This window comes from Leopardus geoffroyi, chromosome A3 (assembly GCF_018350155.1).
Source record: "Leopardus geoffroyi isolate Oge1 chromosome A3, O.geoffroyi_Oge1_pat1.0, whole genome shotgun sequence".
Lineage (NCBI taxonomy): Eukaryota > Metazoa > Chordata > Mammalia > Carnivora > Felidae > Leopardus > Leopardus geoffroyi.
In genome coordinates, this window is record NC_059336.1 from 66,796,308 (window position 1) to 66,868,156 (window position 71,849).

Genomic DNA, 71,849 nt, shown 5'->3' on the forward strand with positions numbered 1-71,849 from the left:
GCAGGAGTGGGCGGAGCCTTGGAGAGAATCTGACCCAATCCCCTTACTCCACACTTGCGGCCTGGGACTAGTGGAGGCGACTTGACTCAGGAACAGATGTCAGAGTTACTGGAAAACTTCCCTCCCCTGCTCTGCCCAAAGGCAATGCAGGAAAAGGATTTAGCATTTAAGTCTCTGGCTTTGCCCTTTACTAGCGCTGAGCCTCAGTTCCTTCATCTATAAAATGGAATAAGAGTTCCTTTTCCATAGGTTGTAGCAATTAAACAAAATATGACATGGAAAAGTAGGTAACACAGGTACCTAACACATGGCCAGTGCTCCAAAAAATCAGTTACCTCTAAATAGCAATCTGCCTGAGGGCAGGAACTGTATCTGAATCACAGCTTGCCAGGGTGCTCTGGCACATTCAATTGTTAGTATAATACTTGTTGAATGGCTGGAATCCCTCCATTCATGCTTCACCTCTTCTGTTAAGCCTAGCCTGGTTTTAGGCCTCTCTCAAATATTTCTAAAACCAGTAGCACCCTATTTCTTTCCCCCCTCTTCCAGAAAGGCCTGGGGACAACATGAAGGCCTGGGTACCTAGGGAGAAAAACTGGCTGCTTTCATAACGAAAACAAATTCATGGTGTTACCAGTCCCTCCCTGGCTGCTTGCACCTTCATTTTGGACCTTCTTGCTCCCCGATACTAGAGCAGCAGGCTTTGGCCCACTGTGGACTATATGAGGGATGTTAAAGATAACATCAGACTGCCAGGATCTTGGAGGTGCTGAGTTGCCCTTAGGGGTGGAGTGATGTATTCTGGTTAGAATTAGGGAATGAATAATTTAAAGGAGTGGTTAGAATCAGGGCATTAAGATTAGAGTTTGGAGTTAGGATTCAGTAATTAGTTACCATTAAATTTCTGAGTGAGACCTGGGGAGTTGTTAGTGGCCAGATATAATGGGGGCCACCACTTTGATCTGAAATTTAAAATGTCCTGTTCCAGAGACCTGCCTCCTTCATTGTGGAGAGCCAGAGATTCCTATCCTCTGATTGTCTCCTCTGTAGCCCTGGGTGTACCTATAGATGGAGCGTGTTAAGCATCTACACATACCAGGTGTAAAGTGTAGCATATAGGGTCCCAAAGATGTCTAGGTCAAAGCCCCCTACAATAAAGCTGAGGAGACCAGATGTGAACGACCTGCTGTAGGCTCAGCCCTGCTGTAGCTCAGTGACTTTGGGAAAACCTTAACTTTCCTAGCCTCAGCTTTTTCATCTGGCAAATGGACCTAACCTCAGAGGGCTCTTTGGAAAACCTTGAATGATCACAGAAGGAAAGAACTTGGAAATGAACATGGTCTGGTAGAGTAAGCTGTTCCAAAGTGAACTATAAGGCAAAGTCTGGGCACCTTACCTTCAGGAAGGGTTGACGGTCTTCCTCCCCTCCGTGAAAATCTAGGATTTCCCAAAACCATTTCCATTGGGGATTTATGCTTCTGAACAGGAACTGACAAAGAAGCAACTCACACCAAATGCTCCTTACCACACACACACACAGAGCCAACCCTTATGGGGTTGCAGTATGACCAATCCTATGAGTCACCTGGATAAAGTAAGGACTCAACAAATATTTATCAAATGAATGAATGAATGAATGAATGAGGGAATGGATGAGTGAGTGACTCCATAAATGGGCAGACACTCCCTTAGAGAATGAGACTGCTTCCTAATCCAGGATGCTGAATGCTACCAAAGAAAGTCATTTGGGACTTTCCTAGTGAGTGCTCCATTTCCGAGCCACACCCTCTACTTTTCCTCAAGCCCCATTTTGTCTTCTTTTATCCCCAACGTCATCATGGAGGACTGTGCTCTAGACTCCTTTGGGAGCATATATGCTAGACTCTATACCAGGTATGTAGTAGATGCCCAATAAATGTGTGATAAACTGAAGGAGGAGCTACAAAGATAAATAAGACTTGGACCCTGACTTTCAAATGTTTACAGTGCAGTGGGAGAGAAAACATAGGTAGGTAAGCATACATGATAAAGCATCATAGGTAACTGGTACCAATCAAGTGCCAGGGAGTGTATGCTATAGGAGGTCAGAGCTGAGAAAACCTACTCTGGAGTGAAAAAGTCAGGGAATGCTTCCTGAAGAAAAGGAATGGAATCTGAAGCTGGACCTTGAAGGAAGAGAAGGATTTGGAGGCAAGGGAGCAGGTGTTGCTGATAGGGGGAAAAGGAGGTGGGGGCTCCACCAGAGGAAGGCCAATTCAAGTTATATTCAGATTTGTGTAGATTTAGTGTAGCTGAAGAGCAGGTTCAAGCAGAAGAGTGTGCCACGTATGTACGTAGGTTGGGGCAAGACTGTACAGAGATCTGAAAGCTAGGGTAAGGGATTGGGATCAGACAGCTAGGGAAAGCTTTTGAGCAGTGGCAGGAAGCAAAAGGAAAGCTGGAAAATGGGAAGATGGTGGTGGCGAGAGACAGGCAAGGACAAAGGTGAGTGTGGCAACCTCTGCTAGGAGGTATTGTGCCAGCATGGGGCTGGCCAGAGCCAGGTCTCAGACCACTTCCCATTTCTTTCATTCCATTCCATGCATTCATTCAGCCAATCAATATCGATGTCCCCTGTCACCTGCCAGGCCCTGCAGGAGCGAACATTGCAGATGCCTTCCTTCCTTTCCCGGGGTCCTGCGCTCTAGGCCCTCACGCAAGAGCCAGGGGGCCAAGGGCCAGTGCCTAAGGTGAAATAGCTCTGACCTCTCACCTGCAGCTTCTTTCTACAAAACCTCTCACGGTCCGGGTCCCAAGCCCGAGTTCTCCAGACCACGCCCCTCCCCGACCACCGCCCTCCCCCACCGGCTACACCTGGAAAGGAAGGAACTGCGGGAGGAGAGGGATGGCCTGTGGAGGGTGTGGCGCGTCCGGGACTGCCTGTAGACCAGGGACTAGGTTGACCGGAAAATGGGCTGCGGCCGGATAAGGGGGCAGATGATAGCTGCGGGGTGGCCTGGGAAGGTGCTTCCTGACGGTGCCCACACTCGCTCGGAGGCTGAGCCAGCGATTCGGCGGTGGGGCGCGGAGGCGGCCGGGTGGGAGGAGGGTGCTCCAGGGCCGGGGAGCCTGGGCTCCGGGCAGACGGAGCAGTTCCTCTGCGCCCTCTGCCGTACGCCGACCTCCACTGCTCTGGGCGCCGCGATTCCGCCCGGAGGCGGGCACGCCCTTGAACCCTGCTGCCAGTTTGGGCCTCTCTCTACCCGTCCCGAGTGTCGGCGTTCCTCTCTGGGAGAAGGGAGGTGGGAATAAATGCTTTTTGTGTGTGTGTGTGTGTGATAAGAATAGAGGCGCTACCGGAAATCCCTTCGCGAGCGCCTTCCCTGATGCCTGAAATTCCACCATTAGAGACAGAGCATGGAGGGGTAGAGGGGGCACCTCTTCAACCTTCATTGGATATTTTAGCAGTGAGGATATTTCACATGTGCCTGGGAAGGGGCCTGGAGGGAGTAGGTGGTCAAAGTCTCATTCCTTCTCTCAGACAAGCTTTTATTAGAGCTCCTTTGCCACGGCCTCCTGAAGGTGATTGGGAGCCAACAGTCATACTGCAGGCGTGCTGGAGTTGTGAAAGGCTAGTTTCTCTAGCCATGCTTTGCCTTTTATTAATTCCTGAATTGGGCCTTCCTCCTCCAAGTCACAAAGTCAGCCGTGACTTGTTGGGTGAGCCTTACAGGCAAGATTAGTATCTCTCAGTTTAGCAGGCCAGGGTCTCTGCTTATTTCTCATGAGTTTTGCCTGGTTTCTCCAAATTCATTCAGTACCCAGGCACGGAAAAATCCTCATCAATGGGGACACTTGTCTAGGGAAGAAGGAGGAGGAGAACATAGATTAAAGGGAGCAGATGCTCAGACTTACTGTCCAATCAAGGACAAGCCCACATTGTCCTCCAAGGACACTCTTGCATCTAGTCCCACATTATCAGTCACCTTCTTGAGCACCCACCCTGAACAGTCTGTACTTCAGAGAGTAGCCAAAAGGTCATGTAAAGTCATGAAAGCTCTAAAATATAAGTTCATCTCTCCTCTCCTCAAAGAAGACTTGAGTAGATTTAGTGTAGCTGGAGAGCAGATTGAAGCAGACGAGTGTGCCATGTATGTATGTACATTGGGACAGGACTGCAATGGCTCCCCATGTCTCCTGGAGTAAAAGCTGAAGTTTCTACATTGGCCTGAAGGCTCTAAGTTCTGGCCCCCTACTTCTTCTTTCTTGGAGCCTCTGTCTTACAGCTTTTCCCATCACTCACTACTCTGGCATCCTCTGGCCCTTGCTGCTGTCCTTGAACACACAAACATGCTCCCATCTGAGGACTTTTGCACTTGCTGTTCCCTCTGTCTGGGATTCTATTTCCCAGATACCAACATGACTCATTCCCTCACTTCCTTCAGGTGTCTATTTAAATGCGACCTTTTCAAGAGGGCCTTTCTCTGACCACCCTGGCTAAAATAACACCCTCCATCATTGTCTGTGCCCTTAGCCCCCTTGATTTTCTTCTAGCACTTATTGCTACTTGACATTTATTTGTTTATTTGTATGTTGTCTGCCTCCTGAGCAAGAATGTAAGCTCCATGAGAACAGAGAACTTTATCAGTTTTGTTCACCATCCAGCACCTAGAAAACAGCCTGGCACGTAATCAGTCCTCAATAAATTTGTGAAATGACTGAATGAATGTGCTGGCCTGGTACTGAGCCAAGTACCAGGGCAGCCCATGAATAAGCCTGGGTTCTTGCCCTTGAAGAACAGACTGGCAGACAGGCAAATAATTACAAACCAGAGTGATGAGTGCTGCATCTAAGTACAGATGTATATAAAGTACACATGAAGACTCAAGGGAAGAAATAATTCACTCTGCCTGGAAAGAGGAGGAAAGCATGAGTATGACATCACCAGGCAAAGGAGAAAGGGAAAAGGCATTCCAGGCAGAGAGAACAACAAGAGCAAAGATACAGAGGCATGAAAATATTTGACTTGTTCAGAGAGTGGCAAGGAGACTGGCCTGGCTGGCATGCAGGATGTGTGGTAGGTGTGGCAGGACATAAGTTTGGAAAGATAGATGAAGGACATATTATGAAGGGGCTTTTCAGAATGATGACAATTGACTCTCCACATTTCTGATCCATGCCAGGCCAGTGGAGGCATTTCAGGGCAAAGAGCCTGCATCTAACCCCAGACAAAGCACAGTGGAAGCAGCTATGGCCTGCTGCCTGGGGAAGGCCTAGAACTGTGTGGTCTCGGTGGGCCAGGCAAGGGTCTGAGCACCCATGGGAGCGACCTGGTGGCTCTGTTTGCCCTCCTGTTGCTGATCTAAGCAGGACTCTCAACAAGGACCCTGGCCAGCTCCACGAGACCTGAGAGTGTCCTGGACCACATTCTCCACATTCTGATCACCAAGAGTCCAAGTTTCAAAATGTCCTTATTTTGCGATCTGACTCAAAAGGGTAGGGAGTGGAAAAATTATAGATGGCAGCCACCAAGGGACCTTGGCTTAATATAACTGGTGACCTGGGAAACAACAGGCAGAAAATAATTTCCCTCTCGGACTGAGAGACTGAGAAGGCCTCTCACAGCTGACTCAAAATAAAGGCTTTTCCTTCCAGAAGACAGAGAGCATTTGTGTGTTTGCAGGATAAGAAGATTCTTTTCTTTTGCTTCTTCCTTGGTTACGTCACTCTTCCCTCCCCTCCTTCTCCTGCCTAGCTCTGCCCTTGATCCTGTTCCTCTTGGCTTATCCTTTCTTTCCTTTTTCTCTTTTCCCACTCCTCCTTCCACCCTGCCCACTTCCTTGCCCTCCTTTTTTTTCCTTTCCTCTCTCTATTCTTTCAGCTCAAGCACAAAGCGGGTATTTGAAACTGTTAAAGGATAATTTTTTTTTAGTTTAGTTATTTTTGAGAGAGACAGAGACAATGTGAGTGGGAGAGGGGCAGAGAGAAAGGGAGAGTGAGAATCCCAAGCAGGCTCCACACGTCAGCACAGAGCCTGATGCAACTCAAACTCACGCAATAGTGAGATCATGACCTGAGCCGAAAGCAAGGGTTGGACGCTTAACCTGCTGAGCCACCCAGGTGCCCCAAGGATCATTTTTTTTTCAAATGTTTATTTTTGAGAGAGAATGTGCCAGCAGGGGAGGGGCAAAGAGAGAGGGACAGAGGATCCAAAGCAGAGTCAGATCCAAAGCTCTGTGCTGACAGCAGAGAGCCCCATGCAGGGCTTGAACCCACAAACTGTGAGATCATGACCTGAGCTGAAGTCAGACACTCAACCAACGAAGCCACCCAGGTGCCCCAAGGATAATTTCTTAAAAGGTAAAATCATGACTCTTATGCAAATGTAAAATGAACACACATCTTCAACTTCATTTAACTCATTAGTTAATGAGGGAAACAGTAAGATGTTATAGCCAGCTCATGGGAGAATCCAAAATGTAGATACATATATAGCCATCAGGGATGCAGGAGGGGATTTGCTGAGAGGTGCAGAACTGGCGTCTTCCTTTGCATCCCTGGAACAGGAATCCGTGTCTCAGCATCAGCCATGCCTAAGTTAACTTCTATTGCTACAGAGATGCAATGTCATCACCAATAAAAGGCACAGATCCCTGTAGAATCAGCTAACTTGGGTAGGGTCCTATAGTCCAGGAAACAGTCTAGATGATGCCTGGCATTCTGTTGAAAGAATGCCAGCGATCTTTGCCCATTTCAAAGTCTTTCACAGTTTTTCTTGATAAGACCTTGGAAGAGTAAAGGAAAGAAAGGTGGGAGCCGGGTAATTTTTACAAGTCTCCAAACATTTAAAAATGGAAACTGATTCTGTTTAAAAATGGAAGCTGATTCTGGCCCAGAGGCTCAGTCCAAGGGCAGAAAGGGGAGAAAAAGATTCGTTGTCTGGCTCTGATCAAAGTAGTGACTGGTGGGGCTTGTCCACATTCCATAAACCCTCATTCTCCTCCTCCTGCCATCATCTTCTGGCTTTGGGGACACAGGGACAGTCAGGGCAAAGTTGGAGAAATCCACCCACATGTGACCAGACCAACGGAGACAGTCCTGTGCCTGAAGGTGACCACAGGCCTCTTTAGAGTCAGTCCTGCTAACCTATCCTTGATATTTGGCTCTTTCGTTATGAAAGAGGACAGCTTTCAAGAGTACCTCATTGGGTTTCCCAGCTCATCTCCCAGGCTCTGTAGCAAGCACTCATTGCCCACGGCTCAGACCCTACACTGACCTGTTGTCCACTCCCAGGCCCCACCCAGGTTCTTCCCAGCTGTCCCAGATTTGGCCTTCTGGGACCTCCAAAGTTACCAGAAAACAATCAGGCACGTTTCCAAGATGTACCTTCTGGCAAGATATGTAAGCTTGTAAGCGTGAAGCAACCTAATTCTCTGGCAACTACTTAGTGCTGGGCCCTGGGTAACCTACGTGCTTGGCAGATGCTGGAGGAGAATTGGGGATGGGGCGAGGGAGAGTAGCATTTACAAAGAAGATGTGATCCCTGCTCTCAGAGAATGTCTAATCTAGCAAGGAAGCCAAATACCCAAGAGGCCCCAGGAGCTGGTAGCAGAGAGTAGTGTGTGAGGAGAGAGGGGTGTTGGGGGCAGGGAACGAGGGTGAAGAACCTCTGATCTCAGAACTAGCTGTAGAGGAGAACAAGGAGATTATTAACCACCAGTGAAGTTCCTACAAAATCCCTTATCCCCTCAAAGGAAAGAACAGCTACTTTACTTACCTACTTGGAGCAGGTGTCCTGAACTTTACCTCCCTATAGAGAGGGTCTCAGGCTGGATCTTAGCCGCCATCCCACAACCCCTTTTTATTCCCACCCCTGCAGAAGGGAGAACTGTTCAGCCCCAAGGTGGAAACCCCAAATGGATAATCAAAGAACTAAAAGGGTTTCTAGGATGCAGAGGTAGGGCAGGTGATGAAGAAACCCATTCCACCAAAGGGCCTTGGGGCAGGACTTAGGAGCAGGTGGGGGAGGACAGGTTTGTTTCTTTTAGCTGTTCCAGTAGTTGCGTGGTTCAGACCAAATAAGTTTTCAGTTCATCTGTCAATAAGGGGTTTGGACTCCCTGATTTATTGATTTACTTAAATTTAATATTTTTATTGTGGCAAAATATATATAAAGTAAAATTTGCCATTTTAATCATTTTTAAGTGCGCAATTCAGTGGCCTTAAATATTTACATTGTTGTGTAACCATCACCACTATTCATCTCCAGAACTTTTTGATCCTTCTAAGTTGAAACTCTGTAGCCATTTAAACAGTAACTATGTATTACTCCCCTGCCCCACCACCAACTCCCTGGTAGCCACCACTGTCAGCTGTATCAACAAATTTGACTACTCTGGGTGCCGCATCTGAGTGGAATCACACAATACCTGTCCTTCTATGTCTAGCTTATTTCACTTAGCATAATGTCTTCAGGGTTCAACCATGTTGTTGCATGTGTTCAAATGTCATTGCTTTGTAAGGCTAAATAATATTCCATTGTATGGATATGCCAAATATTGTTTATCCATTCATCCATTGATGGAATTTGGGTTGTTTCTACCTTTTGGCTATTGTGAATAATGCTGCTATGAACATGGCTTGTACAAATATGTCTGCCAGTCCTGCTTTCAGTTCTTTTGTATATATAGCCAAACGTGGAATTATGGAATCAAATGGTATGCTCAATTTTTTGTTTTGTTAATGTCTTTTTGCATGTGGTTATCCAGTTTTCCTGGTACCATATTATTTGCCTTAGTGGCTACTCCATTGCTACATTCCCGCCAGTAATGCACAAAAGTTCCATTTTCTCTATATCCATACCAACACTTGTTTTCTGTTTTTCTGAAAGCAGCCATCTAAATGGGTGTGAAGTGATATCTCATTGTGATTTTCATTTTCATTTCCCTTGTGATTAATGATGTTGAACACCTTTCTATGTGCTTATTGGCCATTTGTGTGTCTTCATTGGAGAAATACCTGTTCAGGTCCTTTGCCCATTTTTGAATTATGTTGCTTGGTTTTTGCTATTGAGTTTTAGGAGTTCTGTATACTCTTGATGTTAATCCGTAGCAGATAGGTTATTTGCAAATATTTTATCCATTCTGTGGGTTGTTTTGTCCTCAGTTGATAGTTGGTAGTTTTTAATTTTGGTGAAGTCTAATTTGTTTACTTTTCTTTTGTTGCCTATACCTATAGTGTCATAGCCCAGTAGGCACTGCCAAGTCCAATGTCATGAAGTCTCCATTTATGTTTTCTTCTAAGACTTTTATAGTTATAGCTCTTATGTTAACATTTGATTCATTTTGATTTAACTTTCATATATGGTGTAGATAAGGGTCCAATTCATTCTTTTGCATGTGGATATCTACTTTTCCTGCCTAGGAATTTTGTTCAGCTTCAACAAATAGAAACTGCAATAGCTTAAATACACAAGTTCTTATTGTTTCACATAAAAGAAGTCCATAGGTTGGCTATTCTCAGCTGTTGTGATGGCTCCATGGGGATCCAGGCTCCTTCTGTCTTTCTCTTCTGCCGTGCCTGGCTTCCATTCTAGGTCCACTATGACTGCTGGAACTCCAGCCAATAACACTTGTGAATTCCAAGCAGCAAGAGGAGAATGGGGAGGGATAAAAGAATGCTACTCCTGGGGCGTGCCTGGGTGGCTTAGTTGGTTAAGCGTCCGACTCTTGATATCAACTCAGGTCATGATCTCATGGTTCATGAGATTGAGCCCTGCATTGGGCTCTGTGCTGACAGTGTGGAGCCTTCTTGGAATCCTCTCTCTCCCTCTCTCTCTGTGCTTCCCCCACTTTTGAGAACGTGCTCTCTCTCTCTCAAAATAAATAAATAAACATTAAAAAAAGAAGAATGCCATTCCTATGAAGGAGCCTAAATCCTGAACACTTCCACTTAAATCTTGTTGGCCAGGTCTTAGTCACAGAGCAGTCTGGGAGACGTAACCTTTCCTCTGGGTACATTGCCATCCCAAATGAAATCAGAACATTCTCACCAGGGAGGAAGGCTGAAAGGAATGCTGGCTCAGATAGCTCTGCCTGGGGTGCCTCACACATCTGAAACTCTGTGGCAGTCTGTCTCCTGGAGAAAATGGTTGCAAAATGCTTAGATAAATGTCTTGCTCAGGTTATGTACTGAAAAAATGTTCTCTCTCTCTCTCTTTATCTCCCTCTTTTTACTCTCTGGTCTCAGATAAGCCTATTTCTATACCTGGGCAGAACAGCCAGTTCTCTGAATGGTGTGATTTATGGACTTCAGAGGTGAAAACTACCTCCTGAATATCTTCAACACTCATGCCTCAAGTACACCACTAGTGCTCCAAGTCTCCATTTCTCTCTTCAGGCCTCATTTACAACCCAAAGGGAGGAGGGAGGAGGGGAATAGGTAGATTTCAGGAACAACACATTCAGCCACAGTCTGTCGGATGCTCTTTTGCCTGGCTACTGGCTGGGATCCAGACCCCGGGGAATAGGCATCAGGAAGGAAGGGACATACGCAGCCCCGAGAGTACAGGCTGAGTGTGCACATCAGTGAAAATGGAAAGTACAGGAAGGGGGTTGGTTGGCTGCCTTTGTGTATTTGTGTGGGGGTGGGAGCATTTAAAGGTGGTGGAAGGCACACTTTGCCCCTCTTCATCCCTCCCTGACCTGTCTGACTGCACTGTCAGGCACAGTTCAGTTAAACAGGGCAGGCTGGGAAGGCCTGGGATCTGAACTGGAACCACCTATGGGGCAGAGGCGCTGTAGAACCCAGAGTGTCAGAAATGTAGCAAAGCTCAGGTGGGGGTCTTCAGCATGGTTCCAGAGACCTGAGGTCACTCAGCAGTCAGCTCCAGACCAATCTGTCTGATAGCAGGGTCCCAGGCGGCACCAGGCTGGGCTGCAAAAGTCCTTCCTGGGAAGACTGTCTAGATCCCTGTCCTTGGAGCAAGGTGTCAACAGGCACACACTACCAGGGACAGGAGTGAAGCTGGAGCTGGAACCTCATGTCAGAAATCAGGCTTCAGGAGGCCCATTTAATAGCAGAAGAGTGGGCTCAGGGTCAGCTCATGAGGGTATGATATTCAGAATATTGAATCAGTTTGGCCATACTCCCACATCAGGACAGACACGGGACTTAGAACCAAGGCATGGTCCTGGAGACCTCATACTAGGCCAAGGGACAACCTTGTATTTTGTGGATCCTGAGAAGGTCCTGGGAAATGTGGCAGAGGGTCCTCAGGGGACATGGAGCTACAGCCATTTTCCCACTGGTATGGAGGTACTTCAGTACTTTAACCACTAGTACAACTGAAGCTGTTCATTACTGTCTGAGTGTCAGCCCTAGGCCCAGAGAGACAAGTGTGGCTTGAGGCCCCTGACTCTCCTACAGTCTAAGGGTCATTGGGATAGACTGGGTCAGAGCTGAGCCTGCCCAGGAAACAGTGGGCTCCTTACACACACAGATACATACTCTCCCCCACTTCAGTGGACCAATGGACCCCAGTGGAAGGGTCCTGAGTGGACCTTTAGGATTTCTGTTTGGGCTGAATCAGTGCTCTGGCTGCAGCATGGTGGTAGAGGGCATGCTTTGCCCCTCTTGCTTGTGTCGTTGGAGCTGTTGCTTGCTGGAGGTCTGTGAGCTAGAAGCAACCAAAGGTCAAAATCAGAGGCAAGGTCAACCTAAAGGGTCAGTTTCTAAGGAAAAGGTAGAAAGCACATACAGGAACTATGGGTCAGGGCCCATACCAAGAGGCAGGTGCCAGGGCTAGGGTACTTCCTATGGTGTGTCAGGTGCAAATCCTATGGGCAAGTCTTGGGGGGAAGGAGATGTTTGGAGCTGACCTTTTGTCGGTACAGCCAGACCCCTGGGGAGAGCCAGGATGAGGCTGCAAGAGTCCACGCTGGCCAAATCAAAGGCTCTCCCCATTTGGAATCATAAATGACTACCAGATTGGTTCACTGACAGCAGATTCATGATGGACAATTAAGTGACAGTCAAGAGTACAAGGGGACATGGTAAAAAGATAATCTAAATGGGCCATAAGGGCTCCAGTTTCCTCTTTCAGCTCTGCCATTAAAAGGCTGTGTGACCTCAGATGAATCATTGCCCATCTCTTGGCCACATTTTCTTCACCTGTGAAATGAGTGCTTGAGGCCTGGCAAGGATCTCTGGGGGTAGAGATCATGACCATAGGAAGAGCCATCCCTGAGTGAACCAGGGAACAGCCAGGTAGGAGCTGCTAGAGTATTTCACAGTAGAATTTAGCTTCAGCATCTGGAAAGGCTACTGAAGTTTTCAGTCCAGAAAATGCAATGGAGGAAAAGTGGTTGAATCTTGGCCTGCTTCCAAAGATGCTCAGATCTCAGACTTGCATCAAGACCAGAAGCCAGAGGGCAGAATTATCTTGAAGCTAAGGAAGCTTCAGGGTCCCCCACCCACATGAATCCCTTCCAAAGTCTTGGAGAGCTCAAGCCCTATGTTCACTTTCTTTTCCTTAAGGAGAGTATCCCCAAACTGTATCTGTTCAAACCCCATGAAATCTGGCCCCAGCCCTGCCAGATGGCCTGTGACTTGGAGCCATTACTGTGGCTGGTGGAAGGTACTGACGAGCACCCATTCTGACTGGATGACCAAACTCAGTGACACACAGCAGGCCACTGCACTGTGGTGCTTGTCATGTACCTATTTACTTATACCTGATAAAAGTAATAATCCCATACATACCTACCCCACTTCCACCTTCATTATCCCACCCGGTCGTCCCCACAAGCCTGTGAGAAGGGCAGGACAGGTCTTGCCACCTGTGAGGCAAATGATGAAACTGGGGCTCAGAGAAGCTGAGAGGCCTGCTCCAGTTCACCAGGTGGGCTGAGGACAGAAGCAGAGCTAAACCCAGAACTCTCTTATGACTAGCCCACGACTCTGAAGTTCCCTGATTCAGGACCAGACACAGGCATCCCAAAGCATAGCATCAAGAGATTCACGCTTCTGCGCCTGGAGAGACACCAAGTGGCTGCCAGTAGCACAGGTGCCTCCATCCTGGTCCTGGGAACAGAGAAGGCACAGGTGGATGTAAGTCAGAAAGCATAACTTGGAATCATAGAGATAGAAAAGTCCAAGAACTTTGGAAAGGAGGAGTTGTTTCCATTTTCCCCTTATTTTCTTTGCATTCCTACTCATGACACAAGTCATTTCAATCAGCTGTATTTATACTAAATATAAATACAAATACTCAACCAAAGTATAATTCAGCTGGCAATAATTTCTCTATAATATCCAGACTGGAAACAACAACTGGAGTTTCAGGGGCCTAATACACATACACACAAGCACACACATACATACACAAGCACACACAAATGCCTCCCAGTAATAACTCTGATCTCTCAAAGCCAGAACTATGTAGAAGAGGGAGAGCCAGCCCTCACCTCAAATGTGAGCCAGATTTGTAGAGTTGGTTTGGCCTAGTGAGACAACCTCCCCTCCCCCACCCCAAAACCTCAGGATAAAACCTACCAACCAAAACAGCAAAGAAAGAAAATAGCTGCAGAGTGACCTGCCAAGCTATCTCCAGTTGCTATAGGCTAACAAGGCCACCTGGGACCCCAGCATAAACAGGACCAAGTCTCATGGCCACTTGAGGTATACTGTGTGTGGCACCTCCAGGCAGGGTTTCAAACCTAGGGAGACTACCAAGGAGCAGTTTGGAGGAACTGTGTGGAACTTGTTGACCTCCTCTCAGAAGGTATTGTCTATTTTCTCAATCTGGATCACCCAGGGTACTGAGATTCATTGGAGGGAAGCTTTGACTATTCCTACAACTTCCTGACCTTAAAAAGGAAGCCCTTCTCTATTCTCCTATAATTTGGAAAAATGGACTTTCTTCCAGCCCCTTTCTGATTTATAGATGTTAATCAAGTCCTTTCTTTTTTAATTTTCTTTCTTTTTTTTTTTTTTTTATTTTTGAGAAAGAAAGAGAGAGAGAGACAGAGTATAAGCAGGGGAGGGGCAGCGAGAGAAACACACACAGAAACTGAAACAAGCTCCAGGCTCTGAGCTGTCAGCATAGAGGCTGATGTAAGGCTTGAACCCACAAACCAGGAAATCATGACCTGAGCCAAAGTCGGATGCCACCCCAAGTCCTTTCTTTCTTTTTCTGATGGGTGAGTCTAAATCCTTAGACTATCTTCAGTGGCTTTTTCTCCCTCTGTCTAATCCCTACTCAAACCCTGGATCCGCTGCAGAGAAGTACAGTATGCCTCTTTGGAGGTGTCCCAGCCAGGATTTGGGGTTTGTGTTGAGGGAAATAGAGAGGAATGCCCTCTAGCTTATATAAGGTTATGTGGCAGTCAGCCTCTAGAATGACCACACAATGGTTCTGCCTCCTGAGATTCACACCCTTGTATATAGTCCCTTCCCACACCATGAGCTGACCTGTGTGATCAACAGGATATTGTTGAAATGATGGAATGTGACTTCCGAGGCTAAGTCATAAAAGACATCGCAGCTTCTGCCCTGTGCTCTGTCTTGGATCACTTGCTCTGGTGGAAGCCAGGGGCAATGTTGTGAAGATGCTCGAGGAAGCCTATGGAGAAGTCCTTGTAGTGATGAATAGAGGCTTTCTGCTAACAGCCAGCATGAACTTACCACCTGTGTAAGGGAGGCAGCCTGGAAGTCAATCCTCCACCCATCATGCCTTTAGATGACTACAGCCCCAACTGACATCCTGATTCTGCCACCTTTTACGAGAGAAACAAAGCCAGACCACCCACCTAAGCTAGAGATAATAAATGTTTACTGTTGTAAGACAATACACTTAGGGATGATTTGTAATACAGCGTTAGATAACTAATCAAAGCAAAAGGGGACAGAGCATAGAGAACTGTTCAGAGCCCTGCCAAATTATTCTTTTTTTTAATTTTTTTTATGTTTATTTATTTTTGAGAGGGAGACAGAATGTGAGCAGTGGAAGAACAGAGAGAGAGGGGGACACAGAATCTGAAGCAAGCTCCAGGCTCAGAGCTGTTAGCGCAGAGCCCGAGGCGGGGCTTGAACTCATGAACCACGAGATCATGACTTGAGCCGAAGTCAGGTGCTTAACCAACTGAGCCAACCAGGTGTCCCGGCCAAATTATTCTAATCCTAGTGGGATACCCAACCATCCAGAGTCCCAGTGATGGGCACATGACCCTTGCTTGGCACAAATGACTCTCCATCTCCTTGGCTCCTTTCTAACTGAAGCTTCTGGAAGTCTGAATTAAATTCACAGAAAGGCAGTAAAAAGTAGAAAGGTGAGGAGAAGAAAGTTCAAGTGCTCTGTACTTCAGCCCAATTAAGGAATATAAAAGCAAAAAGTTCCTGGTAACTGGACTGTGCATTTCCTTATCTGTGTTTGACATGAATTCCTGTGTCCTGCTCTTTTGAAAGGAGATAGAAATAGCATTTGCTTCCATCCCTTTAAAAATAAGTAGATCAAACTCAGTGTAGGATTTTGTGGAGCTGCATTTTTTTTCTCCTATAATTAGGGAGAAGGGGAAGAAGTTTGTCTACATTTTCTACATATGGGACATAGATATGGGAGACACAAGAGAGGGAGGAAACATGGTCTTTCAGTAAATAAATCAAATAACTTACAGTGTAAATAAATAAATAAATGAATGAATAAATAAATAAATAAATGTCTCTACTGGGAAGAAATAGCACAATTGGCTAGGGGACAGGGGACATACTGTCACAGTTCCTGAGATCATCTGGGTAGACCTTCCAACTTGAGGGTGAGATTAACTCTGCCTGTAAACTTGTACGGAAAGAGCCTGAAAAACCCATATTTGCTGTCAACTTCTTCAATCTGTTGCTATTGTCAAATTCTATAAAGTGCTGGATGTTGAAAGCCACTGTACCATTTAGTTACTTAGTCGTCTAGGAAACTCACAGCAACAGTGAATGGCTTTTTTTTTTTTTAAGGAATCATTTTTTTTTCCTTTCAAAAAAACTGAGATATAATTTATGTTCCATAAAATCCACCATTTAGTGTACAGTTCAGTGGGTTTTACTACAAGGTTGTGCAACCATCACCACTATCTAATTCCAGAATATTCTCATCACCCCAAAAAGAAACCCCTGTACCTGTTAGCAGTCACTCCCCACTCCTCCCTTCCCTCAGCCCCTGGCAACCACTAACGTATCTTCTGTCTCAACAGATTTTCCTTTTCTCGACGTTTTATATAAACGGAATCATACAATATATGATGTTTTGTGACTGATTTCTTTCATACAGCGTAATGTTTTCAAGGTTCATCCATGTTGTAAAGCAGGAATCAGTATTTTATTTCTTCTTATTGCTGGACAAGTTTTCATAATATGGATCTAGTACATTTTGTTTATCCATTCATCATTGACAGATGCTTGGGTTATTTCCAGTGAGAAGTTTTTTTTTTTTTTTTTTTAATGTTTATTTGTTTATTTGGGAGAGAGAGAGAAAGAGAGAGAGAGAGACAGAGGGCACATGCACACACACGCAAGTTGGGGAAGGACAGAGGGAGAGAGACAGAAAATCTCAAGCAGGCCGCTCGCCTAGTGTGGAGCCCGACGCAAGGCTCAGTCCCAGGACCATGAGATCATGATCTGAGCCAAAACCAAGAGTCGGTCACTCAATCGACTGAGCCTCCCAGGTGCCCCTTTAGTGAGAAGTTTTTAAGGAAGCCCAATCTTGTTGTGTTCAATATGATTGTAAGTGATGTTTCCTGTCCCCTCTCTGGTCACCATAGAACTTCCCCCAGAAAGCAGTGTACCCTGCTGTTGCAGTGCAGCAAGAAATGAACACTGTGTACTGTAAGGATGAAATCAGCTACATAGCTCTGGATTGACCACAGGAAGTCCCACATCAGGAAATTCCCCCCTGGGTATTTTTCTTGGTATTCAGGCAATGTAGTGATTATCTCAAGCCTACGCCAGGGAGCTTGCTAGAATTCCTTTCCCTTTGCAGCCCTCCTGTTTCCAAGGTTAATGACAGCAGATAAGCTTTTACGTAGTCATTTGAGCAAATGACCCCCCTGTCCCAGTCAAGAAATGAAGTAGATGATCATTCTTAACTGGCCGCATATGGAGTGTAGAGAAGAGGCTGAGTTGTGTGTGAGCAGGAGAGCAGTGATGATGACTGGGAAGGAGTCTTTTTAAGTAAAAACACATTGTTCATCAGTCAGCCAGTCATTGTAAATTATCAGCCCTTCTTTGGTCTTGACCCTGTACCAGGCACTGTGAGACACACATCACTTCCTCTTAAAGACCTTAGGGCCTAAACAGGGAGGCTATGATATATCACAGTAGCTGATGACTGAAAAGCCCAGCTTCCATAGTATGAACAGGCAAGTTGCCTTGCACACAGAAAATAATCGAATATTATGCCAGCAAAACCAAAAGCCTGAACCCTTGGAGGGGAAAATAACTGCAAATAAAAGAAGTGTAAGGAAATGGCACCTGGGGTGCCTGGGTGACTCAGTTGATTAAGCAGCTGACTTTGGCTCAGGCCATGATCTTGCTGTCCATGGGTTCAAGCCCCATGTCAGGCTCTGTGCTGACAGCTCAGAGCATGGAGCCTGCTTTGGATTCTGTGTCTCCCCTCTCTCTGCCCCTCCCCTGCTCATACTCTGTGTCTCTCTCCTTCAAAAAATAAATAAACATTAAAAAAATTTTTTTAATTGATGAAGACTATTTATAAAAAGAAAGAAAGAAATAACAAAAGGAAGAAAGAAAGAACACCTCTGGTTCATTTACTAGAAAATTAATAAGAAAATAGGAAAAACAAAAAGAAAATAGGAAAAGCTAGATGTGCCCGTTATTAAGCTATTAAGCTCTCAGCTGCTGGCCAGGACTATACACACTTTTCTCCCTTTCTAGCTGCTCCCCAATATGCTGTACTGTGGAAGCCTGCAAGGCTGGACTAGGGACACAAGGTTTACTTCTTCTCCTGTTTGCTACCTGTTCCTGTTAGCGTCACACCAGCAATGAGTCTGCGCCTGGCAGTGGCAGCTCCTTCCAGGGAGCAGCAGACACCCTCACCGCACCCTACTCAGAAACCTCAGGAGTGTTCAGGCAGCAGCCCCTCCTCAGAGGCTAAGTACCAGCTCCACAGAACCCCTTGTCCAAGTTCTAAGTTTTAGCAATTCCAACCTCTTTCATTTGTTCCCTCAGCCTTAGGGACGGCAGTTGTTTCTGATAGTTGCTACATCCGTGATAGGTTACACGGATAGGTACATCCGTGTCTTGTCAACTACTTGTTACCACTAGCTAGCAATCATTGATTTCAAATTGTCTGTTAAAATAAATGGGGTGGTTCCATTTCCTGTCAGTCTCTAAACCTGACTGATAGAGTGGATCCAGACAAACTAAGGCTGCTGTTGCTGTCCAGGGGTGACCATTCCTGAAGGAATATTCTTCTTTGGTTAGGAGATGGCCAGAAGTGAGTGCCAGGAAGTCCACACCCTACAGGAGAGGCCTCCAACCATGCCATGTGAGCCAGAATTAGGAAGATTTTTCATTCAATAGATAAATTCAGTTTCCTAGATATATAGCATAGGAAGGAATAAGGATTGAATGAAACTGGGTGAATATTGCATAGCTCTCCCACAACATCTTTGCGTATCCATCCTGTTCATGTGTGGATGATACTTCAGATACCCAGAAGTCAAACTAGGAAGACTGTATCCCAGAGTCTGACCCTGTAGTATCGACAAGTTGTTAAGAGTACCTATTGAGTCCTTTACTTACCCTTTTAATGTTTCCTTCAAAAGACTCCGAATTTCTGTGGTGCCTAGGTGGCTCAGTTGGTTAAGCATATGACTTTGACACAGGTCATGATCTCTCAATTTGTGAGTTTGAGCCCCGGATTGGGCTCTCTGCTGTCAGCGCTGAGCCCGCTTTGGATCCTCTGTCCCCCTCTCGCTCCACAACCTTTGGATCATGACCTGAGCCAAAATCAAGAGTCAGACACTCAGCCAAATGAGCCACCCAGGCGCCCCTAAAAGCTTTACTCAATTTCTGACCTATGGCTCATAGCAAGGGTCTTTAGACAGAGTGAAGGGATAGCAGAAACCAGCTGCTAATGACAAAACTGAAAGAGTGGTTAATTTATTACAGCAACCAGCCAATAATACTAGAATGAAGAAGAGTAGACTTCTCCATTGAGTAGAATATATAACCATTTCATAATGATTCTGAGGTAAAAATGTATCATAGTTTTTGAGAGCATTGACAAATTTCAAGGTCCTTCTAATCCATCCAGTAAAGTGTGTTACAATTGCTACTGGTTAGCAAGAGTATTTTAAACATAGGAAAACATTCTAGAAATTATTTTGTTGAGAGTTATTGTATCTGTCTATGTACCTGAAACACCCATCTGCTTCTTTTCATCTTGGAAGATGAACTGTCCCTGAAGCAACACTTTACCTGTTCCTAATTGACTCAGGAGAGTTGATCTCTTTTTTGTTGATGATTCTTCCCATATCATGAGCTTGATAAACACAAAAGCTCTCACTGTCAGTTGAGTGATAAAAACATGGAGATTACCAAACATACCTAATTATTTTCTAGCATCTTTCCTTTTATAAAGCAAGAAAGTAGACTTTTGGTAGCTACCAAACAGCATCTAAAAAGTGCCAAATAAGCTTCATGTGCAAAAAATACTTTGCTGGCATTCTTTTGAAGTTGAGGGGAAGAGTTACCAGAAGATATTGAGCCCTCATTTTGGATGGAAGCATAGGTGCTTGAGAACTTGGCTAGGTGGCTGATAAGGGTAACAATGCAACTTTTTTTTTTTTTTAATTTTTTTTTTTCAACGTTTATTTATTTTTGGGACAGAGAGAGACAGAGCATGAACAGGGGAGGGGCAGAGAGAGAGGGAGACAGAATCGGAAACAGGCTCCAGGCTCTGAACCATCAGCCCAGAGCCCGACGCGGGGCTCGAACTCACGGATCGCGAGATCGTGACCTGGCTGAAGTCGGACGCTTAACCGACTGCGCCACCCAGGCACCCCAACAATGCAACATTTTAAAATAAACAGGGCATGGACACTTGGGTGGCTCAATTGGTTAAGTGTCTGACTCTTGGTTTTGGCTCAGGTCATGATCTCATAGTTTGTGAGCTCGAGCCCCGTGTCAGGCTCCACGCTGACAGCGTAGAACCTGCTTGGCATTCTCTCTCTCTCCTCCTCTCTCTCTGGCCCTTCCCCAGTTGCTCTCTCACCACCAGCACAGAGCCTAATGTGGGACTTACACTTATGAACCATGAGATCCTGACCTGAGCCAAAACCAAGAGTCGGATGCTTAACCAACTGAGCTACCCAGGCACCCCAGAAGTGAGGAACGTTTGATGTTGGTTCAAAAGCACCAAAAATTAATGGGCTTCTGAGGAAGAATACTCAGTTGATGTGAGTCACTTGTGCTATCAAGGCAGGTTACACAGATGGTGAATGATTTTTTACTAGTTTCGGTGAAAAGCAGACTAAAAGTCCCGAGAGCAATTTTGATCCATAACTCTTCTCTTCATCATACATAATTTATTTTGCTTATTCATTTTAATATTCATATGTATGTATATATACATTTATTTAAACATGTACAGTTATATACAAAAGTTAAATGACAACCTTAGCTTTAAAATATGATTAACCTTACATTACATGACAAAGTATACCATATCAATTTACCTCTTCATTGATGCCTTAAAAAAAAGATATAAGCTACACTTGGTGATCCAGTTCTTTTCTCTCTGCTTCTCTGTGAATTTCAAGTTTTTAAAAAATATTTCAGGCAGCCAAAGATTTCTCGTTAATTACCTGAATACTCTATAATATTAATCTAAAGACTTAGTGGGGCACATGGCTGGCTCAATCAGTAGAGCATGTTGAATCTTGATCTTGGGGTTGTGAGTTTGAGCCCCATATTCGGGGTAAAAAAAAGTCTTAGTTTTTTTTTAAGGATCTTGAAAATCATGTTTAAGCTGCAATTATAAAATAACACAATCATTGCTATTGAAGTTTGTCAGAGAGATGACAATCAGAAATTTTCCACAGGGTGAAAAAAAGAGGGATGCCTGGCTGGCTCAGTTGGTACAGCATGCAACTCTTGATCTCAGGGTCATGAGTTCAAGCCCCACATTGGATATGGATCCTACTGAAAGAAAGAAAAGAAAAGAAAAGAAAAGAAAAGACAGAAAATTTCGAAGGACATTGAAGGTGAAGTAATGAAATCCGAGGGATTTGAAGCATTGTCTGAAATTCACAAGAACAAATCCATTTTTTTCTTTCTTATTAACACATTTATTGTTATAATTTAATTTAGTTGAATGTACATATTTGCATTCTCATAATCTTAAATATTTTGTGGAAACAATGATAATTTATTTGACCTGTAAAACCAGTATCAAAAAATTAGAAAGTTCAAATCAATTAAGCTTTCCAAAGAAAACAAGACAAGAAAAAAAAAAAAAAACCCGAGTCTTGCCTAAGATGAGATATACATTTATATTACACCCCACACTGTGGATAAAATGAAGCTGAAGCTGTAAAGCTGTTTTTAAGCCAAAATTGTCAAATCGGTCTTATCAAGGATTCACCTCTATTGAGAGTATCAGTGAATGTGGATCCAGATATAATTTTGCATTCATTTATCAAATATTAAAAATACTTCATAGCAGTTCACCTTAGTACTTTCTTATGACTGTGTAGACTTTATTTTCTGTATTCATAATCAAAATGCTCTGGCATTTGAAGCCTTGATCCTGGACAGACTGCACCTCCCAGGGCTAGCCAATCCCTAGAGAGCAAACACTCCTCTCTAAGAGTCTCTTTGATATACAAAGCAACCAGTCCAGAGCCTACACCTGACTATCTCTTTTATCAAACTCTTCACACACCAAGCCAGTATTTCCCCTGCCCTAAACCACCTCAGCACTAAGTGCCAGACAAGTAGGGACTATAGCCCAAAATTACTCAAACCATCCAATGCTAAGTTTACTCAGTACATCTACCCTGCCTCACCCATTCCTTCCTATGAACTACAATAAAGGCTTTGGGCTGTATTCTTGGCTTCTGTCTCTTGATCAGCATGGTGCTTCCCCATGTGGCCCTATGTCACATGCCTAGCCTCCTGTTTCTAGGAATCTGTGAGTATAAACTTCTTTTCATGACAATTGTTTCCATGTCTGTATGTCTTACCATCCCTGATTTTTTAAAATACTGGCTTTAGGGCACCTGTCTAGCTCAGTAGATAGAGCATACGGCTCTTGATCTTGGGGTTGTGAGTTCGAGCACCATGTTGGGTGTAGAGATTACTTAAAAACAAAATGTTTTTTTAAAAAATCCCAGATTCATTTCTTGAACAGACTGCTAATTGTTCCCTCAATGCCTATTTGCATTTCTTTTCCTTCTCTTGAGATCCCCATTATGAGTCTGAGTGACAGGTTCCTGTGATCTGTTAACCAACTATCCCTTAACAAAGCCAATCACAGATGTACAGACAGATCATCATACATGGCCAATCACTTTTCCTCTGTGGGGAAGGGCAAAGGTTTTCCTCACATACAGATGCACAAACAAGAACCACAAGCTCCAGTGCTGTAACTTTAACCATGGGTCAGAAACAAACACAGACACTAACACATGTGCCTACCATAAACAAAAATCAGAAGTAAACTTGTGTAGGTAAACACTTCTGAGAGTGCAGAACTAGACAGGCAGAAAGTGTGGGCCACTATTTTCTCCCCATCCACTCTGGGGATCTTGCATGGTTCCATCCTGTGGAATTCCTTAAACAAAGAAATGTTGACCTAAGCCTGCAAGCCCAGGTCTCCACTTCACCTTTGGAGACTTTTCTCGGACTTCCCAGCACAACAGTGGTTCCCCAGAGCCTTACCCAGGCTCCCAGCCTTTAAGCTGGAAGATGAACATTTAACTTCCAACTTCGTCTACCTGGACTTCTCTCTGGTCAGCACCTCTGGGACCCAGTCCAGGCCTTTCAACTCTCCCCCAAAAGACAGGTCCTAGTGGTTTCCAACAGGCACACAGACATGACTTAGAGAGCCACATTTTCTGCTTCTAACTTTTGAAAGACAAAACACACACACACACACACACACACACACACACACACACACACATCTCATCCACAATGGACAGATAGGTATGACCACCAGATTTTGACACATAAGAACTCTGAAAATGAGCCAAATTTGCCAGATTTTGGCCAAAATTCACTGGTTGGTTAAGGCAACTCTGAACTCAGAAGGTCAGGGTGGCACAAAGTATCTCAAACTTCTATTTTCTGTGAGGTTCTTGATCTGGGGGCTGCTCTCTACTCTAGGGAGTCCTTGTGAGGGAGCAGGACCTCGGAAACTATGAAATTGTTAAAATGACAATAACAATCATTGTTCTTCAAATGAAATTATATTCCTCAGCAAATCAGCTGAGCCTTAGTTTGGCCTATTAGGACACATTCTCAGATGATATTAAAACATCACACAAACATCTCTGCCTTATTTCCAAGTTTTGTATCATTTTCCCTGAACAAAGTTTCATCTCTGGAAGTAGAAGCAAAGACCACAAATAAAGGCAAGTTCAAGTGCTAGATTTTCTGATTCCTAAGAAATGAGAAAATATCACCAGATAACTTTCAAACACAGTCAGATGTTAAAAGTGTTCATAGGCTTTGAATTTAACATTCCACTGCTAAAAACCTATGCTACAGAAGTCTATGGAGGCGTATATGCCCAGAGCTTCATGCCCAAAGATGTTTGTCTTCATGCCCTTTATCACAGAGAAGAACTGGAAACAATCCAAAGGGTTCATTAATGATGTGTAGTAGAAGCTTTTACTCCTTCAACAGTATGGGACTTTATCCTCACTCCACTCCTTACCAATTATGTGTCCTGAACTCCTAGCCTTTTTGTAAAATTAGGGCTAACAATGCCCAGGGTTGGATTACCCAATATGCAGATGTGCACAGGCCCTAGTAAAGCAGAGGCACCAAAGAAAATGCTTTTGAAGGAATCTAATGTTTGAGGGAAAGAAAAAAAAAAACACTATAATAGTTAGAATAAAGTATACTTTCTTACGCTTATTTTATGTTTTTTGTTTGTTTGTTTTTGTTTTTGATTTATGAACAACATGGTGCTCCCATGATCTTGTTGGGAAAGAAAAACTTTACCTCTACCCCCTTAAATTTAAAGCTTGGGACCTGTGAGTCAAACTGACAAAAGAGCTTAGCAAGAGAAAAGATGATTTTAATCTCATGTGTATGGGAGTTCACAAAGCCGTGTGATTCAAAGGGGCGATTAGAATTTGGGGATTACATGCCATCCTAAGAGATGAATCAGGGGAGAAGGAGAAGGGCACAGTATGGAAAAAATAAATGGGCCCTTAAGGGAGTGAATGGGACTCAGGATAGTTTTGCAACAGTATGTCTGTTTGGGCATGGTGCTGACTTCTCTGGGAAGATTAGTGGCACCTGGGGAGGGGATTTATGACTATTAAGTTCTTTTGGGAGGCTCTGCTTTTAGGCAGATAAGGGATTTCAGGAACTGAAAATATTTGCATTCCAACTCAAAATAGTTTTTATACCATAGTCACAGAGACTTAAAAAAGGACCCCTTCAGTCTTCTCCTAACCACGAGTACTCTTTGTCAGTGATTGGTTGTTACACGGATAAGCTACTTGAGAATTTGGGAATGAGGGAAGTAGGATTGCTCCAGAAGGTGAACTGTAAACCCTGTGACTAATGGATCAGAGAGCAGATATGCAAAATTAGTGAAAGAGGCTCAGCGGCCCAGCAGGACTTGACTGCAACCGGATTAAATATATTAACATATCTAAAGAGAGTGTGTCATTTAGAAGTAGGGCTGACTTTTCCCCTCTCTTGTAGTTACTCTACTTTCCCCAACTGCTTACCTTTAAAGCAGACCTCCCATAAATGTTAAGGGGTTGGAATTAGGATGGCAATGAACAATACCTCCATGTATTGACCACCAGATGCCAGACATTGGGCTAAACGTCGTTAGTGTGTTATCATATTTGAGTTTCACAGTAGCCTGAAGCACAAGTATTATTAACCTGTTTAACAAATATTTAGAGAGACAAGAGTGTTGCCCAGGAGATAGCCCAAACTCTCAGGTGGCAAAGCTAAGACCAAACCTCAGAATCCCAGCTCTTGCCCTTCATGCTGCCACAGTCCAGACTCCTGTCCAGGTATCCCTCCCCGGACCTTGAGTGGTTGGCCAGAAATCCCCTAACCCAAACTTTTGCTCATTTTGACAGTGGACCAAAGAAATGGAAAATAAGTCCAGCTCTCCTGGTCTCCTATTCGAGTGACCCACAAAAACATAAATCTTGCAGGGTCTTCACCTCCCAAGATGTCTAAAACCTAGGAGGTGTGAAATCCAAGCATCACTGTGAAGGAGAAGCAGACAGTCCCTGTCTGAGCCCTGGTTCTGCAAACGACTACCTGGGTGATATGGGAGAAGTTGCTAAGCCTCTTTGGACCTAATTTTCTCGTTTAAAATGAGAGCAGCAGGCCTATATCTTAGCACTACCATCCTGGGATTCTGTGGTTCAATAAAAAAGGTAAAAGTCTCCTTAGGGGTAGAGTTTGCAAGCAGAGAGACTGAGTCCTCACTGAAGTGTTTCCAATTCCAGTGATAAAGCTATTTTTAGATTTGATCTGGTTCCCTCATGCATGTTGCATGTTACAGGATGGTTTTCTGGGTCAACCTTTCTCAGATAAACTGTCACCTAATCCATGACCAGAACATTTGTCCCTATAGAGTAACAGCTTTTCCCACACTAGCATTGGCTATTTTGAGATTCCTTTGCCCCACTTATCTGACTGGACTTCAAAGAACTGTGATGTAGGGGCTCCACATGTCTTTGTTTGAAAGGGGTATTGTGGAGGTTCTAGTCTGTTACATGTGGAGTTACGTGCATTCATTCATTCCATAGTGTGTTTTTCTGGAGAGCCCACTTTGTGCCAGGAACTTAGAATACAATATGAGAATAATAGACAGGATCTCCACCACCAAGAAGCTTACACTGGGGGGAGAAGACATTAATTAAATAATACTACAAATTTTTATTGTGACTATAATGAGAGTGCTACAAAGGAAAAATATAGGATGCCCTGAGAACCTAAAATTGGAAGCTCAGAGAAGGTCCTTAGGAGGTGCTATTTGAACTGAGTTCTGAAAGATGAGTATAATTAAATAGGTGCCAATGAAAGGGAAAAACATTCCTGGAAGAGAAAAATTCTAGGCAGAAGTCTGTGAAAAAGGAAGAGTCATGAGACTAAAAGAAAGCCAGTATAGTTGAGCATAGAGATCAAGGGCACGTCAGGGAGGAAAATCTTTTCCTCTACCTTCTTAGGTTCAGTACTAGCAGGCTGCAAATTAAACTAACAAAAGATAGCTTAACAGGAGAAAAAATTATTCATATATATATGTGGGGGCTTACAAAAGAAGTAGCCTGATAAATGGTTAAAGTCAGAGGTTTATATATCTAATTTAGTAGGGAAAAGAAATGGGGGGAAGGTCTTTATGAAAAGAACAAATAAGCTTCTTTAGATGAGACAAATGGGTTTCTAGAAGAACAAATGGGATATCAAAAAAGTTTGTGATAATGTTTGTTCATGCAGGTATAAATGGTCTTGCTGACTTCATCATGGTCATAAAACTCCCCTAGAAAGAGAGTTCATAGTAGGTTAATAACTCTTGGTCTCATATCCAGGAGCAAAAGCCACCCTGAAGAGGGAATCTGTGGCATCCTTATCTCCCAGAAATTGCTGCATTTAGTCAGATAAGGGAAACTCTAAGAAGGCTTCTTTCTGCATCTGTTGAATCTCACATGTCTTCAGTTTAAAAGAATCTTCATACCATTTCTGGGGTTCTAAGTGGGTTTCCACAGGTGACTGATGCAAGGTGATGCCGGGGAGGTAGCAGGGCCAAGATGACACACAACACTATGTTAGGCTATGGACAGTGGAAAGAATTGGAGGGTTTGAAGCAGGAGAACTGCAGGACTGGATATGCATTTGCTGAACTTTGGGTGCATTTGAAAACTCTAAGAGTTGATGGTGAATAGGCAGCAAGCTGGATATACCAGCCTGGAACACAAAAGACGGCTCTAAAAATCTTTGTATGAGTCATCTACATATAGATGGTAATTATAGACCAGTGCATAGCTAAGGTTGCCTAAGGAAAGAATGTATAGGAACATAGTGTTCCTTCCCACCCACCTGTAAATTTAAAAAAAAAAAAAAATTGGAAGGAAGGAGGGAGAAAGGGAAAAGAAAAAGTTGTAGGGAAGGAAAGCTAGTTTGCAGGAAAACAGCCCGTTTCTAGGTTTGCTGAAGGGACCTCTAGGAAATTGTAACTATGTTATTTCTATGACTTCACTGCAACTCTGACCTTGGAGGTGTCCCTTCATCTGGCTAATGAAGTTTACTTTACTTCTGCTACTTAAAGAGACTGATAAAACTTGGGGCGCCTGGGTAGCTCAGTCAGTTAAGTCAGTTAAGACTTCAGCTCAGGTCATGATCTCGCTGTCCATGGGTTCAAGCCCCGCATCGGGCTCTGTGCTGACAGCTCAGAGCCTGGGGCCTGCTTCAGATTCTGTGTCTCCCTCTCTCTCTGCCCCTCCACCGCTGATACTCTGTCTCTGTCTCTCTCTCTCAAAAATAAATAAAACATTTAAAAAAATATTTAAAAAAAAGAGTCTGATAAAACTCAAATAATATGAAAATTCTTAGAACATATAAAGTATTATATTATTATTGTTACTATTATTACTAATGTTATTATATCATTGTTGGCTAAGAAGGGAAGGAAAGTGAAACAGAGAAAAAAAAGAACATTTGTAAGTTTACTAATTTACCACACACTGTGCCAGCCAATTTGCATTGTTAATCCTCACTAGAGCAAGACAGAGGCTAGAGTCCCACTTTACAGATGAGAAGCTGAACTAAGGCTCAACAAGGTAAAGAGATTGCCTCTACAGTTTCATCGCTAGGACATAAAGAACTACAATTCACACTCACACCTGAACACCATGGCTCATTCTTTTCCTTTTAAAAGTTCTTTGTCTCCAGCTGTGCAACCCCACACCCCACCACCGCCACCCACCCCCCACCACACACACACAGATTTTTCAGCTCAAACTGTGCAGTATAATCAAAGGGAATAGAATGTCATAGGGTCATAAAGGTTGGTCTGGGTCACTCCTTAGGCTGGTAAAGCTCTTGTTCTGACACTGGGGAAATGAAGAAAGTCAGCCTTCGTCCCTATTGTCCTGCTATCGGACTTGCAGTTTGGCAAACAGTGTTACATTTATTTTCTCATGTTATTTATTTACTCATGTGTGTCCTCACCGACTTTTTATACAAAGAATTAGTAGCTGTTTATCTAATCTAAAGAGCTGGGGGGAGGGGGGCATCTGGATGGCTCAGTTGATTGAGTGTCTGACTCTTGATTCCCACCCAGGTCACGATCTCACGGTTCGTGGGTTCGAGCCCTACACCGGGCTCTGCGCAGGCAGTGCGAAGCCTGCTTGGGATCCTCTCTCTCTCTCCCTCTCTCTGCCCCTCCCCTGCTCCTACTTTCTGTCTCTAAATAAATGTCAAAAATATATATTTAAAAAATAATAAAATATAAAAATAATAAAGAGCTGAAAATTTGTAAAATTATCGTCGTTGGGCTATGCAGGTCAAATCCTACTACATCAGATGTATTCCCAAACCTCAGCCAACCAGTTTTCTACCTTTCTTCCATTTTTCTCATAGTACAGAAACAAGTACTATAAGAATAAGTACTGTTCTCAGTAGAACAGCAGGGAAAAACTTTGGACAGTGCAGGTGTGTTGTTATTCAGCACTCTGTAGTGAGAACCTTAAACACTACGGAGGACACATATATGTATCTACACACATTAAACCCCGGTTCCTACTCTCAAGGAACTTACACTCCACCTATCATCTAACGGCCATCCTCCTGGGTACTGTGAGATAGCTGTTCTTGCTTCCGAGAAAGGTCAGAGAGGTCACTGTGACTCGGGAGGTTGAAGACACATTCACAGCAGAAGAGCTGCTTAAGTTTTGAAGAAAAGACAGGATCCAGAGAGTGCACAGGGGGGCATTCCAGGCAGAGGGAACCACAAGAAAAAAGGCACAGAGGTCAGAACTGAGAAAGGCAGGTTTAGGCATAGAGACAGGACCTGCCTAAGAGAAGCAGGAGTGCAGGTGGGAAGTGACGGTTGGATATATGGGTGAGGGGCATAGAATGGAGGGCATCAATTGCTGAGTCAGCTCAACTCAGGGTTCCTCCACCTCAGCACTATTGCTAATATTGACATATTGGACCAGATTGTTCTTTCTGTGTGGGGGGGTAGAGGTGGGAGGATGGGACCCTCCTGTGGTTAGGGATGATTAACAGCATCCCTGGGTTCTACCCACTAAATGCCAGTAGTACCCTCACTGCCTATTGTCTCTTCCACTCAGCTGTGACACACACAAAAGTGTCTTCAGACATTGCCAAATGCCCCCTGGGGGTCAAAATTGCTCACTGGGCTGAGAACTACTGAGTTAAGGCATTGTAATAGTATATGTGATCCATGTGTGATTTATCTCGGGTCGACAGGTCTGTTGTGAACTGGTTTCATTCTTCCACGCACCATCAGGGCTCCTGTGCTCATGGCGCTGTGACAGCGACCTACGGCCCAGAGAGAATCCATCTTCCTGGTGGATTCAGTTGTGGGTGGTGTCCTTCTTCACCAGCCCCTACTTGCCTGGAGAATGACACTAGGGGACAAAGAACAGGTACAATGCAGCAAGCCAAGAATTAACAAGAGCCTGCCATCCGAGTGGAGATGAAACACTTTAAGATATTAAAAACACATGGAGAGTTCTGAAACAGTTTATTATTAACATCAAACCCATGAGGATGGCTACTATTGACAAAACAGAAAACAAGTGTTGACGAGGATGTAGAGAAATTGGAACCCTTGTGCACTGCTGCTGAGAATGTAAAATGTACAGCTGCTGTGAAAAAGAGTATGATGTTTCCTCCAAAAATTAAAACTAGAACTACCCTATGATCTAGAAATTCCACTGCTGGGTATGTACCCAAAAAATTGAAAGCAGGGTCTCAAAGAGATACTTGTATACCCATGTTCAAAGCAGCATTATTCACAGTAACTAAAATGTGGAAGCAACCAGGTGTCCATCAACCAATGAATGGAAAAGCAAATTATAGTGTATACATACAATGGAACATTATTCAGTTTTAAAAAGGAAATTCTGGGGCGCCTGGGTGGCGCAGTCGGTTAAGCGTCCGACTTCAGCCAGGTCACGATCTCGCGGTCCGTGAGTTCGAGCCCCGCGTCAGGCTCTGGGCTGATGGCTCGGAGCCTGGAGCCTGTTTCCGATTCTGTGTCTCCCTCTCTCTGCCCCTCCCCCGTTCATGCTCTGTCTCTCTCTGTCCCAAAAATAAATAAACGTTGAAAAAAAAAAAATTTTAAAAAAAAGGAAATTCTGCAGTATGCCACAACATGGATGACCCTTGAGGAAGGTATGGTAAGTGAAACAAGCCAGTCACAAAAAGACAAATACTGTGTGATTTCACTTACATGAGGTACTTAGAGTCGTCAAAATCATAGAGATGGAAGATAGAATAGATTTAATACCACTGAACTGTATACTTAAAAATGGTGAAAATGGTAAATTTTGTGTTATGTGTACTTTACCACCATAAAGAAAGTGGAAAAAAAAAAAAACAGGAATGGTGGGGAAATGCCCTATTTCCTTCTGAACATTGAACCCATTCACAATAAAATGACAACTGTGATTGTCCCAAAGTTGGACAGTGAAATGCTGTCCAATTATTAGAGCTGGCATCAAGCCAACTAGAGCCCCCGATTAACACCAGCTGGGATGTTTAGAGGCTGATGTATTGTTTTCTTGGCCTCCGTGACTGGCAGGTTGTTGATATCAGAACCCTGTAAAAATGTTTACCATTATTCTGGCTTTTCCTAATTAGAGATTCTAGAACAACAAGCTTTCCTCAGGGCCTCTGACATGGGGAATGGAATGTCAGGCATTGGAACAGAGCATGTGTGTGGCTGGGTGACCCACGTAGCTGAGCTTCCTATCTCTGTACAGGCCTTTCTGCAACCTGTCCCCTTCCAGTTTTATCTGGAAAGAAAGACTTGTGAAATACCCCTCTTGGAGCCTAGAAAACTTTTTAAAAAGGTCATTCCATTACTGTTAGAATGAGTATTTGAAAGGCTAAATTCCATTGTAGTGATAGCTAGCATTTATCTAGTATTTAGTATCCTTAAAGGTCTTACCAACACAGCATGAGGAATCTGAGGCCTGGAAATGGTGGATGTCCTGCCAAGGACACACAGATGGTCTCTTGTACACTGAGATTTTGAGTGCAGTTCTGCATGTCTCCTGAACACCCTTAACTTTAACACACATCAGCAGTCAGACCTGCCTACATGGGCTGCTGATGGATCCCCTCAAACCCTCACAAAAAGAAACTCTCTCCATCCAGACTTGCTTTACATCGAGCCTGGGGGACTTATAGCTGTCTTGTCTGTATCCCCTTCTTGACCAGAAGGGTCAAGAGTAGCTGTGGAGAACCTACGACAGTTCCCTTCTTGCTCTTAAAAAAAAAGAAAAAAAGTTTCTTTCACTTATTTATTCACTGTAGAAAGTTAGAAAACTCCTGAAAAGCACTGGAGGAAAAAAAATTTATCCATGATTACAAAACCTTGAGATAAGCTTTTAAAACAGCTCCATGTATTTCCTTCACATACAACATGTTTTCAGAGGCCTGTTGACCCCAGACTCTCTAGTAGCTCCTAACCCTTGAGCATTGGTAGTGTTCACAGGCAGGCCCACCCTACATGCTACCCACAGAAGGTCCAGGAAACTATGACCTAGCACCCCTTGTGTCCTAGAAGCTTCTCCCTTTACTCTCATGGGTGAAGACTTTCTCCTCAACATAGCCTCCACAATACTGTGTCCTACAATCTTCCTGCCACAGCTCAAAGTCAGAGTTTTGAAGCCAACTTTTAGAGAAGTCTGGAGAAATGACCGCAAGCAATGATACACTGTTGCCTCCCTGAACTTCTTATCCTGAGCATAATGCTGATTTGGTTCAAATCTGACGCTGGCTTTTTTAGAAGTCAGGCACCCTACTCAGGCTAATACAGAGTATATAGTTACAGCTCTAATAAGTAACCATGTCATAAATCAACCAGTCCCTATCCCTCTAGACTAACAGAAATATAATGTGACCTGCATGTGTATTGTAAATTTTCTAGTTGCCACATAAAAAAGTAAAAAGTAACAAGTGAAATTAATTTTTTAAATATTTTTAACCCGGGACGCCTGGGTGACTCAGTCAGTTGAGTGTCCGACTTCGGCTCAGGTCATGATCTCACGGTCCGTGAGTTCGAGTTCTGTGCTGACAGCTCAGAGCCTGGAGCCTGCTTCGGATTCTGTGTCTCCCTCTCTCTGACCCTCCCCCATTCATGCTCTCTCTCTCTCTCAAAAATAAATAACCATTTAAAAAAATTAGAATTAATAAATAAATAATAACATATTTTTAACCCAAGATATTAAAAATATTATTGAGATAGTCTACAATCTTTTTGTGCTAAGCTTTTGATATCCAGTATATGCTTTATCCTTATGGCCCATCTTAATTTGGAGCAGCCACGTTTCAAGTGCTGTATAGCCACACGTGACCAGTGGCTGCCATATTGGACAGCACGGCCACACCGATTTTAGCTCCATTTGGTGACGGGCAGCAGCCCCCCCTACCATATCCCCACTCTCAGGTCACTTCCCAGCTAGTCTTGAATGCTCCAGGAACGGGAGAAACGGAGAAAGGGTCTTTTTACACACTGAACAGCCCTGCCCTCTGGCATACTAGATAGCAGGAAGCTGAAGCTGATGAGAGTCTCTGCAGATCTGGTGATCATAGGCTCAACATCCTTCAGTGCATGAGCCCAGATCACCTTCCTGGAAGGCGGAGGAGCACATCCCACTCCCTTCTCAAAGCCCTCCCGCTGGCTTCCTATTGCATACACAGTAAAGTTCAAACTCCATATGCCGCTGCCTAGCTCTGATTTACCTCATCTTCAGCTTCTTTTCTCATGACTCCCCAATGAAACCTTAGCTAAAGCCAAGCCAGAGCAACCTGGCACCGTACAAGCAGGCCTGGCATCTTCCTGCCTCCAAGTCCTTGTGTATGCCACTTCTTCCCAACTAAAATGCCCTCACCTGCTTATTCCAGCCACATTCCGAAGGCCTGGCTCTTCCTCTCTTCCCTGAGGCCTTAAGGACTTCTGCTTCAAGGGTCTTTGCCCTCCTCTGACATCTGTAACACATTCATCGGCAATAACCTGGTCCTGAGATGTCATATTTTAGGACACGTCTTACTTACTTTCGCTTTAGGTTGTAAACACCTGCAGGGCAAGGCTCAGAGTCTTAAATAATAATACATGATGGTCAATGTCTATTGAGCACTTACTATGTTCCAGGCACTGTGCTAAGCACTTTACATTTAATTCTCACAACAACCCTGGTGAATTATTCCTATTTTATAGGTGACAAAACAGAGGCAAAGAAAGGTAACATACCCAAGTGTGGCTCCAAACCCAGACAGTTTGGATACCAGTGCCTGACTACCACTTCCCACCTGACGCGCACTCCAGGGCCTCTCTGCTACATTTGTTCCTTCTCTAGCACAGTACTGTGAACTTAGTATACAGTAGAGACACATTTAATTATACGTCAGGGCACCGGGGTCGGTTAGGCATCTGACTCTTGATTTCGGCTCAGGTCATGATCTCACGGTTCGTGAGTTCAAGCCCCACGTCGGGCTCCACACTGCTGGTGTGGAGCCTGCTTTGGATTCTCTCTTTCCCTCTCTCTCTGCCCCTCCCCTACTCCCTCTCTCAAAATAAATAAACTTTAAATAAATAAATAAATAAAATGTTAATTATATGTCAACCACTTGGGGTTTTTCCCAGAGCGTCTGACGGTGCGTTAGGCACATAATAGCAATGCCATAGAGATTTAAAAACTAACACCCTGCACCCGCATGGCCACCACGGGACTGGGCACTTCTCGCACAGCCGTAGCACAGCTCCCTGCTCCGTACAACCAGCACCCCCAGCACCTACATTACAGCTGTACCATCAGATGTTGCTCTATAACTAGATGTTGGCTTTGTTCTCAGTCTTGGTGCATGCCATGTGCAGCAAACAACACAGATCCCAAAAGTGGGGAGCAAAGAACATCCCCACGGGACACGAATGAATTCCTCCTCCATTTCTATCAACCTTATCTGCTTGTTGTGGCTCTTATTGCTAAGAGGAAATTTAATCCCCCTCTTGGAACCCAAAAGTCACATACCCATTCCCCAAGGAGCTGAGATCATAAGAAAGACCAAAGTTTAGGATTACTCCTTGATAAGAATCTTGTTTAAACAAGATCGCATATAAAAGCCAGTCTGATCTCCACACCCTTCTTCCCTCTGTTCTCCTCTCTGCTTTTTCCTCCCTGCTTGGAAGATTATGAAATTGTGTAGTCCACCCCAGGGACTCAGGCTCTGACAGATCTAATGCCCATTGCTTTCAAACACACAAATCTGTTTCCCAGCCCTCTCTGGAAGCCAATGTTTGGGACTCCCCCAGGGCTGTTTGCTCAGACCAGTTCCTGGGCACTTCCCGTTGGCACTTGTTCGTTTACATTTTGAAACTAGAACAAAGTTCAACACCCGTTGGCTTCAGCACCCTATGAATTGCCCAACCCTGGTTAGAAAAATGCAGATAATAGCAACCTGGGAAAACTGCCCTCCTGAAATAGCACAGCCCCACAGCATTTTGGCAACAGGTTTCCCCATGGTGAGTCTTCTGGCTCTGCAACCGTGGAGACACCCAGGGATGTAAACAGCAACGAGAAAAGGCCACTTGTGCCACTATTAGGTTTTGCGGTGGTGAGCGCATTTTTCCCCCCACACAGCGTCAGTTGTAATTTTTTGTTGTTCCATTTAAACTTTGAATGAAAGTGTAAACACCGAGAGTTGAGGCCTTGTTGTCCTGCTTTTATGCTATGAGAGTTTCTCCCCCTCCTTTTAGTGACCTGGCTTCTCTATTTCAGCTCCTGTCTGTCCTGTCTGAAGACAAGTTCCTTCAGGCTGCAGACCACTGCAGCCTCAAGAGCTGGGACGGTTAGAAGGAGGTAGCAAAGCCCCGAGCCTGGTGCCACTCCTGCCTGCGACAGGCCCTTGGTAAGTCAGGGTCACAGTTAGATTGGGCTGTTGCAGGCCACTGTGGGGGCATGCACTGGGGGGCCCCCTTGGCACTTGCCCGTCACACCGATACCTGGCAGGCTGGCCTGCTGGGCGGAGCGCAGGAGCCTGGGGTGGAAGCAGCCAGCTCCCCACACTGATCCCCTTTTACAGGATTCCAGGCCAGGGCCAGCAGCCCTTCGGCACAGAACTTTCTGTACATTCCACAGCAACTGAAAGGGCTTTTGTCTGCAACAGGAAGAACGAACGACAAAGGCAATTGTGCGTCTCCTTGCAGACCTGCACAGCAGGCTTGGAAAGAGAAACTTCTTTCCCCAAGAGACCAGTTTGCCTGAGCGACTGCAATCACAGATGTGGTCACACAGTCACACAACACGGGAGCAGTGTGGTGTTCGAGTTCCCACGTGTGTGGCAGGGTGCTTATCGCACGTACAGTACACACCCTCACACATGCACACAAACCCCAACACACTGCTCCCATGCCAGCCGAGAAGGGCTGTGAGTTACACGCCACAAGTGCAAGGGGCCTCAGGAAGGCGTCCCGCTGACCCCTTCAGGAGCCATCGCTTGATTATTCCTCTCTTCTGGTGGAGCCACAAAGGTCTAGAGGGTCCTATGACTCGTCACAGGTCACATTGTTCTTTTCGAGACCCATACCCCATTCCTGTGAAGAACACTGGGCAGCATCAGAGAAAGACCTGTCTACAAGAAGCCTATCCTGGGGTCCCTTCAAACGCATAGTTATTCCTGGCCCATTGAGTTCTGGGTATAACTCCAGACCGCCCATATAAGATCCATTACATGGAAGAAATATTTCTCACCGGAGGAGAGTAGATCTCTCCTTTTGCCATTTTCTCCCTCCTCTTTTTCCCTTTTCCCCTGTAATTGCCATAATAGGAGGCCAAAGGTTTGAAGGGTTTTAAATTTTGTTTGTTAAAGGAAAAAGCTTTCCTTATCAAATGAAATTATTATGTATCAGTTTATTGCACCCTATGAATGGAATAACACAGCCCATTTTCCCTGCAGATCTGGCTGCCAGAATTCTCAGTGCTGAGTTTGGTGGATGGGTTAAAGCCACTTACTCAACCCAGGCACATCTGCTTTTCCCAACAGGTGTCTGCCCTGGTGTTTGTTTTTGATTTGTATCTTGTCGCATCCCAAGTTTTAACATCATAAGCAATCTTTGTGCTATGCAAAAAAAACTTTTATTGACCTGGGAGAGTTGGGAAATCTGAGTATTATTTCTGGCTCTGCCTGAATGATCAGTTCTACCTTGAGCAAGATATCCCCTCTCTCTGGGTCTTGATTTCCTCATTTGTGAAACACAAAGACTGAGCTGTCTGTATCTCCCGAGCTTGCCTGTCACAGCATCACCAGGGGCTCTGGTTAATTGTACAGATCCCCAGGACCCTTGCCTGGATGGCAGGGGAGGCTGGAATCTGTATCTTTAAATCAAGCAGCCCAGTGGATTCTTATCTTCCAGCAAGTTTGGAAGACACTAACACCAGATAGTTGCTGTGGTCTCGTTCTGCACTATGATCTATAATTTATATAAATAATTTTTTAGAAAGAAGATGCAAAAGGATGAGGATTTTGAAACTATATGTTTTCTATTTGCTGGATATAGTTTATTATGATCTTCAGTTTTCATTTATAAACACATGAGGGGCACGCTTCGTATTTCCCCACCCAAGTGCTGGGTCTCCTGCCCATGCAGGCTGTGCTTCTTCAGGAGCTCAGCAAACATTTCCCCAGACACTTGCATGACTCCCCTCCCTCCACACCTTCCCCTGAGCGCTTGCTCAAACGTTACTTTGAGCAAATGTGAGGCCTTCCGTGGGGCCAGGATCACAGCTTCACAGCTCCCTCCTCATTTCCAATCCTCCTTAGCATGCATAACTGTGTAACCTCCTTAGCATGCATAACTTTTTCTCCTTAGCATGCATAACTGTGTAACCTCCTGAATTTTCACTTATCTATCTTGTTTGTCATCTGTCTTCCCCACTAGAACACAAGCTCCTTAAGGGGAGGGATTTTTTTTGTCTGTTTTATTCTCTGGTATAGCTTCAGTGCCTGGGCTGGGACATGGTAGTTGCTCAATCAATATTTTTGTAATTGGTAAATGAAATCCCTACTGGATGAATGAATGAATGAATGAATGAACGAATGAAATTCCAGAAAGTGTCCAGACGTTTAATCCCAGGGAACAGCTTCTCCATACCCATGCCGGCTCCAGGCTTCCAGCAACTGTGTTCTAGTTCATTGCTCATTACACACAGATAACATTGGAATCCCATGATTGAGGCTCTTCTTGGGAGGATATTACTCAATCCTGCCTTCCTCCTGTGAGATTGGCCTCAGGGCACACAAAGTTCCCTAGGCCCCCCACTCACAGCTTACTTCTTTTTTTTTTTTTTTTAATTTTTTTTTTAACGTTTATTTATTTTTGAGACAGAGAGAGACAGAGCATGAACAGGGGAGGGGCAGAGAGAGAGGGAGACACAGAATCTGAAACAGGCTCCAGGCTCTGAGTGGTCAGCACAGAGCCCGACTCGGGGCTCGAACTCACGGACCGTGAGATCATGACCTGAGCCGAAGTCGGACGCTTAACCGACCAAGCCACCCAGGCGCCCCCACAGCTTACTTCTTGATGCGTGACCCTGACTGTGTCCTTTGACACAATCCCCTTTTTTCTCTCCTTTTCCACTAGGATCCACTGAGACCTCGGTCACCTTTGCTCCAGGCTGGGGTTGTCCACCTCCCAGCCGGACTCCTGAACCTTTCTCTAAAAAGAAAATGTTCTCGGGGCGCCTGGGTGGCTCAGTCAGTTAAGCATCCGACTTTGGCTCGGGTCATGATCTCACAGTTTGTGAGTTCAAGCCCCGCGTCGGGCTCTGCGCTGACAGCTCAGAGCCTGGAGCCTGCTTTGTGGATTCTGTCTCCTGCTCTCTCTGCCTCTCTCCCGCTCATACTCTGTCTCTCTCTCAAAAATAAATAAAACATTAAAAAAAAATTAAAATAAATTAAAATAAAAAAATAAAAAGAAATAAAAAGAAAATGTTCTCATTTAACAGAGGGGAAATGGCAGATGCTGGGATCCATCTCCCAGCGGGAGGGAGGCCAGGCACCCCTTTAATTTTAGTTTTTGAAGTAAACTCTATACCTAGAGTGGGGCTTGAACTCATGACCCTGAGATCAAGAGTTTCATGCTCTACCAACTGAGCCAGCCAGGCGCCCCATTAGAAGCTTTTAAAATTTAGCCAGCTACCACAGCTCAGATGAACTACTTCCAATTCCCTGGAACAGGGGTCTGGGCATTATCATTTTTAAAGCTCCCAGGTGATTTCAGTGTCCAGTCAGTGTTGAGACCTCAGGGCAGGGGATGCAAGCCCCCACCACATATGCTAACACCTGCTCTCTCTGAAGCCCCTTTCCTGCCTCCTGGGCCAAGGGTTGCCCAGACCACAGAACTCTCTAGAGGCTGGATTAACCCTTTGGACTCTGCACTTCTGCCCTGATGACTTCAGCAGCAACAGCCTCGAGGCCCCACATGGGTGGTTCTGTTCTCCCAACTCTTCTCTCTCCCAGCTCTTCTCTCTTTTGGTGGAGGAAGGGGCAGGATATTAGTAAGTGGTTGAGGAGCAATGCCACAGGTCTGGGAATCAAGAGGCTTGGACTTTAGTCCTCTCTGGGAGCCCATGTGACGCTGGCCCAGTCACTTGTTCCATTCAATACCTGTAATCAGATAGGTCAGTTCTGAGTTTCAGGGAAATTCATGTATTTGTGAAGCGACCGCATATGCCACTGGTCCATACAGTGACTTTGTGCAAATCCAAGCGAATTCTGGATTTTGATAGTCCCTCAGCTGCCTGCTCGTATATAATGAACAAGTATACCTGGCCTGAATGAAACACACCTTAAAGGAAATTTAATTGGTGAAGAAAATACTGGACCTGTACCTCCACCTGAGATGAAATGATGGGTCTGCAAATGGGAAAGGGTGGAGGAGAAAGGAGGCTCTGGGATCTGCTGTGGAATCTCTTGCAGCCTCAAATGGCCCCTGTGCGGGGCTGGGACAGACCAGCAGCAGACAGCTCAGCATGCATGCTCTCAGCCACGCAGGGGAGCTGAGACCTGGTTTGCAAACCTAGCAATACATGCTTATGTGCCTGTGTTCACAAAGAGAAGCTGGAAAATAAAACAGATTTTTTAAATGAAGATTAAATAGAGTCACTGAAGCTACAGATGTTCACCTTCCATCTGGACATTTTGAAATTGGTCACATTTGCTCTGAGATACTTCCATCCCCACTCTGCCTTCTCCCCTTCTCTGTGCCCTCTCGGCTTTTTTAAATGTCCAGTGTCCCCAGTGCTCTGCTTACCATTCTCCCTTTCTCAACCACCTCACCCCCATCCCATTCCCATTCTACCCTTCCAGTTAACTTGAAAAGTTGTTGGAAAGACTACAGATTAGACAGATCTGGATTCAATTCCCAACTAACTGGGTGCACTTGAGGCAGTTAACAAAACCCATTTGAGCCTCAGGTTCTTCATCTGTAGAATGGGGATAATGATACTTAGCTGATATAATGGCACTTTGTTGATAGTGTTGCTGTGATAATTAAACAAAAACATACACAGAGTATCAGGCATATAATAGGTGTTTGATAAATGCAGACAGATTCTACCATTTTTCTCTCTGGAAAGGTGCTGCCCTTATTTATTTAAGCCCTAGTACAAATTTTGATCATATCTTCCTTTTCCTATACGTGTGGGTATTAATGCTTTTGTTGTTGTTGGGAAGCATTGCTATATCTTGAGCAGCCCCAGGCAGCTCATTTCCTGAAATGCACTACTCTTTGCAAACACTCAGTCTTGGAGGGGCAGCGGCAGGGAGGCCAAGCTGTGTGGAAGAGGGTAGGGTGCCCTGGCTTTATGCATGCTTGACAGGTAGCCCACCGGGACAAATGGTGTTGGGTTCTGGGGACACATGTGTGGACACCCCCTTGGCCTCAAAGGCACAACAGGATGCAGCCGCCTGCTCTTGAGCCTCACAAGCCCTGACAATGCTGAGGGTATGCCCTCTGAAAAGCCAGGGTCTCCACGCCTCTCTGAGGAGCCCTGCCCACTATTGAAGCTGCTCTCATTCTTCCACACCCCTGTCCTTTCCTAAAAGGCTCGGGCCATAGGTTTCCCACTGACTCTCTAAAGTGAGCTGCTGACCTAGACCTCAATACAGAGGGAGCACCGCGGCCTCCTTCAGCCTGGCATCCTAGGCCTTGCCAAGGGAACAGCGGCCTCTTGGACGCCAAGATGGAGAGGAAGCACCACTCAGGTGACATCGGCTCTCCTCTTGGACACCTGTGGCTCCCGTGTCCGTGTGAGCACCTGCCCCCTTCCGAGGGCAGCCTCTTCTGTGGTCTCCTTTGTCCACTGTTCTCATAGCCCCACACTCTGAGGCAGGACCTCCTAACATTTTAGCCTTTGTTTGGAAAGAGTCTAAAATCTCTGTGCATTTTGAAGCAACAGAGCTGAGTCACAACCAGCAGAGAGCTCACTTCTTTCTGTCACAACGGACCATGACTGTGAAGCCTCGTCCCCAAGGCACCTCCCCCTCAGCTTTCACAACCTTTCACAACCAACCAGTCCAAGCTTCTGAAGCTCAGGGTGTGTGGGTCAGAGCCTGCTCGATGCTATGGTGGGGGTGGGCATCTAGCCTTGTGCTGGAGACAGTAGTTAAAATCTATGAAAAGCTAGCTCTCCCCAGGAGGGAAGGACACTTCCTAAAAGAAGAATCTAGATGTCTTTCTCTGTTCTGTCAGTAAGTCATTTCTGTTGTAGATCGAAAGCAAATGTAGGTATTATTATCAAAAATAATCCCTTTGATGGGGCGCCTGGGTGGCGCAGTCGGTTAAGCGTCCGACTTCAGCCAGGTCACGATCTCGCGGTCCGGGAGTTCGAGCCCCGCGTCAGGCTCTGGGCTGATGGCTCGAAGCCTGGAGCCTGTTTCCGATTCTGTGTCTCCCTCTCTCTCTGCCCCTCCCCCATTCATGCTCTGTCTCTCTCTGTCCCAAAAATAAATAAACGTTGAAAAAAATTTTAAAAAAAAATAATAATAATCCCTTTGGGGTGCCTAGGTGGCTCAGTCGGCATCTGACTCTTGATTTTGACTCAAGTCATGATCCCAGTGTCGTGGGATTGAGCCCCCGCATCAGACGCCACGCTGAGCATAGGGCCTGCTTGGGACTTTCTCTCTCTCTCTCTCTCTCTCTCTCTCTCTCCCTCTGCCCCTCTCCCCTGCTTGCACTCTCTCTCTGTCTTAAAAAAAATCATTTTTTATTATAAAATCAGTATGTGTTAATTTGCTGAAAACCCAGAGAAGCAAAACAGAAACATAAATAGCAGCACAGGCCTCCCCCGCCCCCCCCATCTGCATGTTTACAGTAACAACTACTTATTGAATGGTATAAGCTAGGCGGAGTGCTAAGCCCATCCTGTGTATTTTTAAATTGAATCCACACAACCCTATACAATAGATATTATTTAAATCTCCAGCAGATAATTAAACAGTCTCACAGAGGGTAAGTGTACAGTCAATAGGGAACAGAGCTGGGATGTGCACACACACCTCTCACCATGGACTAGAAGACTTTAATCTCTGTTAAGGGGCTTTCAGGCAGCAGAGGGAGCTGAGGAGCTCTTTCCAGCCCCTACATCTCAATCCTACAGCAGCCCCCACACTGGCATTCCTGCCTGGTTGGCCAACCCTGCCCATACCCACCTGCCCACCTGCACCAGCTTCTGCAGTCGCTTCGTCTTTGCAGCCACAGCAACACATTTGCATGTAGCCCCTGGGGTGGCCACACACCATGGACAGAACTCTTCCTATTAGGGCTGCTGATATAGGAGCCAGAGGCCCTGCCCATCAGTACCTTACAGGGTGACCTTGGACAAGATCCTTGAGAGTTATTATTATTATATAACTCTCATGGGAATAATAGCAATCAGTTTTTCCTGTGGTTCTAAAGGAGGTAAGGTAGGGGTGCCCGGGTGCCTCAGTTGGTTAAGTGTCCAGCTTTGGCTCAGGTCATGATCTCACGGTTCATGGGCTCGAGCCCCACGTCAGGCTCTGTGCTGACAGCTCAGAGCCTGGAGCCTACTTCAGATTCTGTGTCTCGCTCTCTCTCTGATCTCCCCTGCTCGTGCTCTGTCTCTCTTTCTGTCTCCAAAATAAATATTAAACATTTTTTTAATAAAAAATAAAAACCTAAAGGAGGTAAAGTACACAAGACCATCATTACCGGTGGTTTAAATGACATAGAACAGTTACTGAGAAGGCAAGAATAAGCTGTATAAAACATGTTCACAATGTGTACAGAGCATTTGATGACATGAGACAATAAGAACAGATACAGACAGACCACCATGACACCAAAGGTGCCTTAGTTGTGGAACAGGGATAGGCAAATGCATATTGATCAGAAAATTTACCTGACATGCCAACCCAGAGTAGGCAGGTTCCATGTGACATTGGATGAATTGGGGGGCTGGAACCACCCCCCATTCAATGTGTGAGGGTGCGACTGAGATTGGGCTGGAGTCAGGAGAGCCTGGGCCAAGAACACAGGCCTGATTTTTCATCTGGTGCGGCCCTTCCTGGAAGAGGCTGAGTCCCATGATCCCAGCCTGTTTTGGACTTTCTGGAACCTGGAAAAACATCCCATAGGCTTTGTCTCTTTGAACCTCAGAATAAGAAGACTAAACAGCAACAAGAGAAGAGAGTGGGCCAAGGCTTGCAATCTCCACATCTAAGCACGTCAGCCCCACCAGCCCGAAGTGGTCAAATCAAGCTGCTGACTTGTCATCTCATGGCCCTTCTGGGTCTCACATCCTGCGGGCTTGTTTTTTTTTTTTTTTTTTTTTAATGTTTATTTAAAGAGAGAAAGCATATAAGCAAGGGAGGGGCAGAGAGAGGGGGACAGAGGATCTAAAGCAGCCTCTGTGCTAAGAACACAGAGCCCCATGAGTGGCTTGAACTCACGAACCATGAGATCATGACCTGAGTTGAAGTCAGATGCCTAACTGACTGAGCCACCCAGGCGCCCCTGCCCTGTGGTTTTAATAGCCATCTCCTGCAACAGGAAGAAGAAAGTACCATATTTCTCCTGGGCTTTGACAGGCTCTTAAAACAATGCTGTTTCTGTTTCAGATGATGATACCCTGAAATGATCTGCCCATCCCTACAGCTTCTCATGCACCCAGTCAATAATTAATTGACCAACTCATATTCCTAGAAAGGACACTGTTGAAGACCCAGGGCTGTGTTGGGCCTATGAGGTTGCTCAGAGGTTCACAACCCTGTCCCTGTCCTCAAGGAGGTTAGCCTCCAGATGGTGTTTCAGTCACCTTGGAGCTCACCATGGGCACAGGAAGAAAGAAAAAAAAAAAAAAAAAAACAGTACAGGAAATGACTTCCTTGGTGTCAGCCTGAGGACATTTGCCTATGTCTGGAAATGTTTACATGGGGATTGCACCGTATGGAGCGTTACACCACATACATCTGCCTTTGCAGTTGTATTGTCCTTGCATATTTCCACGGGCTGAGAAAGGGAAGACAAGGAATGTTCCTGGGCTCCTCCTGTGGGTCAGCACTGTACCAACAGCTGACTGGGATTATTCATCCTCACACTACCTCGTGGGAAGCTTCAGGAATCTGCTGTGCAGGGGGCAGATCTCAGCTCTGAGAGGCAGGAGTGCTGAGCTCAGGGGGCTGGAGCTGAGAGTGCGGGTCTGTTAGCTATTGGCTGTGGGGGTTAGCCATAAGGTGACCAGGCATGTTTCCAGCTCATTAAGGGCCTTGGGTGCTGGCTAAGGAAGTTTCTCCTGGCTGCTGAGCTGATCAAGTCTGTGGGGAAGCTCTGTGGCAGCTGTGTGAGGGCTGGCAGGAAGAGGGGGAGGGACTGCAGAAGAAGACAAGAGGAGAGGGCTCCGGAAGGGCAAATCTGATGTCCTTCTCCTCCTCCTCCCCACACACAGAAGAATGGTCTCTGGACTCAAGTAAGTCATTTTAATAACCCAGCTTTAGATTTTAGACCCAAGCAGTGGCCCCTATATTAATTTGGATAGTCAAAATTGGCCACATTGAGACAGCTGAGCGAAGGGAGCTTGTGCTGTGAGCAGCAGCCCGGCTAGGTGACTGCTACGAGGACAAACAGAGGAGATTTGGCATCATGACTGAGGGAGCACCCGGGGAGAGGTGGGGGGAAGGTGCTAACTGTAGATTTAGGCAGGCCTGGTTCTGAAATCTGGCTCTGCCATTTATGAGCCATAAGACCTGGAAAACATCATTTAAGCTCGTTGGTCCTCTTTCCCTCACCTGTAAATAGATTGCATCATCCCCCTCTTGCATGATTATGGAATTAGAGTATTCAAAGTGCCTAGCACACTATTGGCGCTCAGTGAATGCAGCTAGTGTGACTTCTCCTAGTGGCTCCCCAGTGCTGGCCCCATCAGCCTGGTCTGCCCTGTGGAGTAACAGTGCCTTTTAGTGGCTGAACAGGGAATGACAGGTCTTCTAGGTGCCCGGGCCCTGCTTCTGCCCCACCCCACATCCCACAGGCTACAAGTCTCCATTGTCCTACACAATCAAAGCTGACAACAACTCAGACCCAGCCAGCATGCACCTCTCAAAAGAGCCCAAACCCCACTCTGGTCAGCAGGGGACAGGCTTTGTTGTTCTAGTACTGGAGGACCTCAAACCCGGTGGGTTCTGAATCTTGGTCTAGGAAGAAAACACAACCTTCAGTAGCTTGGGAACAGTTTTCTAGAAATGGCCATGACCTCCAACCCCTCCAACCCCACCCCGAAGAATCGTGTGAATTGAAAGCAAAATTCCAGCTGCACAGCCAGGCATTCCCCAGCAAAACAAGGAGGAAAGCCATTCAACAAACACCAGGCACCGTCCAGGTCGCTGGTTCCACCAGGCTGCAGATACCACAGCCAGCAAGCACATAGCCCTGCTCTCCCAGGTAGCTGACCATTTAGTGGGATAAAGACATCAGCCAAACAGTCACCCGGATATATAACTGCAGACCATAATAAAGTCATGAAGGAAAGGTTCAGGGTGCTGAGTTCACCATGGACCAGATAAGGGGCTCCCAGAGGCCTCAGGAGCACCTCACTAGTTAAGGTGCCGCCCCTAGGCTCTGTGCACTTAGCATATATTTGAATGTTCACTACATTTTGGAGGTGGGATGACATGGCTCTGTGCTGTCTACCCCTCAAATTGGTAGACAGGAGTCAGAGAAGTCACCAAAGGATGAACAGGCATTAGTAAGTGCTAGTTTTTAAAAAGAGCATGCCCATGGGGCGCCTGGGTGACGCAGTGGGTTAAGTGTCCGACTTCAGCCAGGTCACAATCTCGCGGTCCGTGAGTTCGAGCCCCGCGTCGGGCTCTGGGCTGATGGCTCGGAGCCTGGAGCCTGTTTCCCATTCTGTGTCTCCCTCTCTCTCTGCCCCTCCCCCGTTCATGCTCTGTCTCTCTCTGTCCCAAAAATAAATAAACGTTGAAAACAATTTTTTTTTAAAAGAGCATGCCCAGAAGCAGTTCAAGGGTCCTGAGGTGGGATCCCATGGGGCATCTTGGTGCACAGAAATCAAGGGTAGTGGCAGTAACTCTGGAGCAATAGGCAGGGGCCAGGCCATGAGGCATCAGGGGTCATAATCAAGAGTGCAGATGTCACATTTAGTGCTTCTGCCTCCCTGTCACCCACCCACCCACCCACCCCACCCGCCTGCTGGGACAAGCCCCTCATGCTGCCTTCCTCTTCCCCTCACTGCCCAGGGTGCCTCTGTTAAGTCTTTTCTGGACTCCATCCTTTTTTCCCTTCTCTCTGTAGCAACCTATCAAATGTGTCAGAGATTTTTTTCCCTTTCTTCCTTCCTCTCTTCTTTCCACAGAAAATCCTAAGTAAAAACTGGCATTCAAAACCAAAGTCCCATGCCTAAGCTGCAAGGATTTCTTGCCAGCCCTGTGTGCCCTGTGCTGGGCCTGGGGATGAGAGAGAAGATATGCTCAAGAAAATATGCTCCTTCCTTACCCCTAAGGGGCTTCTCATCTTGTCCTGAATCCAGAGACTGCCTCTCAACTATGCACTACTATATTCTGAGCCCTGTTGTTGGAAACAACACTTATAAATGCTCCCTCTCTTTCTGAACATTCAGGTCCCCACGCGGGAATCAACCTGGTGGGCAGTCAGTTCATCTGGCACATGGCTTGAGGTACACAGGAAGGGGCACTGTACCTGGAGCCAAACGCCTGGGTTTGTAACCTGGCTCTGCCATTTTTCAAAACTGTGTGTCCTTAAATTTTTTGACTTCTCGGGACTTTGGTTTCTTCTTTGAGAAAGTGGGGAATAACAGGACTTTCCTGCCTACCTTGCAGAGGGTTTACAAGGATCAGATGAGGCACTGCAGTGGTCCCCACATAAGGCTTCTGTGACAAGTGGCAACTGTGAGGACATTTTCACCAGCCCAGGGTGAGATGAGGAAAATAAGGTCAGCGGAGGGAGGCGTTCACAAAGGTAGATTTATTCAAGGGGAAGGACTGGCCATTATTCTGAGATTGTGTCCTTCTTTGCATTGAAACTGCATTTGTTACATGAAATGATGTTAGAAGATTTTTATGAATGTTTTCACTTCACAAAATAAAAGGGTAACTATTCAGTTTGGGGGGAAACTCACTGCTCTGTGAAAACCCAAATCCACCCGAGTAAGTGAACCCTCTGCAAACCACAGGTACTACTCTTGCTGCCCCACCTCCTGGACTCCTGGCCACAGCCCTCTCATCCTGGAGTTAAAAGCAAAGTTTCTGGAACCCAACTGTTAGGGCTTCAACACCGATGATACACTTTCTAGCTGTGTGTGATTGTGGACATGTTGCTTATGCTTGAGTTTCAGTATCTATAGTGAAGACTAAATGTAAGGGACGTGAAACAGCGCGTGGCACCTATGGACGCCAATGAATGTGAGCTGTGATTATTATATTATTTTTCCTCCCAGCCCCAGCTCACCAGGTCACAGCTGCCTGTGCCAAGCCTTACGTCATTATGCCCTCGGATTCTCTTTCTCCATCTCCAAGGCCTTTCTAGATCTGCCTTTAGGGGCCAAGAAGCCATTGGTTTCTCCTAGAAAGTTCTGGGAAGGGAAATGTACAGGACTGTTCCTAATAAGCAGAAAGAAGAAGAGTGGTTTTAACTCTACTGTGGTGTGCGTGTGTGTGTGTGTGTGTGTGTGTGTGTGTGTGTGTGTTTTCCTTTCCATCTAAAACTCTGTCCATTGACTTGCAAATGAGGAATTGCTTTCAGGTTTTCAGCCATCTTTTGCCACGGCTAAGCCCGGAAATGAACTTGGAAGCTGAAGACTTGAGAGGGGCACGTGCTTGGCAGAGACCAGGTGTTTTGGTTTGTTTTAAGAGAATCCTTTTCTACTTCAGTTTCCCCTTTTCAGGACACAGACTCAAGACCTCTTCCGCTTGTGGCAGACATGCGTGCTCTCCATCATTCGCTAACAAGACGTCACAGCATCTGTCTCCCTTGTGATTACAAACGTGCGGGGAGCTAGAACACACATATGCCTCAAATGCTTCTGTTCCAATAAGAGAAAACTCACAGCTGGCCCTGGGCTGGGGCCAGCCCATCCAGATCTGAGCATAGGAAGACAAGAGGCTTGGTCCTGAACTTCCAGAACAAGCTGAAAACACCAGCTAGCCCCCGATTCCACTCTCCGTGGGAGCTGGCCACTGACGCCACCGTGGAGCCCACAGAGGTAACGCCCTTTTGCTCTTGCTTATAGCTTGTGGTATCTGCATAATTGACAATGGAAAGTTTGTCAGCAAAGGCGTTTCCGTATTTTTTTATACTTTGAACAATATAAATAATGGACACCGCAAGGTTTTTTGTTAGACTCTCTACTCTTTTTGTCCCTAAGTGCACTAAAAAGCACACAGAGGGTTTTTCCTTTCAGAGGTTCTTTAATCCAGGCCTGGCTCCAGGATTTATTTGTGGTTCCCTGGGCTCTACCCTCTCTCCTGCACTGCCCACACCCCTAGCCTGGTGGCCAGATGGCTCAGGCAAGCCACAGATGTCCCCAGGAAAAGAGGAAACAGGTCTAACCCAACATTAGAGGCAAGACTCCTGCAGGGCACCTGGGTGGCTCAGTTGGTTGAACGTCTGACTTTGGCTTGGGTCATGATCTCGCTGTTCGTGAGTTCGAGCCCCGCATCAGGCTCTGTGCTGACCGCTCAGAGCCTGGAGCCTGCTTCAGATTCTGTGTCCCCCTCTCTCTGCCCCTCCCCTGCTTGTGCTCTGTCTCTCTCTGTCTCTCAAAAATAAATAAATATTAAAAAAAAAAATAAAAAACAATTAGAAGCAAGACTCCTGAGAGTCCCCCTAACTGAACAACCCAGGACACAGGGGCCCCCGTGAAAGCGCTGCTCAGAGGAATGGAGGATGCCCACTGGCTGTGCCGACCAGAGACCCCAGGAGCTGGGGCTTGGGCCCCCTTCTCCTGCTGGATGTGGGCTCTATGAGGAAGGGGTGGACACGAAGGCTGAGGGAGGGGCACCAGCAATGCCCACTACTCAGTCATTCTTGAGCTTTGGAAACTACATAAAAGTAATGGACACTCTCCCTTGAAAACTGAACTTGTACCAATGACATAAAACTGTGCCTCCAAATTTAGAGGGTCTGTGGGCTCTTGAAGTCCACCTCTGGGGGCTAAGAACGCCTCCACTGCCCTATTTGGCTCAGCAGCTGTTACAACATGCCAACTTGGAAGAGCTCACACCTTTCTGCCCACTCCTCCTCTGAAACCTTCCGGGGTCCTCCCTCATCTGAATGTCCCCTCCACCTGGTGCCACTGTCCCTCTGCACCTTAGTTCTGCCACCTCCTCACTGCTCCTTGAGGTTTCCTGCAGGTAGCCTTTGAGACTGCCCCTCCTCTACCTCATTGCTTTTCCTGCTTTCTCTTTCAGACTAAACACTACCCTAAAAGCTGAGCCCACCCAGAGACCCCACCCCCACACAGCCCAGTCTCATCTGAAGCCTATAGCTCCTTCCCTCGTGGTTCCCATGGAACACTGTGCTCTGGCTGTCAACTGGCTCATAGAACAGAAGGATCTCTAACTTGCTCAACAGCAGAATAGGCCTCCTTGTTCCCAGACTCCTTCACTGCAGCAGGACCTCGGTGCACAGTCACTGAGCATTTGCTCAGCTCCATCCTCTCCCAGTTTGTCCACATCTTCTCATTCTGTTTCCCTCCACCCTGGCTGGACTGTGGAACTCAGCCAGGTGCCATGATCCACACGGGGAGGGGACATGTGACTCTGGCCTCCCCAGCATAGGCCCTAAATAGCTGAGCCAGCAGGGCCTGGAGCATGCATGTTATTGGCTTTACTGACTACAAGTCTTTATGACCATCCAGGAACTCAGATAAGTAGCAAATTATCCCCCAAGTTACTCCCTTAGTGTCTCCGACCCTGAGAGGGCATGCAGCCTCCAAGAACCACAAACCATGCAGTGGGATTTCAATGGAAGGAAGTAAGAATCTGTGGCACGTGTTCTCTGTTTAATTGAACACATTGTCTTAGAACATCTACCACCTGCCTGGAATTGTTCTAGAAAGTAAGGATACATCAGCAAACCAACAAAGTCACCATCCTTCTAGAATGTCCCTTCTAGAGAAGAAAGGTAGACAATAAACAAGTAAGTGTAATATTTAGTATGCTGGATGGTGAAAGTAGTTTGAAGGAAAATAAAGTTGAGGAATGGGAAGGGGACGAAGGGAGTAAGAGCAGGTTTGGAATGCTCAGCAGTGTGGTCAGAGTTCATTGATGGAGTGACATTTGAGCAAAGGCCTAAAAGAGAGGAGGGATCAAGCCCTGCAGAGAGGTGGGGGAAGGGCTTTCCAGGCAGGGGGAGAGCAAGTGCAAAGGACCTGTGGTGGGGACAGGTCCAGGGTGATGGAGAACAGTGTGGAGGGCTGAGTGGCCACAGCAGAGTCAAAGTACTTGGTGTCCAGGCCTGGGTTTGGCCTTCAGAGCAATTCAAGGGAAGGGGACAACACAGTCCTTCACCTCAGAGAGGGAAGGAGCCTCTAAAGCCCACACAGCAAATGAGGCAATAATAGCTCACCTAGAAAAGAGAGAGTCCAAGTCCCTGCTACACAAGCTCAGAAGAGAAAGCTCAGGACTCTGGAGCAGGCAGAGAGGGCTTCAAGGGACGGTAGAGACCAGCTGAGGAGGCACTGGACAGGCAGGGAGGAAGGGAGCTGGGGCACAGTGCACACCGTGGGGCATTCTGATCAACTATCAGCCATGCTCCCTGTGAATAAGTCTCTGAAATTATTGCACTTGGGATTTGGCGAGACAAATCAATAGAGGTTCGTAATGTGCAGGTATTTTCTCCCAGCAAGAGAAATTCTATATCAAGGCTTCTGTCTTTTCTCATTACAAAAGTCCTATTGCTGTACAGTATGAATGTCTTCTGGACATCGGCATTAAAGGAGGGAGTGGGGATTTACAGTAGGAGAGACTGACCAGGAAAGGAGCCTGGACTGCCCAGAGCAGCCTCTACAGCGAGACTCAGGAGCTGCCCTTCCCCCAGAACCCTCAAGGGTTCTCTGTGCCACAAATCTTTCCTGCCTGATCGAAGGCAAATAACCCTGGGAGAATCATATTCTGAGCCCATCACACACTTATGCCTGCTGTCTTCCTTAGTTCGTTGTTTTATTCATTTGATTATTCACCAATTCATTCAACAAATTTTTATTCTTATTATTCTGAGGTTGTCAGTGGCTACCTACTCTCACCCCATGGCCCCTTGAGAAGTTCATCTGAAGCCATGAAAACCTGATAAATCATCTTTAACAAGAGCCCAGTAACTTCAGATGCCATATGGACAGAACCAGAAGAGGGTCCCTACCCTCTGCTACCACCAGGGCTAGCTCCCTATGGTGGTATGAATGAAATGAAAATACAGGGTCTCAGGGCGCCTCGCTGGCTCAGTCGGAAAAGCACAAGACTCTTGATCTCAGGCTCATGAGTTAGAACCCCACACAGGGTGAAGAGATTACATACATACATACATACATACATACATACATACATTTAAAGAAAACACAGGGTCCCTTATTCAAAAAGCAAGGAAAGAGGTGCCTCAGTAGTGCATATGACTCCTGATCTCAGGGTTGTGAGTTCAAGCCCCATGTTGAGTGTAGAGCTTACTTAAAAAAAAAAAACGGGGCTCCTGGGTGGCTCAGTTAAGCGTCCAACTGTCAGTTTCAACTCAGGTCATGATCTCATGGTTCGTGAGTTCGAGTCCCACATTGAGCTCTGTGCTGACCGTGCGGAGCCTGCTTGGGATTCTCTCTCTCTCTCTCTCTCTCTCTCTCTCTCAAAATAAATAAACTTAAAAAATTAAAAAACTGCAAAAAGGAAGGAAAACATGCCACTAAAAGCATTAAAATATGAAACTTTATTTTCTTCCATGGTCTCTCTTTCTCACTCTCTCGTGGTGTTTCTTATCTGCTATTTAATGTTATGCTTCTTTGGGCACAGGGATGTTTGTAAGAGGAGTGCAAGCCCTCACAGACGCTGAGGGTGGGCTGCCCGCTGACTGCATGAGCACACACAGCCCATCAGCTCTGGGATTCCTCCTTTAGCCAGCCACCAGACTGACATGCCATGCTCCAGGCAAAACCCACGGTGGATGGGAGAGCCCTAAAAGGATTAAACCTCTGTGCCAGGACATGCTCAGTACCTGGAGCAGCTGTGGTAAGGGATTCACCCCTGCTGCTGCCTGCCTAATGTACTGTGGCACTGGCAGCCCTGGGTACACATGCTCAACTGTCATTCTCCCTGTACCTACATGCAGGCCCCTACCCAGGGCTGGGGGTGACAGCAGTGAGGGCATGTATGAGGGCATGGAGAGGGGAGCTAGGCAGGACCAGGGGAACCAGGGAGCAGAGGACAGCCAAGAGTCCATCCCAACCAAAGAGGCAGAGAGGCAGCGAGAGGAAGACCATTCATGAGCGGAGTCTCCAAGCCCCAATGCACGCTTCTTTGTGCCATCAGACTTTATTTACAAAATGTAAATTCAAAGATAACATTATGAAGAAGGGTAAAATTATGCTTAAAATTATATTGTTTAATAATTCTTTTTTTGAGAGAGAGAGAGGGCTGGGGATAGGGGCAGAGAGAGAGAGAGAGAGAGAGAGAGAGAGAGAGCTTCTCAAGCAGCTTCCATGCTTAGTGAGGAACCTGACGTGGGGCTGGATCCCACAACTCTAGGATCATGACCTGAGCCAAAATCAAGAGTCAGAACTGAATGAGTCACCCAGGTGCCCCTTGTTTAATAATTCTTGAAATGATTAAAAGTCAAAGTATCAAGATCGTGACCACAGAGCATAAACTCCAAGTGCAAGACCCTTTTTTTGAGAGAGAGAGAGAGAGCAAGAGTGCATGTGTGCACGTGGGCTCACGCACGAGAAAGGGGGGAGGGGCAGAGGGAGAGGGAGAGAGAATCTTAGGCAGGCTCATGCTCAGTGCAGAGCCCAACTCAGGACTCGAATCCACGAACCAGGAGATCATGACCTGAGCCGAAATCAAGAATCAGATGCTTAACTGACTAAGCCCCCCAGTCATCCAGTGCTGGACCCTTTTGAGTGTAGGCCCTTGCAAGCATGGGGCCTGTGTGATCACACTGGTTGCACACCTATGGAACCAACTGGGCGACAACTTTCAATACATGTGTCTTATGGTTTAGGTCCTCTGCAAAGTCTGTTGCTTCCATTATCTCCTATCAGGGCTGAGATGGGTCCTCATCTGGCATTAGGAGAGACGTGAGGCTCCCCACTGTAGTAATAAAAATATCAGCCAAGGCCTGAGGAGTAATGGCTGAGCATCCTCAGATTCGGATCACTGCTGCCTCATCAGCTTCTTCCAGATGCTGAAGGCACCTCAGGGTTTTGGGGCCTGGTTTGTTTGTGTCAGATATAATAACTTGCATGGTAATTGCTTTTAAAAATTGGATATGCTTCCATTTGCCAGCCTCTGAAATCAGACCCATGTTTCAAGTTTCCCAGTGTGCCTTTGAGAAAAATACATAAACCCGTAAACACTTTCTTTTTTTTCTCTCCAAGGAGCAGTTTAATCCCAATACTTAATACCACCGATTACTGGGGAGCTGTGCTGAAGACACCTTCTCTCTTAGGCTCCATTTCTCATCCTAAGGGACTTAATGAATATGCACCCACACTTCATTATGGGAAATTTCAAAAGCCTCTGAAGAAAACGAAAGCAGATTTTGAGTGACACCTTATAAGAGAATAGAGAGGAAATACTAGCAGAATTTTCAATCTTGATTTCATAATCCATTTGCCGAGATCTGGTTTTACAAGAATAAAGAAAAGCCCCTAAGCATAGTAGCTTGTTTTAATACCCAAATACATTAGCAGGCAACTGAGAGCATCTAACTTGAGATATTTGGTCATACAAGTATATCTGAATAAATCCTGAATCTCTGCTGGGCCCTTGTGCTTTGTCTGCACAGAAGCTGGCACCTGTGAGCCTGGCAACTGTGGCAGAGTCGGGAATCAGCAATGCCAGGGCCACGGTCAACGGTGTAGTGGGAAAGTTCCTTCAAAGGGCTTTTTGGCCAACAGGTGTAGAGCCAGGAGCCAGGGGAAGAATATGGCAGACTTTCCATAGTGCACGCAGCCCCAGACCGCACGCCCCTATCCCCAGAGCACTGCAGAGTCTCTGAGGGGAGCTCTCCAGTCAGGTAGCTGGTGCTCAGAGTCATTGTTCCTTGAACATTTACACCAGTCTGACCCAATTTGCTAAGCACAGGCAGGAGAAGCTAGATATACCTCCTTAAATTCGAAGCCAAATACACTCAGGGGTATTTTCTGAGGGGTCCTGGTGGTTGGACAATCGTTCCGTGCTTGATTTGCCTCCTGCCTCACGTTGAGTCTTTTCTGTCGAAATTTCCCAAATGTGGGAAAGGACTTGGGTGGGAGTCGTCCTTGGTTTTGATGCACTACACCACACTCAGCCAGCAGAGGGCAGCACTGCATTTTGGAATAGCAGTTTGAGAACCTTTAAGGAACTCGGATAAATGTGAGCCTCCCACCTTGTCGCGCCCTACCCACTTCATATTCTTCGTTTAAACCCTTGTTTTCTTCTGTTTACTGTTCTGGGCAACCTTAAAGCTATCCGAAATTATTCCGTTGCTGTTGTGAAGGAAAAATTTTATTTCCTCATTGGGATGGACTTGAGCAAAATTATACCATGGTAGACCACCCACCCTTAGGCAAGCCCAGCTGGATTTTCTTTACCTCCTTCAAAGTCATGAATAAATTCTCATATCCTCTCTCTCTCTCTCCTCCCCCTCTCTCCCTCCCTTCCTAAATGCAGAGTTTGCTCCCCATTAAAATGAATGTCAGGCATGGGTAAGCAGGTGAGGAAGACATGTGAGGAGGTAGACCAGGTCAAGCCAGTAACGTCTGAGTCTGAATCTCTGGTTCCAGAAACACCAGTGCCTCTGCCCTGAGGTCCTGCTTCCTAGCTCTGAACCCAGCTCTCCTTGGCAGTGACAGTCATGGCTTCCAAACTGTTTCCTAATCATGCTATGACTGAGCCTGTGTAAATGGGCCTTGTGAGTGCCAGAGAAATTCCTTTGTGGGACATGTTTTCCTTCACCCTGTCTCAATTCATAATTAGCTAAATCTTGGCCAAAGCTACATGCTAGTATTTGGCTGTGGGACCCCTCCTTGCCCCATTCTCCACCTTCTGGGCTCCTTCGGGGAACCAGTGCCCTTTCTCAGGATCTGATGGAATCAAGAGGAGGGTTTCTTTGCAGGCTGTTTTCCTCAAGTTTTACCTCTGCTTCTCTCATCTGGTGGGGTGTGTTTCTCCACCAGAAGTCCTGCTAGGGAAAAAGAAAACTCATTCACCATTCACAGCAAGGTGTTTGCCTTTTTTAAAAACTGCTTTTTTTTTTTTTTTTTAATAATCTCTACACCAAACATGGGGCTTGAACTCACAACCCCAAGATCAAGAGTCCTGTGTCCCACTGACTGAGCCAGCCAGGTGCCATCTCAAGGTTTTCCCGTTTTAACTAGGGGACAATAAACCAATGGAATTGAATTCTAAAGGTGAGACTCGTAGTTTTGGGGTGAGATATGTGTAAGAGGAGACTAGGCCACCATGTGGGGAGGTGCCTCTTCACCCCTCACTGAAACCAGCCTACAATCTAACCAGCTGATCCAGGGCCAGAAACACCCAGCCAGGTCTAGTAAGCAACCACTTCTGCCAGAGGTGATCTCATTGCAGTGGCTGGGTTCTCAATGATCTGTCCCAAGCACAGAATCACCTCTGATAACCTTTGCAGGTGATAGTTTATCTTGAGCAACTCCTGTATATTCCATACTAGGCAAAGCTCTGACGAGGATACAGTAAAAGAAGCCACAGTCCCTCGAGAAGCCTTCCACCCACCTCCTACCAGAAACTACCTTCCCTCTCCATGTTTTTCTCATGGACTTTTAGTGGGTCATTTCAATAGTCCCACTCCATTGAGCAACACTGCATGCTCCCAAAGATGATGTCAGGCTTTATTACACACTCCCATTACAGACTTCTGCATGTAATATTTACATATGCACAGTTTCTCACCAAGGAACTCAAAGCCATTTATGGATCCTAGCCCTTTCGCTCCCATGGGAGCTCTGAAGGTAGAGAGGTGTGGGGCTCATTCTATCTGGGAACAAAGAGACTGAAAGAAATTTCCAGGTCTTCTCTAGTATCAGAAAAGAGTCATCCAAGGTTAGTCATAGTTGCCAGTGTGTGCTTTATCAACATGTTGAGTTGATAATCCTAGGACCATCTTGTGAAACAAGCATGTGCAGAATGATAATCCTCATTCAGGAGCCAGTGTTCTCCTACTGAATTCATCAGGCAAACTGAAACACTGTGGATTCTGTGATAGGGAGTCAGTGTAAGGACCGAGGCTTAAGAGCTTGCCTGAATGGCCAACCAGAGCCAGGCCTTGGCAAGTCCCAGAGGATGAGCGAAGGGTCTCAGGTAAAATGAGCAGTTAGAAGAACCTAGACATTTTCATTAAAATGGCAATTTGTTACCGCACAGACACATGAGCAAAGGTGAAAACCCTGATGTGTGACAGCATATTTTGGGGAAATAACAACAGGATAATGAGTTGGGTGGGAGATTGGATGCAAGTGCAAGTGCAGTATGAGAAGCAGCCAGGGACCAGGTCGGGGCCAAACCGTGCAGGTCCTATGGACTTTAACAAAGATTCTTAGACTGTATTCTCAAGGGTCTCTGAACAGTTTAAGCAAGACACGGACCTGATCAGATTTGCATTTTGAAAGAATCACCAGGGCTGTGATGAAGAAAGTGAGTCAGAGAGGCCAGCGTAGGCGCCAGGAACAAGGCAGAAGGACTCAGGCAGGGGCCATTAGTCTGGACTAGAAGGGTGGTAATGAAGGCAAAGAAAAATCAATGGATTCGAGAGCTATTTAAGAGAAAAAAAAAATCCCAGCAGGATGTGAGGAGAAAGGACCCAATGCTAGAAATTGGGTTTCCCAGTATAAACTTGGGTATCTAATAAAATTTTATATCCTTTGAACTGCTGGGTATCAGGAAGAGTAACAGAGTAAAGGCGGAGTCTAATGTTGGAATTCTCAAATTCCTACTGTGTGCCAGGCACTGTCTTAAGCTCTTAAAAAAAAAAAAAAAGGATGTTTATTTATGTATTTATTTATTTTGAGAGGCAGAGAACAAGTGGGGGGTGGGGTGGGTAGATGGGGGAAGGAGAATCCCAAGCTGGTTCTGTGCTGTCAGTGCAGAACCTGATGTGGGGCTCAAACCCATGAACCATGAGATCATTACCTGAGCTGAAATCAAGAGTTACACACTTAACCAACTGAGCCACCCAGGTGCCACTTAAGCTCTTCTAACCCATAGGATAATATGGGCTTTGGAATTAGAAGGATTCCATCTCTACATTTATCAGCTGTTTGACTTTGGACAATTTATTTAAACCTTCTCATCTATATAATGGGGTTAATAATGCCTTTCATTCAGGGTGGGAGGAATGGGCAAAATGGGTGAAGTGGGGAGAGGTTAAGTAATTTACCCATAATTTTCACTTCTGGTCATGATGGAGTAACAGGAATCAGATATTCCTTCTCACCATAAAAAACCAGAAAACTAGGCAAAAATGCATAAAACAAATATGATTAGACATTGCACAATAGACAACACAAGTCTGTGATCCCTAAGAGAAGGGAAACACATGAAGTGATTGCCCTGGTTTTCTGCCTAGAAACACATTCTAGACCAGGGCACAGGGAGAGCCCAGGGGACTTCCTGACTTGAGAGAGAGACCAGAGTACAGGGGTGGAGGGTGGACAGTATTTGTAGGGCAGAATTCCAGAGGATCGAGTCACATTGAAGGTCCCCTTGAGTCTTTGCTCGAGTAAAGTATACATGAATAGAGTGGAACTCCATGAAACATGAACATTGAGAAGTGGAAGGTATGAGAGAAGAAAACCAAATGGAATTTCTAGAGATGGAATTAACAAGAATAGACACTGCAAGTGAAAAAAATTACTGAACTTGAGACATAGCAATAGAAACCAGCCAAAGTGGAGCAGAGAAAAAGACTTAAAAAAACAAAGCCTCAGTGATCCATGTGACAGTATCAGGTGATCCAGGGGCACCTGGGTGGCTCAGTCAGTTAAGTGTCTGACTCTTGATTTGGGCCCAGGTCATGATCTCACAGTTCATGAGATAGAACTCCATGTGGGGCTCTGTGCTAACAGCACAGAGCCTGTTTAGGATTCTCTCTCTCTCTTCCTCACTCTCTGCCCCCCCCCCCCATGCACACTCCCTCTCTCTCTCTCTCTCTCTCTCTCTCAAATAATGTAATACACTTAAAAAAAATCCAGTGATCTAACATAATTGAAGCCCCTCAAAAATGAGGGAGAGCAGAAAAAAATACTTGAAATAATAGCCAAAATGTTTCCAAATTTGATACTGTTTGAAGTAAAAAAAAAAAAGTTTTTTACTGTTTATAACATATGGGGTTTATAACATATGTAGAAGTAAAATGTGTGATCACAATGGCCCAAAGGGTGGATGGGAGAGAAGAATTGGAAGTATATTGTCATAAGATTCTTAAGTTTTATATGAAGGGGTATAATAGGTATTCTGGGATATGTAGTTTATCCAAGGTTACATATATGGTGGAGCTGGGATCAAATCAAAAACTCCCAACTGCAAAGCCTTATGTAGAGAGAGAAGATGAGAGAACAAGTTCACATAGCCTAAGAGTCCTGTAATGCTCCAAGACAGTTTTACCAAAGGCTGTGGGAGTTAAATAAAAATAAATTTAAATTAAAAAAATAATAATAATAAACAAAAGACATGTTTAAGTCCTAACCCCCTGTACTTGTGGATGTGACCTTATTTGGAAATAGGGTGTTTGCAGGGGTCATCAAGTTAAAAGGAGATTATACTGGATTACATTGAGCCCTAATACAAAGACTGGTGTCCTTTTGGAAGAGAGAAATTTGGACACAGAGAGGGAAGAGACACAGGGGGAGTGCCATGTGGCAATGGAGGCAGAGATTGGAGTACTTCTATAAGCCTAGGAACACCCAGCATTGACACAGCCACCAGAAGCTGGAACAGACAAGGAAGGATCCTCTCCTAGAGTCTCCAGAGGAACCATGGCCCTCGCCAACACCTTGATTTTTTACTTCTAGCCTCCAGACGGCAGAGTGAATTTCTATCGTTTCAAGTCACGAAGTTTGTGGTGCTTTCTTATGGCAGTTGTAAGAAACCAGTACAGTCCTGTAAATTCGCTTTTTCTTCATGTTCCCAGTCTTAACGAGGTAAGAAAAAAAAAAAAGCAAAAAAGCTCTGGGGGCCCAGGTAGGAAGTGAATGTTGACAGCGAGACTCTACGTTGAAAAAATAAATGAGCTTCAGGATGTAAGAGCCATGAAGGAGGAAACTGGTTGGACTGGTTTTCTCATAAAACTCAGTGACTTTAATCCCAACCAGGTTGAATTTTAAAGTTAATTGACCCAGCACTTAACACCTGAATAGCTTGCTGTGTGTGTGTGTGTGTGTGTGTGTGTGTGTGTGTGTGTGTGTGTGTGTTTGCGGCCCCGTGTTAGGCCCACAGGCCAGATGAATCAGATGCCCTCAGTCTTGAGAAGCTCTTTCTAGAAGGACTCCCCTTACTGCAAGGTGTAATGGCATAGGTCAGTAGAATTAGTCAAGTGAGTGAGTAACCAGCTGCAGGGGGTCAAAATCAAGAGTGATTCATTCCACCTAGAGGAGGATCAGCCAGCCCGCTTCACGGAGGAGGAGACACTTCACCAAATAACACTTCACCACGCGGAGTCTGCAGCCCAAAGGACAAACTGATCTTATGTGCCAACTAGAGACAAATGGAGGAAAACAAAGCTACCAGGAATGCTGGTGTTTTTCCAGGGGACGTTTCACAATAATGAGGTAGTGCTCTCTGTTCAGTGGAGAGGTAGAAAGCTATCTAGCCCTGGCTTGAGCAGGGGGCGATTCTCTGGGCTCTCAGAGTCTATCCTCTCCCCTTCCAGTTCTCCACATGGGGCCGGGGTTCATCACCACATTCTGCAGGAGGAAGGTGGCAAAAATGGACGTTTTGTTAAGGAGCTGGTGGTGTAAGGAGAGGGCAGACCCTCGTCTAAAATTTGCAAGATTCAGTGTAAGAGTATAACCTGCATGTCCCAGTTCATCCACATTGCCAAAAAGTAGCACCCCTCAGCCCCACTTGGGCCTCCCCAGCAGCATGGCCCACAGTCTGGGAAAGGGACCCAGAGAAGAGGCTATGCCAAGCCTGAAAGCAGACTTGAGCCTTTTGAGCAAGGAATTGTGGTGTCCTGAGTACTCAGAATGTGGTCTAGAAGGGAGAGGCAGGGTCTAAGTAGACATATTCTCCTGGCCCTCTTGGCCCTTAACCCATGGGAAAAGACGTGGCTCGAACAGGACTGTAGCAGGACTGCCTAAAGCCTGGACCTGAGCTGACCGACCCTTAGATTCATTTGAGGTCTAAGGGAGAACTGAGTGAACTCAGTTTCTTCCTTTTGTTCTGCTAGCTGGACAAGCTAATACCATTCATCACAGCAGCCTATGTAAAGAATTTCATGGAAGGTAATGTGTCTGAAGCAGTGGTTCTCAACTGGGGGCAGTTTTGCCATTCAGGGACATTAGGCAGTATCTGTAGACATTTTTTCGTTGTCACAACTGGAGGATACTACTGGCATCTAGTGGATAGAGGCCAGGGATGTTTGAAAAATATCCTCCAATGGTGTCTTACAACAATCCCCCCCACCCCCTCACACGGCAAACAGTGATCCAGCCCCAAACATCAGTAGTGCTGAAGTTGTATCTTGAGCCTGTCGACTTGCCTGCTACAAGATGCTGAGCCTAGAAAGTATAAGATCACAAGAGTCAGGGCTCCTAAAGAAGGACCCAGAATGAATGCTTCCAGAAAAATGGGTCAGTATCAACAGAAAAACAACTTGATGGTGACTTGGGACTGTATCTCATCCTCAACAAATGGACTTGCGTCCCTGCCAAGATCCCCTATAACAACAGCCAGCCCTGAACCATCAACCTTTCCTGTGCGCCTACCTACCTGCTCACTACCCCCGTCACCCCTCCCCTTCCCCTTGTCTTTGGTCTTCACAGGAGCAACTCTCCATTCAACTAAATCTCCAATGCTTAAACTAATTCAGTTTTCTTTGAGAGCTGAATACCATGCTTCCACAGTGTCTACTTTTATCAGGTTACACAACTCAGGACACAGGCAGAATTTGGATTTAGGGGGTGCCTAGCTGGCTTAGTCAGTAGAGCAGATTCTTGATCTTGGGGTTGTAAGTTTGAGCCCCAAGCTGGGTGTAGAGATTGCTTAAAAATAAAATCTTGAAAAATAAAACAATTTGGATTTAGGTCTGTGTGGTCAACTGAGCAACCAGTACAGTTTCCCCAAGCAGCCAGGGGTCTGGGAGGGATGCTTTGGGGAACATTTCACTAAATGTTTTCTGGCCCAGAGCAGAAAGTGATGGTCAGGACATTCTGAACAGCAACCCCCCTTCTACCCCTGCCCCAGGCTCATGACAACTTTTTAAGCTGAGCATACTACAATCAATTAATTCTTCTAGACATAAAATAACTAGTATTACATTCACTCCAAGCCCATGAGTGGGCAGGACCAATTCCAAGACCACCCCCGAGTCTTCATCCTGAGGCCTGGGATCCCAATAGTTCTTGGGTCTTAAAAGCTTTTCAGGGGATACCTGGGTGGCTCACTCAGTTGGTTGAGCATCCAACTCTTGATTATGGCATAGGTCGTGATCCCAAGGTTGTGGGATCGAGCCCTCTGTTGGTCAGTTGGACTCTGCACTAAGCTGTCAAGCCTGCTTGGTATTCTCTTTCTCACCCCCACTGCCCCTCTCCCCCTCTCTCCTGCTCACACAAGTGCTCTCCAATACATACATACATACATACATACATACATACATACTTACTTTTCAGACTCCTAAACTTTCCAATAATGCTTTTCAATTTCCAATGATATTTTTCTCCAAAAAAGACCCCCAATAACTAGCTAAGCAAAAAGGAAAAAGTGTGTTTTTACTGACTTGGTCAATTCTTAATTATTTTGGAAGGAATCCTCCCATTTAGAAATCCCCAGCTTCTTCTTTTCTCCCAAGCTGTTCTTCGTTCATTCCTTCATACATATTTATGTGGTACCTACTAGATAGTGGGGCCCGGCCCCTTAGCATTGGGATGTATAGTGATAAAGAGCCATTTTCCTGTATCACCCAGGTTGATTCCCAGATTTACCATCTCGGTGTGGAAAGAAAGAAAAGTGTTAACGAAATATTTGCAGTGAAATTTCACCAGGGTAAGAACATCCCAGGAAATAATTTCTTGTACTTCAGTTATTTGAGGGCTATGTAATGGAGCCTTTAAAAAGGTGGTATCAGAGAAAGAAAAGGAAGGGAAGGTTCTGAGAGACCGGTTGTTTTTAAAAGCATCTTGACCTGGTCTGGTGCTTTTCCTACAAACAAATAGTACGCATATCTTTCAAGATCTAAGAAGTACTGGTGAGCATCAGTTTTAGGGAGAAATAAAACAACAAAGCTTCCTCTGTGCAATAAGAATATATTAGCTTAATGTTTCTTTTCTTTTTTTAAGTTTTCACTGACCTTAAAAACATCGAAATCTAAGAAACTGGATTCTGGAGCTTGAAGTTGGGGGAATCCCAGGATTGTGGGCACACAACCACTTCAGCAACAAAAACAAAGGAAAAGGAAAAACTGGGGCAGCCTCCCGAAATACTAGGAAGCCTTGTCCCAGCAGGGAGCCCACGGGACTGCCAGGAACCCGGCCCCATTCAAGCCACGTGATCACTCTCTCAGCTTGCCCCTGGGGCCTGGGGACACAAGAGAGGGGAGGAGACTCGAGGACAAAGAGCAGAGCTGTAGAAACCTGCCCTGGGGTGAGGATGCCACGGTTACTGGGTCGGAGTTTCTGCCTTTGTTTTTTATCTCACCCAAGGGAAGTTAAAAATTCACCCGAGCTTGTAAAAGGACGCTTTAAGTAAAAGTACCTGTGGGGACCTCTAAAGATACTTGCTCACCTAGTCTGTCGGCCGTACTGAGGCCAGAGCACAGAGGGGAGGGTTTTCACGACAGGCCCGAGCCCCCAGTCTCTCCTTTCAGGACCTCCCCTCCCTCCCCACCTGGGATCACTGAGCAAACCTCCTCTCTCTGCCTCCCTCTTAGCAGTTGTGCCTGAAGGTGTCTGTGCCTGCGCTACATGCCGCGTGGGAGAAAATCTGTGCTCCCCGGCAAATGAGCCTCACCAAACAGCCACATGGTGTAAAAGAGGTTGTTGTTGTTATTTGATGTCCTTCAGAGAAATGCACACAGCGTGACCATGAGGCCAGTCTAGAAGGCATAGGGAAAGCAGGACATGTTCAAGTGCCTGCGTGGCTGTGGGTTCCGTTTCCTCTGGGTTCAGTGAAATTTCCTCCAGCTTCACAGTTAAGATGATTTCCAGTATTTGGCATATTTGTGAGTCTCTCTCTCTTTCTCTCTCTCTCTCTCTCTCTCTCACACACCCACCCACACCCACACACCCACGCCCCCCCCCCCCCCCCACACACACACACACTGAGAGCTAGAGTTTAGAAATCAAATCACTGTTGAACAGACTGTGAATTTAAGTTTTGGAGAAAAGGAATAAAAATCCCAGCTCTACAGTTCAACCCCAAGTTTACCTGCCTAGCCTCTTTAATTGGTAGTTTTGCCTTTGGGCTCCTGCTTTCTTCTCTGATTTCTCTCCTGGTGAGGAGGAACCTTGGAGTCCCAGGCTCTGTGGACCTTTTTCCTATCATAGGGTGAGGATGTGCATTGAGGACAGCAGTCTCTTGAAAGTGGCCTGGAGTAGGGGTGGGAGGTGGGGCAGGACGGGGGCGGGGGTCAGGCACCTGAGTGGCTTAGTTGGTTAAGCAGTTAAGAGTCAGATTCTTTTTTTTTTTTTTTTAATTTTTTTTTTTTCAACGTTTATTTATTTTTGGGACAGAGAGAGACAGAGCATGAACGGGGGAGGGGCAGAGAGAGAGGGAGACACAGAATCAGAAACAGGCTCCAGGCTCTGAGCCATCAGCCCAGAGCCTGACGCGGGGCTCGAACTCACGGACCGCGAGATCGTGACCTGGCTGAAGTCGGACGCTTAACCGACTGCGCCACCCAGGCGCCCCAAGAGTCAGATTCTTGAGCATCTCAGCTCAAGTCATGATATCACAGTACATGGGTTCAAGACCCGAGTCAAGGGCTTCTTGGGATTCTCAATCTCTCTCTCTTTCTCTCTCTCTCTCTGCCCCTCACCTACTTGTATTCTCTCTCTCTCTCTCAAAATAAATAAGAACTTAAAAAAAAAAAAAAGAAAAGAAAGTGATCTGGGAGGCAGATCCAAGGAAACAGCACGTAATATGTTTTCCTTGGTTGCTCATTTGTCTGTCATTAGTTCTAAGGATGCCATTTTTCTTTACTTTCTTTTTTAATTTTTATTTATTTTTTTATGTTTATTTATTTTTGAGAGAGAGAGAGAGCAAGTGAGCGGGGAGGGGCAGAGAGAGAGGGAAACAGAGAATCTCAAGCAGGTTCTGCACTGAAAGTAGAGAGCCCAATGTGGAGCTGGAACTCGAACCATGAGATCATGACATGAGCTGAAACCAAGAGTAGGATGCTTAATCAACTGAGCCACCCAAGTGCCCTGCTTTCATTTTGTAAAAAAAACTGAGATATAATTTACATGCAATAATATGCACAGATCTTAGGGGTGTGGTTCGGAGAGTTTTGACAAATGCATATCCTTGTGTAACTCACACTCCTATCAAAATAGCACACATTTCCATTACCCCCTACCCCTACCCCCAGATTTCCGTATGCCCTTCTTCAGTCTCTCCCCTCCCAATCCCACCCCAGTCCCAGGCAACTGTGTTCTGATTTCTGTGACCACAGCTTAGCTTTGCCTATTCTGGAATGCCATACAAATGGAATCATACAATATGTACTCTTTTCATCTGGCTTTTATTGTTTAGCATAATGTTCTTGAGATGCATCCATGTTGTTGCAGGTATCCGTAATTTGTGTTCAAGGTACTTTTGATAGCAAAACTCCACAATGTATCAGGCCCCCTCTCTATAGAGCCTGGTCTTAGGCACTGTGTTTTTCAGTATTACTCTCGCTGTATATTCCAGGCAAGTGTTGGCTACAAGAGAAACTTGTGTGGTATTTGGAAGATGCAAGTGGAACATCAGTGGTGATTTCAAGGGTCTGCAGGCGGGTGCCAGGGCACCAGGCACTGAGGCAGTTCATGTGCGGCCAGTTCATGGGCAGGAGGCAGTATCCGGACCCATAGCACTTCCTGCTCCCACCTGAACTCCTTTAGCTTCTCCATGGGCTGGGTCAAGTGTGTGTGGCTGTGAGGACAGGTGCCAGCATCTCCTGGAGGGCACCCATAGCGTCTGGGTTGGAAGCGGTAAAAATCAGAGTCAGGTTTTAGTTTGCCTTCATGAGTTCCCATGTGTCCTCACTTCACTCTCCATCAAATCCAGCTTTCTTTTCTGACGGCCGGTATGGTGACCTGTGGTGACTTCAGGCTAAACACTAGATCCAGAGGCAGCAGCCTCACTTCTACCAGCTCCCACAATTGTGCAATTCTATGTAATCCCTGTAGTAAATCCTTTATTCTATACCATTCATAGTTTCTGCTTTTCTGGTCAAATCCTGACTGATTCAGGAAGGGCTAGAAGTCAGTATGCATGTGGACAATGCATCCAACATGAAACCTACCCTCCCAGCTCCTCAGATTTGGAGCCAGCGATCTACTTCAACAGTCTTCTGCTGTGGACCCTGGGCTCTGAGAGCCCCTGGAATGCTCCACCTCTATAGCTACTGGCACACATTCTTGTTCCTCCTGTCTTCTTACTCCCCTTCCCTCACTACACCTGCTCCTTGACCTCGTCTAGTCAGCCTGCCTTTGCTCCCTTTCTTTTATCTCAGTCCCTCAGCCTCCTTCTGGCTCCCCTTTATCTCTGCTCCAGTCTACAACCTCATAGAACCACCTGAATGATTTGCAGAAAAATTACCCAGATATGGAAATAAAGTAAGACAAAGACTGCCTGTCCTTTCAATGTTTGGCACTGTTTCATAGGCTCCCCTAAGATTATTCAGTTATCTAGAAGAATCCAAGTTTGACTTTGCTATGTACTATTGATTACAGCCCAGACACTGTGAAATTATACATTAGCTTACAGATTTTTATCCATTGGAGATGCAAATTATTTCTGTCCAGTGGGAAAGATAAACTACAGTTTTGTAGTTTATATCTAACAAATGTTGTATCTAGCAAATGTAGTCTAACAATCTTTTTTTTTTTTTTTTTTTTTTTTTTGCTTATAAATACTTGGTTTCTTTTTTTTTTTTTTTTTTAAATACTTGATTTCTCAACGCTTTCGGAACAAGCTTTACTATTTTACTGGTTCACTCATTAATTGAATATTTTTTTAAAGTTTTTTTTAAAGTTTATTTCTTTATTTTTGAGAGAGAGAGAGAGAGAGAGAGAGGGCATGTGTGTGAGCAGAGGAAGGGCAGAGAGAGAGGAGAGAGAGAATCCCAAGCCGGTTCCATGCTATCAGCGTGGAATCATGAGATTGTGACCAGAGCCTGGATCAAGAGTTGGACACTTAACCGACTGACCCACCTAGGCGCCCCAGTTGATGAATCTTTAAGGCATGTTATTTTCATATTTGTATCAGAATCACATTTTTAAATTTTTGAAAATTATGCTTTGACAATAATTTCACCCCTTGTCCATTTGGAGCATCAGCTCTACAAACCACCTACCCTGTGTGCACCCAGCCATTTGTACCAAGCTGTTCCATGATGTGGTTTTTCTCCAGTAGGGTCCAGCAAAGCCAGATGTGGGTGAAGCTAATTATGGTTGCTCTGCAGGAGTTTCAACTATGTCTCTTTCCTAGATCTTCAACTTCTTTCCTGACTCCTTCCCCTCGGCTGACAAATGGGCTCAAATCTTGCCCACCTTAAGAAAAATATCATTCTTGACCTGAGAACATGGAAGCATAGGAACAAACACCATGGTACTATTTAGGTTATCGCATTGTTTTTTTGTTTTTTTTAAAAATATTTATTTATTTATTTATTTTGAGAGAGAGAGAGAGAGAGAGAGAGAAAACACAAGTGGGGGAGGGGCAGAGAGAAAGGGAGAGAGAATCCCAAGCAGGTTCCGTGCTATCAGCACAGAGCCCGACATGGGGCTTGAAATTATGAACAGTGAGATCATGACCTGAGCAGAAACCAAGAGTTGGATGCTTAACTGACTGAGCCACCCAGGCACTCCTAGGTTATCACATTCTTGAATCGCTGGCCCTTCCTCTCTGCTGGAGTGGGAAGAGCCAAGATTCAGGTAAGAAACTAAGGGAGAAGGAGGAAAAGCAGGTCAGTTTTGGTTCTTGACTTTAGGTCACCCCTACCCCAGGCAGAAATGGTTCCTCATATGGTCTACCTTCACTCACTAGATCCTCCTAGAACCTGGGTTTTAAGGCCAAAGCCTTGCTTACAACATATTTATTGTCTATGTAAATAATGCATTGTGTTAATTGCTGAAGATATAATGGACAACAAAGACCTGGTCCTTGCTTTACAGAGCTCATAGTCTGGTATGAGAGGTGGACATTGTTCAAATGATCCCCCAAATTCAAAATTACATTGGTAAAAAGTACAACAAAGGAGGGCTGCTTGGAAGTGTAGGAGAATCAGACCTGTCAGGGTCAGTAAAGGTTTCTTTGAGGACGTCTGGATGGCTCAGTTGGTTAAGCGTCCGACTTTGGCTCAGGTCATGATCTCATGATTCGTGAGTTCGAGTCCTGCACCAGGCTCTGTGCTGACAGTTCAGAGCCTGGAGCCTGCTTCAGATTCTGTGTCTCCCTCCCTGTCTGCCCCTCCCTTGCTCTCTCTCAAAAATAAATATTAAAAAAAGAAAAAAGGTTTCTTTGAGGAAACAGTGGTCATGCTGATGTCTGAAGGATAAGTAGGTATGGATTAGACTACTTAGAACATTTCAGACGGGAGGGGTGGGCAAAGCAAGCACAAAGCCCTGCAGGGGTAGGAAGGGGCAAATGGGAGCACAGTGTGCTGGAGGAGCAGAGGGAAGAGCAGGGCTAGAGTGACAAAGGCCCAGAGAGGCTGGGAAGGGAGGCAGAGACCACACCATGAAGGCCTTGGTCATGTTTAGAATTAGGAATTTATCCTTAAAACAACAAGAAGCCGCTGGAATGGGGATGCAGTAATCAGATTTGGGTTGGGGAAGATTCCTCTGGTTGTTACATAAAGAATGAGTTAGATGGGGCGCCTGGGTGGCGCAGTCGGTTAAGCGTCCAACTTCAGCCAGGTCACGATCTCGCGGTCCGGGAGTTCGAGCCCCGCGTCAGGCTCTGGGCTGATGGCTCGGAGCCTGGAGCCTGTTTCCGATTCTGTGTCTCCCTCTCTCTCTGCCCCTCCCCCGTTCCTGCTCTGTCTCTCTCTGTCCCAAAAATAAATAAACGTTGAAAAAAAAAAAAAAAAAAAAAAAGAATGAGTTAGAGAAGGACATGAGTGGGTGTAGGAAGGGGTGGCTGGTTGGGACCAGGATGCAGGTGTTGTTGGGTGCCCTGATTCAATGCAACTTCATCTCATACCATTCCCACACACCTTCATTCTTCCTCTGTTCCTCCTTGGTGGTCTCACACCTACCCCAGCACCTATCTTAGTGTATTATTGTTGTCTCTTTCATTAGTATGAGCATTTCTCAGTGGCAATGACTCTATCTCCTTCATTTCTCTCCTTTCCTCACCCCACTGTGTTTTCAGCCAAACAATTGATGCATAGTAGGTTCTCAAATAAATGCTTGTAGACCTGAAGAGTATCTTCCTCCAGTTTTCACTCCAAGGTCAGGGAGAGGCTCCACCTCTTCATGTCCTGTTCATGCCCACCTCCTCCATATTCTGCCTCCAACACTCCCCTAACACTTCTGTTGCTAAGATCACCACAACCTCCAGGTGGTCAAACACGATGGACAAATTTAGTTCTTGCCTTAGCTTGAACTCTGCCCATCGGTATCTCTCAACTATTCCCTCCCTTGTGAAAACTTTTATGCCCTGGTTTCCACAGCCCCACTGTCTTCTGCTAATTTAGCCCTCTAATTGCTTCTTCTCAATATTTTCTGAGGGGCCTACTTCCTCTATCTGTCCCTCAAATATTGGTGTTCCCAGAGATCCAGTATCAGCTTTCTTTTCTTCTCTTCCTGGATGATTAATTCATACACGCTTACAATCCCAGTTATGACCTTAGATGCTGAAGACTCTGATATCTATCCATATGCCTATTCCAAAACTTTCTTCTTGGCCCCAGACATGTGTTTTCAAGTATACTAGATATCTGTACCTAGATGTACAAGGAACACCTCAGAGTCAGATATGAATTCACCCTCTCCTTGGAATCCACCACCAAACTTGCTCCCTCCCCTTCACTCCTTGTCTCTGTAAATAGGACAACCATTTACCCCATCACCAAGTCCTGAGAGTAGAGTCATCTTAAATTGCTAAATTGCTCTTTTTTTTTTTAATCTCCTACATCCTGTTGATTCTATCTCCTAAGCCTCTCACAGGTTTGCACCCTCTTCTCCAGAACCAACACCCTGCCAACGTCAGTTCAGATCCTTGTTTGATCTCTCCTCTTACATGGTCTCTCCTGTCTCCGTCCTCTGCCCCTCCAATCGGTCTTCTGTATCACTATGAAAGGAATTACTCCACACCTCTGACCACATCACTCCCTGGATTAGTCATCACTTGGATAAAATCCAAAGTCCCTATCATCTGGCCTTTACCTTCAGCCCCATCCCCCCATCTCCCTGTATGCACCATGTGATCTTGCTATATGTAACTACTTTCAGCTTCCCCATTGTTAGACCTCTGTGCAAACTGTTCCCTCTGTTCCAAATGCCCCTTCCCCACTTGTTGCCTGACAAATTCCTGTTCACCTCCAAGACCATTTGAGCAGCCCCTCCTCTGTAAAGCTGTCTTTGCTCTCCTAGCACCTTGACATTTCTATACCATACACCTTGTCTTTACTGTAGTCATCTCAACCTGCCAGAGTCCTGGACTGTGAATTCCTTGGACAGATGGTCCCTCTTAAGATCCCCAGTGCCCGGCACTGCAGGTAATCCAGTAAACAGTGATTAAAAAGACAGATGATTAAGTAAAAAAGCCTCTCTAGTCAAAATATTCAGTATTGGGTAAATAAAGCTATGTATAAATAAAAATGGAAAAAGAATGTAGAGCTATGTACAAGTGAATGGAAATTAATGAAATGCCATTAGACTAAGACCAGAACTTACTGATAAGACAAGCATCATGGGGCATCTGGGTGGCTCAGTCTGTTAAGTGTCCAACTCTTGATTTCAGCTCAGATCATGATCTCATGTTTCCTGGGATCAAGCCCCGCATGGAGCTCGCTTGGGACTCAATCTCTCCCTCTCTCCCTGCCCCTACCCCCCCCCCCCCTTGCTTGTGTGTGCTCCTGTGCTCTCTCTCTCAAAATAAATAAGTAAACATGAAAAAAAAAATTTTTTAAGACAATCATCATGATTCTTTTAGAAAAAGATGGATAATTCATCTAATGATATTGGAAAAATGGGTTATTTTTGAATGTATTAATTTAAATCCTGGCCTCATGCCATGCCCCAAGATTAAGTCTGTATGTATTAAAGAATTACTGCAAATATAGATCACTTTTTTTTCCGAGAGAGAGAGAGAGAGAGAGAGCGTGAGGAAGGAGCAGAGGGGGAGAGAGAGAGAGGGAGAATCCTAAGCAGGCTCCATGCCCAGCACAGAGCCCAATGAAGGGCTCAATCTCACAACTGTGAGGTCATGACCTGAGCCAAAATCAAGAGTCAGACTTCCAACCAACTGAGCCACCCAAGTGCTCCAAATATAAAACCATTTTTATGAACTAGAAGAGGGGTGCCTGGGTGACTCAGTTGGTTAAGTGTCTGACTTCAGCTCAGGTCACGATCTCGTGGTTCGTGGGTTTGAGCCCTACATTGGGCTCTGTGCTGACAACTCAGAGTCTGGAGCTTCAGATTCTGTGTCTCCCTTTCTCTCTGCCCTTCCCCTGCTCACATTCCATCTCTTTCTCAAAAATAAATAAACATTTAAAAAAAAAGAACTAGAAGAAAAATTTATCAAATAGTTATGTGCTTTCTGGATGAGAAATCTCTTCCTAAGCATAATGATAATGGAAGGAAAAAACCTTAAAAAAAGGCTGACAGATGTGACTATATGAAAATATAAATCTTCTATAAATCCAAAATATAAAATGACAAGTCAAACAATCTGGGAACAACACTTGTCTATAAATATGACAAAACATTGTCACATAAGTGCTTATAAAAACTGATTTTAAAAACCATTAAGATTTTGGGGTACATGGGTGGCTCAGTCTGTTGAATGTCAGACTCGGTTTTGGCTTGGGTCATGGTCTCATGACATGGTTTTGTGAGTTTGAGCCCCGCATTGGGCTCTGTGCTGGCAGCTTGGGATTCTCTCTCCCCGTATCTCTCTGCCCCTCCCCCACTCATTCTGTCTCTGTCTCTCTCAAATAAATAAATAAATAAAAACTTCAAAAATTTTTTTAAAAACCATTAAGACTTCAACGGAAAGTAAGCAAAGGACACCTCCACATAATTAAAAGAAAGTGTAATAAAAAATTAACA

The 71,849-nt window shown here is 45.6% G+C and overlaps 1 protein-coding gene and 2 long non-coding RNA genes across 3 annotated transcripts in view; 2 read left to right on the forward strand and 1 right to left on the reverse strand.

The window, feature by feature from the left end:
• The window catches only part of LOC123581352, an 18,852-nt gene extending 11,026 nt beyond the window's left edge, over positions 1–7,826 (reverse strand). The window contains exons 1-3 of the mRNA XM_045447400.1: positions 7,786–7,826; positions 3,895–3,996; positions 2,854–3,265 (exon numbers count right to left, since the gene is read on the reverse strand). Of these exons, the coding sequence (XP_045303356.1) occupies positions 2,854–3,265; positions 3,895–3,996; positions 7,786–7,826 (555 nt within the window). The remainder of the gene's footprint in view (positions 1–2,853; positions 3,266–3,894; positions 3,997–7,785) is intronic.
• A 27,125-nt stretch (positions 7,827–34,951) lies between these two features.
• LOC123580758 lies at positions 34,952–38,218 on the forward strand. Its single transcript, XR_006703447.1, has 3 exons — positions 34,952–35,061; positions 35,226–35,355; positions 38,087–38,218. It is a non-coding gene; the product is annotated as an uncharacterized LOC123580758 (long non-coding RNA).
• A 5,828-nt stretch (positions 38,219–44,046) lies between these two features.
• On the forward strand, positions 44,047–53,855 carry LOC123580757. The gene is made up of 3 exons (XR_006703446.1): positions 44,047–44,432; positions 47,883–48,200; positions 53,574–53,855. It is a non-coding gene; the product is annotated as an uncharacterized LOC123580757 (long non-coding RNA).
• The last annotated feature ends 17,994 nt before the right edge of the window (positions 53,856–71,849 follow it).